The 72089-nt window shown below is 41.7% G+C and overlaps 2 protein-coding genes across 5 annotated transcripts in view; both read right to left on the minus strand.

Moving 5' to 3' along the window:
* Window positions 1-8556: 8556 nt before the first annotated feature.
* Window positions 8557-34071, minus strand: DAW1 (dynein assembly factor with WD repeats 1). Of its 3 annotated transcripts, none has more exons than XM_032638546.1 (13): window positions 33979-34071; window positions 31897-31969; window positions 30037-30181; window positions 28616-28674; window positions 26175-26297; window positions 25449-25548; window positions 22324-22431; window positions 20699-20805; window positions 19709-19811; window positions 18799-18913; window positions 13401-13477; window positions 11150-11312; window positions 8557-8949 (listed from the first exon to the last, which is right to left on the minus strand). In XM_032638546.1, exons 1-13 carry the CDS (start codon window positions 34058-34060, stop codon window positions 8915-8917), a joined length of 1290 nt encoding a protein of 429 aa, XP_032494437.1. In that variant the 5' UTR covers window positions 34061-34071; the 3' UTR covers window positions 8557-8914. The 3 variants fall into 3 exon arrangements, with proteins under 3 accessions (XP_032494437.1, XP_032494438.1, XP_032494439.1); XM_032638547.1 differs by having other exon boundaries at window positions 8579-8949; window positions 11234-11312; window positions 33979-34050; XM_032638548.1 differs by lacking the exon at window positions 8557-8949 and having other exon boundaries at window positions 11253-11872; window positions 33979-34050.
* A 36640-nt stretch (window positions 34072-70711) lies between these two features.
* Window positions 70712-72089, minus strand: part of CCL20 (C-C motif chemokine ligand 20) — a 3535-nt gene continuing 2157 nt past the window's right edge. For both annotated transcript variants that reach the window (XM_032638268.1, XM_032638267.1), the window contains exons 3-4: window positions 71837-71914; window positions 70712-70883 (exon numbers count right to left, since the gene is read on the minus strand). In XM_032638268.1, coding sequence (XP_032494159.1) covers window positions 70862-70883; window positions 71837-71914 — 100 coding nt within the window. In that variant the 3' untranslated portion in view covers window positions 70712-70861. The remainder of the gene's footprint in view (window positions 70884-71836; window positions 71915-72089) is intronic.

The raw sequence follows: 72089 nt of genomic DNA on the forward strand, positions 1-72089 counted from the left end.
GGTTCTGTAAGCTGAATGTTTGTGTCTCCCCAAAATTCGTGTACTGAAAACTAACCCCCAATGTGATTGGTATTAGGAAGTAAGGCCTTCAAGAGGAATTAGATCATGAAGGTAGAACCCTTATTAATGAGATTAGTGCCCCTATAAAAGCGAACCCAAAGAGGTCCCTTGGCCCTTCTGCCCTGTGAGGACACAGCAAGAAAACAGCCATCTGTGAACCAGGAAGCAGGTTCTCACCAGATACCTTATCTGCTGAGCCTTGAACTTGGACTTCCCAGACTCTAAAACTGTTAAAAAGATAAATTTCTGTTGTTCATAAGCCATCTAATCTGTGGCATTCTCTTACAGCAGACCAGATGGGCTAAGACAGTAGATGAAAGTAAAATCACAGGGAATGGAAGGTCTGGCACGTCTGTGAGACCTGATGACTAGTCTAGTTATCCACCGTATCAGTCTGCTCAGGCTACCACAACAAAACATCACAGACTGGGTGTTTTAAACAACAGAGAACTATTTCTCACAGTTCTGGAGGCTGGAAGTCCAAGATTAGCATGCAGATAACCATCTTCTTGCTGTGTCCTCACATGGTCTTTTCTCTGTGCACGAGCTGTGCTGGTATCTCTTTGTGTGTCCAAATTTCCTCTTCGAACACCAGTCAGATTGGATTAGGGACAATCCTAAAAACCTTAACTTCATCACCTCTTTATAGGCTTTATCTCCAAATACAATTAACATTCTGAAGTGGATTAGGACTTCAACATACAAATTTTGGGAGGACACAGTTCAGCCCGTAACACCTGGGGAATAGGGGAGCAGGGAAGATTAAGGCCAGAAATGTAGGTTAAGGCCAACTCACAGATGCCTTGGAACATAAGAACAAGAAATCGGAACTTCCAATTTTTACTCAGTGAACTATATGAATGCCTGACCTGATATCCTTACCTCACTGGACTGTTCAAAGTTGAAGGCGAAACCCACCAATATGACTCATTTACTAATAATTATTTCTATATATTATAAGGTATATTTTGTAGCAACTGACTTCCCTATAAAGAGGCTTGCTTTCAGATATATAGATTCATATACTTCCATTTATATCCTCCTCCTTCAAACCAAATGTAAAAAGACCCTAGAGATATTTAAAAGATTGTTTGAAACAAAATGTGGACTTACAGGCAATGCTTAAAAATGTTTCTGATTAATACTCATAAGTAAGCATTAGCTCAAATGCTTAAGAAAGCAGCTGAGGCTATTCTAAATATAGGCCAACCGCCTTTCCCAAGGGAGTCAGTGAAACCTGAGTGAGTGGCTGAGAGAAGCACATTTAGAAGGGAAATCTCTGGGCTGCAATGTGGGCAAAGGACCTTCACAAAGGCAGAGGGGCTGCCCTTGCTCTCACCAAGGACAACTCATGCAAGATCACTTTTTCCGTCACACAAGGCAGCACTGATTCCATCTCTCAAAGGAGAAGTGGAAGGTCAAGGAAACTTATTAACTGCCAGCTATACCACAAGCCCTGGGCTAGTTTTTCTCCATGTGCATTATCTCATTTCATTCTATTATTTTCTTTCCATTTTATAGATGAGGAAACAAACTCAGAAAGGTAAAATGACTTGCTCATAAGAAGAGAATAACAAGTTGAACACTGTCTTATTCCAAAGTCCACTCTCTTTGCCACACATCATGTTAAGTGGGTTTTCTCTACCACGACCATGTAGGTTAAGATATCATCAGCCTTTGTTTGAATCCCACCATCTGCCCTCTGCAGGACCTCAGGATGCAATAACGGTTGTGCGCCACTCTCAAGGATCTGTTTGAGGACACACCTGGACAAAAAAATATCTCTCAACCTGCACATATACAGGAGTTTATTAGGTTGAACCATATGAAGTTACTTTTTGTAAATCAAAATTTCTCATGGTTCAAACTAATTGTTTATTCATGGTAATAACCCAAGAGGTAATAACTATAACCACTACTCTACTTAATGTTGGAGATTTTCCAGCCTAGAGAAGAATTGTTCTTTTCTTCTTTTACATGTTCTTTTGCTCCTGGCACACCTAGAAAACAAGTCTCCTCTTGCCTGGGGGAAAACACCCAGTGTCTTCCTCCACTCCAGGAATACGCACTTCTCTGGGAAAACAGGGAAAAAAACCGCATCTTCACTGAACAGAACTTCAGGCATTCCCCTTTGAATTGCTATTTCCATAATTAAGGATGAGAGTGTGTCCTAGAAATATTTGCAAATAACAAGGTGTATAAGATGAAGGAAAGTACTAGAGCAGGAACCACACCACAAAAGATCCCCAGGGAATCATTGCACGTGCAGCATAAACCCACACCCAAAATATTACAGGTCAACGCACTGGAGGTGCCAGTGGGAAGTGTGTCTGCGATCACCTTTCATGAAGGGGCGCTGGCTTCTTTGATCGACACTATGAGTAATTAAAATTCAAATTTAGGGGCATTTGTCAACTCCTCCAGTATGTATGAATCACTGAAATTTTAATAAGCACATCCGAACACCCTGGGGGAATATTTCCACTTTTAAGATATTTTTAAGAAAGGAGTATTTAATAAATTTCCTCTAATTTTTCTGATACAAATATCTCATCTTCCCAAATACCGAGAGGAGAGTTTCAAGAAGAATTTAGAAATTCCACTTAATTAATGGCATTTGCTTCTTCTTCCTCCTCAACAGTGACTCCTATGGCTGTGAATGCTGGATGAAACTTCACTTCGAAGTTTACAGCTTTGCAAAGAGGGAAAAATACTGAAAAACTGGGCTAATTCAGAGCCATGACCAATATATGTTTATCAAGCTGAACTAAAACTTTATTCTCATTCCTGAATCCATAAGAATTTATGAGATGGGGCTCCCCTGGTGGCGCAGTGGTTGAGAGTCCGCCCGCCAATGCAGGGGACACGGGTTCGTGCCCCGGTCTGGGAAGATCCCACGTGCCACGGAGCGGCTGGGCCCGTGAGCCATGGCCGCTGAGCCTGTGCGTCCGGAGCCTGTGCTCCGCAATGGGAGAGGCCACACAGCGAGAGGCCCGCGTATCGCAAAAAAAAGAAAAAGAATTTATGAGAGATGAACACTCAAAATATTTGCTGCATTTATTTTATTCCCCATCAGTTTCCTAGGAGAAGGTAATTTGAAAGATTTTTATATCTATTGCAGAGATGCCCCAAACCATAATAAATTCATGAGAAAACTTGCCTTGAATGTGCAAATTCTTTCTTAAGTCCTTTAAATCCAAGTCACCGAAGCAGTGTCTACAGATAACATTAGCATATTAGATAATATTAGATAATATTAGCATGTTCATGATGTATCAGGTTCTTTATGTGTCTATTAACTTATTTAATCCTCACAAACTCCCCACACACTATTATTAGTCCCATTTTCCAGATGAGAAAACTGAGTCAAGGAGTGTTTGAATTCTCAAGGTCCCACATCCAAGAAGTGGTTGAGCAGGATATTAAAACAGGCATTTTGATTGCAGTCTCTGTTTTTAATCACCAAAATACTGTCACTCATGAGAAACTGGCTCTAATGGCAGCCACTCACCCCACCAAATAAGAACCTTTATGACAGTGTAATGGCAACAAAGCACCTGCTCCCCCAACATCTTCCAGGAAGTGGCCACCACAGAAAACCCTCCACCCGCAACACTGAGTAATCCTTCTTTCTTTGGACATGTCCCCAGACCGCTTTCTTGTCCCCTTTGCAGCTAACCAAGGGCTGCCAGATATACCTGAAGGCCAATTAGACAGTCACCCCATTTCCAAAGCTGCCACCTTAATGGAGCACTTGTCAACCAGAGACTATCTCAGTATTTCATCTTTCTACTCTGTGAAACTGACTCTCCTTTGAAACTTGGAACTCCTTCTGAAATGAAAGTGACAGCAGATGGTTTCCCGTCATTAATAATTAGCCTCTGTTAATTGAGTCTCAGACTTTTTTGTCTTTGATAACCAAATACCAAACCAGTTTGACCCTTCTGATTTACAATTACATTAAAATAATAAAATTCAAAGTATTCACAATCCTTAGCCTCTTAACCCACTGAAATTACAATCAACTTAATTAAAACCTAAAACAATAGATCAAGTATTACTATCAAAAGACATAATTGAATGTTGGATTCCTTGATAGATTGTGTCATTATAAAATAAATAATTTTAACTTGGTTTCCTATAGAGGGATCTATAGAGAAAAATAGAACTATCTTTTATTTATTATTACTGGTTGGTGTTCTCATAAATATATGGAAAAATGTCCCTACATCAGGATCGATGAGCTATGTCACTTGCCTCAGATATGCCAACATGGTCCTAAGCTTTAAGCCACACCACACTCTGAGCATTGTTATATAGCCCCAAGTAACATGATCTGTAAAGAACAAAGAATAAAAAGTTTACTTTTTACACTCTTCATTTGCAGCTAAAAGAACTTATTTGCCAAAAGATAAACACTGCCACCTGCTGAGATAAGAGAATACAAGTGTGTAAGCTTATACACTTTTAAAACTCAGCATTTCCTACTTTTCACTAGTGAGAGCAGTAGAAAGTGTGTTCTTCATTTCTCAGTAAAATACAAGGTCATCTGACTTGTTGTGGTGATTACTTGATTAGATGTCACAGTCCCAAGAAAATAGTAGTAAAGGCAACTTTTGTTCAAAGAGATTCATCCAACATTTCCCAAAATGTAGAATAGATAAGTCTGTCCTCACTGTATTTACAGCTTCCATATAACTTTTCTAGGATTTCCATCTCTTGCATACTGCAGATAAACTCATTTTTCAGTTCTAGGTAATACAGCCTAAAACTCCAAACTCAAGAGGAAATTTAGAAATAGAGAAAAACTGATGGTTTTGCCTTGCCTTGCAGAATTTAAGGAGCCCCCGACATGCATACGCACACACAAACACACACAACTTTATCACTTCCCCTCCATGTTCTAAGCCAGTATCCATCCTGGGGATTTCTTATAAATACCAGGGTGTTTAAGAGGGAAGAAGAAGGTGTGGGAGGGGAATAAAAAGGGGTAAAAGACTCAAAGTTATACCAGCTCCCTGGTGGAGCCTTCCAGATGTTATGATGACTTGACCTCAGAGGCCTGTGAAATTCCACTGGATTTACCCTAAAAGAGTAGGGAAATCCTAAAAGTGGCATTCCCAAACATAGACTACCCTCGTGTAACCAAACCAAAATCATAAAACATCAAGCCATAAATTTTTATGAGAAAATTTTTGAGAGCTTTTCTAATTTCAAGAGCATCAAATACAACTCCCTTTCTAGCTCAGATTTTATGTTATAGTAAGAGAGTGTTTTCCCATCATCATTCAATTATTATCATATGATCTTGGGGCAAGCCACCTTCTCCCTCTCCTAAACATGTGTTATCAGCTCTAAATTTATTGGTTCTAATTATTCCTACTTTGTTCCTCATCAAGAAATGAACTGATTTTTGCAAAAGTCTTGTAAACTGTAAAACATACAAACATTTGGAACTTTTTCTATTTTAGAAAGGAATAATCTGATAGAGCAAAAGGAAGCCAATATCATTTAGAAGACTGTTTCAGTTTCTAGTGCAGGGGTAATGAGATTATAGATGACAGATTAAAATGGCAGTAAGACTGGAGAGCTAGGGTTTGTTTTTTAATTGAGGAAAGTGTTTATGATTGGGTGGGTGGATAGAGAAAATAAAGGAGAAAAAGCGAGAGATGATTCCATCGGTAGCAGAAATAGAACTGCTAAGATGGTATCTAGCATGTGGAAATAACAGGAAGAGAAGTAAGAAGTTCTCTTCTGGATTTGATGAAATTAAAAGAGATAGCAAGATACTTAAACTAAGAAAATAGTGTCAGCCATCTGGCAACTAGGAAGAATACATAGGACAGACGCCAACCAGGATGGCAGAGGGGAAAGCCCCAAATGCCGGGTCCTCGTGTCATCATGTCAATGCATAGCCAACTAGGGGACTAACTAACCTTGTTTTAACCATGCGTTTTGTTACTTACAGACCAAACCGAGATAACAGTGAAGTTAAACAAAACATAAAGTAATCTTGGTAAGATAACTAAAATTATTGTAGGAATTCTGAGTCAGTTTACAAACCTGTTTTTGAAAAGGACTATGTCTTTTAACATCGTAATAGCTTTTTTTTTTTACTTCAAATCTCATCCCTTTCGAGACCCAAGAAAGGTAAATTGAGAGTAACAGAAGCAGTGGAAAAACATAGGATAATAAATTCACTTGTAACTTAAAGATTATAGATGTGTTTTTAAGTGGCAATGTAAGACTTTCATGTATAAAGAGCATTGCTTAGTTCTAAAAGCATTTATTTTGCCTTTAAATAAGACATTATGCTAAATCATGAGCTATTGCAGTTTTAGATATGAGTTGTTAGAAAAGATATTCCATTTTTATAAGCACAATTCACTCATAAAATTCTATATGAAATCTAAATATATGAGGATTAAGCCATAATCATCTATATTAATGATCTCACGTCTCAGCTCCTCTGTTTGAAAGAAAACCTCTACAAGTGTTAGCGCAACTTTGTGTGCCCAAGGCACAGTGAGACCAAACAAACCAAAACGTCGGAGTTTGGAGCCACGCAAGGAGACGGGTGGCTCATGCCCTACGAAGCCCTGAGCTCCCCGAAGGGTTTCAGCAAAGCACTTTTAAAAGCCAGGTTGGAGCAGGGGCGGGTGTCGAAGCGTATGTGACCAGCTGGTGCACAGTTCTCTGATTGGCTGACGGTGAGGTAAAAGGGTGGTGTCATAGGGGTTCACATGTTCGGTCCTTAGCCTCCAGGAGGCCTGGGGCTCTGTGCTCAAGTTCATCAAGTAGTTAATGTCTTCCATTTGGTGGAGGCGGGGAGAGGGAGGTGGGTCACATCTGTAAAACAACTCAGGAAATGTGCATCAAATACTGCTACCTAGGTACCGCAGAGAGGAGCTAAAGCAGAGGATGCGGGAGAAGGCCTGTCCTGGGAAGGCCCCATAGGGTCCTGCTTGGTTACAAAGGGACAATTATTCCAAGACTCTTAAGTGTTCATTGATAAAAATTTGATTTACAATCCTCCCTAAGATATCTCTAATACATTAAACAAGTTATATTTCAACTATGATTTCTGAGTAAACAACACTGTTCTTTCCTGAAAGACGTGTTTATATATGAAGCACAGTTCTTTTAAAGATAACTGCTAAGTTATTGATCATAATAACAGGAAACATTATCCTCATGCTTGCCATGTGCCAGATATTCCTAATCCTCAAGACAACAACTATTATTGTTACCACTTTCCAGATGAGAAACCTCAGAGTGGTGAGGTAACTTGTCCAAGAATGAAGAGTTGGAATGAGAATATATACATAGACAATCTGACTCCAGACCCTACACACACTTCACTGTACCTTACAATACCCAGATGAAAGTAAAGCCGGTATAGGTAGTGAAAAGTGCCAGAAAAGAAGTGATTGATTGCCAAGGCATCCATCTCAAATAAATGTATTGCCAGCTGTACGGCACATACACTAGCTAAAAAACCCAGATCAGGAGCCAGGCCACCTCACCCACGGACTTCCTCTTTCAGAAAGCCCTGGGTGACCTAGAGAACGAAACACCTGAGTGACCCCGATTCTTCCCTCCCCGTGTCCTAATTCCCACCCTTATGTTTTAAATTCACCGATGAAGTGTGAACCCGTGAACCCCCATGCTTCCCTCCTTCCACCTGACCTCCTGTGTGGCCCTTGGGTGTGACTTGTACCCTACAGGACTTGTGTGTAATAAACCTTGTTTTTTTTTTCAAAGTTCCCTAATTATTGTTGCTGAGGTGCTCTTGCAATCACGTTACCAAGTGCAAGCTCGTTCAACAGGCCAGTAAATCGGGGGAGGAGGTGTTGGGGCAAGGAGCAATGGCTTAATTCAGAAAGCTGGAATCCAAGAAGATGGCTGCAGGAAAGAAGAAATTAACATATCACCTCCCCCAGTCTGGCAAAACCAGGAGATATGTGCAAAACTTATGGCCCTTTTTACTTTACCTCCTCACCTCCCCCTCTCCCTGTTCTGTAAAAGAAACTAGCATCCAGACCCTGGGATGATGCTTCTCTAGGACCCTAGTCTGCCACACACAAAATGGAATACTACTCAGCCATAAAACAGAAAAAAATCTTGTCATTTGCCACCACATGGATGAGGCTTGAGGGCATCAGACTAAAATTAAATGTCAGACAGAGGAAGATAAGTGCCATGTGATCTCACTTATATATGGGATCTAAAACAAACTAACAAACGAAAAACACTGAACTCATATGGAGAACAGAGGCACAATGGGTGAAGGGGGTCAAAAGGTATAAAATTCCAGTTATAAAATAATTAAGTTGTTGGTATGTAATGCACAGCATGGTGACTATAGTTAATAAAACTGTACTGCATATTTGAAAGCCGCTGAAAGAGTAGATGTTAAAAGTTCTCGTCACAAGGAAGAAAACATACATTGTAAACATAGATATGCACAAAAAATTTTTCACAAAAATTCACAAAGCATTTTCTCCCAAAACTTTATTCAACAGAAATGATAATAATAGGCTTCAAAGTAGAATCTAGGAGACACGTTGTTACATTACTCTTGTTTCATTTGTCAGTATCGTGATGCTATCAAGAAAGAAAACGGAAATAACCAGTGACATCTGCCACACAGTATGCTTGTTCCTGTCATCTCTACCAAATAATATCAAGGTATGATATAAGTCCATCAGCTTTAATGGTCTTATCTGTGAAGCTAACGACAGTGTATGAAACGGTGACTTGTGGACAAAGAGAAAACGTGAACTATCACAATAGCTTGCTGTCTGGCTGCGATGCCAAGCGGCAAGTTTCCTCATGGACTGGCTTACTTCAATCAGCGCCATATCCTGCAGGTATTATCCTTGCTGCCTAATAAAGCAAATTTCACAAAGTTAGTTTTCTTTATTTTACTCACGTAACTCTCTCTGTTTTTACAGGTTGACATTTTCTGGGTCATTGTCGATGATCAGTGTGTTTCATGTGCTAGAGCCTCGGTGCCCAGCTGCAGAGCCCCTCAGCAGCTCAGGCGTTTGGGGGGGTGGGAATCTTTTTTTTCGTTTTTTGCATTTTTCCATGTCAGTCATAAATTGGGCAAGTTCACAATCTACTTACACACCCCCGCGAGATTCCTGGCATCTGAGAATCGGAGAGGACCGGAGAATGCAGCCACATCGGCCGTCCCTCTGCTCATCTCCCCACCCCACCTTCACACATGGCCACCAGGTGGAAATATGGTGACTTTGAACATCTCCAGGTTTGAGTGACTAGCTTATGAGGGGGCAGCCCATCCCACTTTGGAACGTCTCAAAATGTCAACAGATTTTTCTCATCGTAGGTCAGAATGTGAAATTTGCATCCTCCCGCCCGCCCCCCCGACTATGATCGACACTCTTCCAAAGCAGCCTTGATACAACTCCTCCCCCAGGGACGCCATTCACATTCTGCCTGTGGGAACGACGGCCCTGGGCCCTGGTACGGAGCAGTGCTGGGCGCTGCTGCTTCTCTCAACCTCAGGGGCCAGGCAGGTACCATCGATAGAGGAAGTGTGAGGGCTGCACGGATTGGGAAAGCCTGTGAAAACCGCACATTCCCTGCAAAGGCACCTCGTATTTTTAAAAGTGTCATGACCACACCGGACAGTTTCTTTCCATTTAGTGACTCTAAACCCTCAGGCAGTCCACTAAAAAGTGCATGCAGTTAATCACACTGGGGTCTGACAAGAAATAGGGCAGATCAGTTCAAACCCAGTGCTCTGCTGAAGGCCAGGCAGACGTGTCACCCCCATTCTCATAAGCGCTGGCATCTAGTGGGTCAGTATTTAGCAGGTTGGTGCTTTGGGAAATACTAAATAAATCGATAATATCTTAAAAGAGCTCGGGCATTTGAAGGCCACCACTAAAACAAGGCACAATCAACACATATTCCTTCCCTAACTCTTAGGGTCTTCTGTGGTTGAGGGGAAGAGGTACTGCATAGCTGACCCGGCTTAACATGAACGGTGTAGACTAGGAAAGCCTGGCCCTCAGCGCCTGTGCTTCCTGTCACAATCTCCCACCTCCTTCCTCATTGTGAGAAAGGATCCAACATTCTTTATTATGGCATTGTCTTAGGAGTACCTAAGTTTTAGTAACACTTGCTAACCGTAAGCCCAAAGGAAGCAATCTGCAATTTTAGAAATTAACCAGAATTAGGTGGAAAGGGGTGGTATTTCAGGGCCAAGGGGAGATTATTCTCAGCACCTCTAAAGTTATATGATTAGGAAGCTACCGAATCAGCCAATATATAAAGCCAGCTTCATATATGTGACATTTCACTTCCTAGACGAGTCAAGCAATGTGAAAATCTTCTGGACACAATGAGAATCACTAAGAGTTAGGCAGATTCATTCCTCTGTGCCCTCTGAGGGCATCCCTACCCAACACCACTGTAGCATCCCACTCCCTGCCAAGGTTTCCTCCAGAGGCAGTGCACTAACGTAGTGCCATATTCTTGTCATTTTTTTCCCCTTTCCACAATCTAAATTAACCTGATCTCAATCCAGTTCTTATAAAATATCGCTAATATAAGTTATTCACAATAAATCGTTAATCATTGAAAAATTGCTCAATATGTGTTCTTTTCCCCCAATATTAATGTGTCACGAGGGGACATCCAAGGAGAAAACAATTTCACTCAAAGAACAAATCTCTAATGGGCTATAAATCCCACCGTGAAGAACTCAGGTCCTGACTTGTTTTAGTTACTAACATTTACTGCCGTCAACTGAGTATTGACCATCTGATGGACTGTACCTGGGGAAATGTAGGAAACAGGAAGAAGGCAGGCTACTGAATTCTTACTTCGCCTGGAGCAACTGAAACTGAGAATTCATAAAGCCTTACAGTCAGTGGCAGAGCTCACTCCTGTGGTTCTGCAATGCAGCTAAAATGAAATAAAGGACATAAAAGGCACCAAGATGAGCTAGGGACCCTGGTGGGGATGGGGGTGTCTCCTTTTGGTATCCAGCTTCGTAACTCTAACAGCCAATTGGAAAGGAAAACTAAGTCGATGGTGTTTATTTCTCCCCTACCTGTAATTATTATGTCACCTTTATAGTTGAAAGCACATGAAAAGATTTCATCTGTGTGTCCCTCAAGAACCTGGAAGCACTGACCCGTCTGAGCATCCCAGATTCTAGCTGTTTTGTCAGAGCTGCCAGTGAGAAGACGGTTCCCTTGGGGGTTGAAAGAAATCTATAAGCAAGAAAGAAGAAAAGTGACCACAGGTTTGTGTAATTTGATTCCCACTATATTTTTAATCAGCAGAAAGGGGACATTACTAAGTATCTGTCACCTTCTCAGCCTGGTATTTATTCTTACATAGAACAGTTCCTTCAGGATGGGAAAAATATTGCAGGGACTAATACATGAAAATTAAAATCTAGACAGTAAAGTTTGATTGCCCACCCGTCACACCCGGTTCTAAGGATAAAAACCAAAGCTCCGTCATACTTTGAGTGTTCCCCACCCAGCTTCTTTCCAAAGGCTCCTGATGCCAATCTCCCCACGCAAACCAAGAGGCAGAGCCCCGGTGTGGATGAGAACCCAAGTCAGGCATCTTCATACCCAAACCTCGATGTCACCGCTGCAAACCAACTTTCTGTCATCACAAGCATAGGGATCGTCCTTCAATCTGTGGCACAGAATGCCAGGGCCACTAAGGGAGGACTTTCTGTCTGCTGCTACTTAAAGCACAGAACTTTCCATCAATGTGTCCTGAGAGCCCCTACATGCCAGGTATCGTCACATGGTATCTGAGCAGCAGAGAAAAGTGTTAGTCCTCGGTTCCTCTGGACATCATGCTTACAACCTTTTCTAAAGCATCAGAAGATGACCATTTGGGCCACTTCCTCTGTAACTGAAGGTTTGATGAGGGCAAGTCCCAAGGCCATGGCTTTTTTCATCACAGTGTCACTAGGGCCTAGCATAATGCCTAGCACAGTGGGAGCTTTCAAAAAGTATTTGCTGGGCTTCCCTGGTGGCGCAGTGGTGGAGAGTCCGCCTGCCGATGCAGGGGACACGGGTTCGTGCCCCGGTCCGGGAAGATCCCATGTGCCGCGGAGCAGCTGGGCCCGTGAGCCATGGCCGCTGAGACTGCGCATCCGGAGCCTGTGCTCCGCGACGGGAGAGGCCACAACAGTGAGAGGCCCGCGTACCGCAAAAAAAAAAAAGTATCTGCTAAGTGAATGAACGAATGAATGAATGAATACCTTAGCTTGGCACCCCACAGAAATGCCATTACTGGATGGCAATTCAATAGGTAATATATACTTAACAAGCATAAAACGCAGTAATATAGTTTGAGAACTCTTTCTATTCACACACACACACACACACACACACACACACGTGCGCTTACTGAGTGTGACACACCAGACTCTCAGCAACATGGCCTGGGCTCCCTCTGTGGCCTGTCTCCCACGGTCACACATCCCATCCCTCTTCCTGCCAGTCCCCAAGGCCTCCCAGCCTGTGAAGAGGATGTGTCCTGCACAGTCTCAGAGACCAACCCTAATGGGCAAGGGGGCAGTAGCTACCAGCAGCAGGTGCAAAGGCAGGAGATGGGGAGAGAGCACAGCAGCGGGCGGCCCCGGGCTCCAGCAGGAGCCTGCAGAGACCTGAAACCATCAAGCTGATAGTTTACAAGGAATGAGAAATCTACCTCAGGTATGAGACCAAAGAATTGGGCCAAACTAGGGGCTGAGAGTCACCAGTCCCAGCCTTCAGTACAATATTCTGAGGACACATCTAAACCTCAGATCCCTGATTGGATGGCCCTGCTCTGTGCGTAAGCTTTTGGGAGGAGTTGATATAAAATCCTAAACTACAGCTTTCAAGTTTCAAAATAGGTCATTTTTAACTTCGTTAAGTGTTAAATATTTCCAGGAAATACTTCCTCAATTGCATCTAATCTACAGGACACTTGATATTTGCTGTGCAGCGTGTCTTTTGTGTAATATAAACTTGTGTGTTTACTAGAACCAGGAAAAATACTTTATTAGCTTCTTAATAGCTTTAATAAGTATTTTTAGCTAACAGAATCTTTTGCTCATGGCTGAGGAGAATGCTGTTTTATACTCCGTAAGAGGTTTTAGAAATCATTTATTATGCTGAGTTTCAGGACACTTTTAAAAATAAAGTCTTTAGGTAACTGATTTCCAGAAAATGTGAGATAACTGGCCAAACCTTGGTACCATCAGTGCCAATAGACCTATTTATACTAAGCCAGCTGCCTATTTTTTTGAAAATAAATAAACTGCTCCAAATGAGAAAGCAACTCACCTTTGAAATTTCACCTTCATGGCCTTCCAATCTGGTAATGCATTTTCTCGTGGCTGCACTGAAAACTCTTGCTGTTCCTTTTTGAGAGGAGTTGAGATATATATAAATTCATCTGAAACACAGAACTTTGACCACATGCCTTGAATTATCTAAATATCTATCCCTCTGACACACACACTCTGTGCTAAGTTTGTCTTCTTGCCTGCGGTGAGAACCAGCCACTTAATACTTAAAATGCAAGCTGGTTCCACTGCAGGAGAATAGAGTGAAAAGCAGAGTCTCTCTAGCCCCAAGCTTATTAGAAGAGATACTGGGTTCCAAGGTAGATGGGAGTGCAGAGACAGGAATCCAAAAAGAATAAAGTTTTTAAGAGAAAAAAAGGGGAATTAAAACAAGTTCTGAGAGGCTGAGGATGAAATAAACAGCAAGACTAACATCATACACCAAATATGAGTCTAGGGTTACAGAAGATCGAGAGGCCTTCCTGAGAAGGAACAGCGTTCACTACTCAATGAATGAAGAACAGGCACTAAGAAACCCCTTTCAACAGAAAAGGCTAAGAGAATGGTTTGTTCCCTATCGGGTCCCCAGTGCCCAGAAGTGCCAAACTCATAGTAAACACAATAAATAGATATAGGATGGATGGATGGATGGATGGAGAGTAGATGGATGGATGGATGGATGGATGTACAGATGAAGTACAATAGTAGACACATTTCCTTAGAATTAAGGAAGAGAGGAGTTGGGGCTTCCCTGATGGCACGGTGGTTGAGAATCTGCCTGCCAATGGAGGGGACACAGGTTCAATCCCTGGTCCGGGAAGATCCCACATGCTGCAGAGCAACTAAGCCCATGAGCACAACTACTGAGCCTGCGCTCTACAGCCTGTGAGCCACAACTACTGAGCCCGCGTGCCACAACTACTAAAGCGTGTGCGCCTAGAGCCCGTGCTCCACAATAAGAGAAGCCACCACAATGAGAAGCCTGTGCACTGCAACGAAGAGTAGCCCCTGCTCGCTGCAACTAGAGAAAGCCCGCGCAGCAACGAAGACCCAACACAGCCAAAAATAAATAAATAAATAAAAATTTTTTTAAAACAAAAAAAAAGGAATAGAGGAGTTAAATAAGCATAGAAGGAGAAAAACAGAAGTAGTAAAATTGTTGTCAGAAAAAAAATTAAAATTTATCTGCCCAGATGAAGGATGCTCTCACCACAAATTATAGATTACATCAAGGTAAAATTAGCAAGGATAGGGAATTTTGGTTACTTAACTTTAATATGGAGAAAAGCAAAATATCTTAATAAATTTTCTTTTTACTTATCTTTCTGACAATATCAACTTCAGGAAGAAGTAGACAAAAACTGCTATGTTAGAAATTAATATGATTAAAATATAAAACTTGCAACTTGGTTGGACATTTCAAAAGCCTTAAAGAAAAGTGATCCAACTGTTTTAAGAGTTTGTTAATAAGAGAGATTGGTTCAAGATAGCGGAGTAGAAGGACGTGCGCTCACTTCCTCTTGCAAGGGCACCGGAATCACAACTAACTGCTGAACTATCATCAAGAGGAAGACACTGGAACTCACCAAAAAAGACACCCGACATCAAAGACAAAGGAGAAGCCGCAATGAGACGGTAGGAGGGGTGCAATCACAGTAAAATCAAATTCCATAACTGCTGGGGGGGTGACTCACAGACTGGACAACACTTACACCACAGAAGTCCACCCACTGGAGTGAAGGTTCGGAGCCCCACATCAGGCTTCCCAAGCTGGGGGTCTGGCAACGGGAGGAGGAATTCCTAGAGGATCAGACTTCGAAGCCTAGCAGGATTTGATTGCAGGACTTCGACAGGACTGGGGGAAACAGAGACTCCACTCTTGGAGGGCACACACAAAGTAGTGTGTGCATGAGGACCTGGGAGAAGGAGCAGTGACCCCAAGGGAGACTGAACCAGACCTACCTGCTAGTGTTGGAGGGTCTCCTGCAGAAGCGGGGGGTGGCTGTGGTTCACTGCAGGGACAAGGACACTGGCAGAAGAAGTTCTGGGAAGTACTCCTTGAGGTGAGCTCTCCCAGAGTCCGCCATTAGCCCCAACCAAGAGCCTGGTAGTCTCCAGCACCAGGTCGCCTCATGCCGAACAACCAAGAGGGAGGGAACCCAGCCCCACCCATCAGCAGACAAGTGGATTAAAGTTTTACTGAGCTCTGCCCACTAGAGCAACACCCAGCTCTACCCACCACCAGTCCCTCCCATCAGGAAGTTTGCACAAGCCTCTTAGATAGCCTCATCCACCAGAGGGCAGACAGCAGAAGCAAGAAGAACTACAATCCGGCAGCCTGTGGAATGAAAACCACATTCACAGAAAGACAGACAAAATGAAAAGGCAGAGGGCTATGTACCAGATGAAGGAACAAGATAAAACCCCAGAAAAACAGCTAAACGAAGTGGAGATAGGCAACCTTCTGAAAAAGAATTGAGAAGAATGACAGTGAAGATCATCCAAGACCTCAGAAAAAGAAAGGAGGCAAAGATTGAAAAGATGCAAGAAATGTTTAACAAAGACCTAGAAGAATTAAAGAACAAACAAGCAGAGATGAACAATACAATAACTGAAACGAAAAATATACTAGAAGGAATATATAGCAGAATAACAGAGGCAGAAGAACAGATAAGTGACCTGGTAGACAGAATGCAGGAATTCATAGCCACGGAACAGAATAATAAAGAAAAAAGAATGAAAAGAAATGAAGACAGCCTAAGTGACCTCTGGGACAACATTAAATGCAACAACATTCACATTACAGGGGTCCCAGAAGGAGAAGAGAGAGAGAAAGGACCCAAGAAAATATTTGAAGAGATTATAATTGAAAACTTCCCTAACATGGGAAAGGAAAGAGCCACCCAAGCCCAAGAAGCACAGAGAGTCCCAGGCAGGATAAACCCAAGGAGAAACATGCCGAGACACAGTAATCAAACTGACAAAAATTAAAGGCAAAGAAAAGTTATTAAAAGCAACAAGGGAAAAATGACAAATAACATACATAGGAAAACATAGGAAGAACCCTCTTTGACAGAAATCACAGCAAGATCTTTTTTGACCCACCTTCTAGAGTAATGGAAATAAAAACAAAAATAAACAAATGGGACCTAATGAAACTTCAAAGCTTTTGCACAGCAAAGGAAACTATAAACAAGATGAAAAGAAAACCCTCAGAATGCAAGAAAATATTTGCAAATGAATCAAGGGACAAAGGATTAATCTCCAAAACATATAAACAGCACATACAGCTCAATATTACAAAAAAACAAACAATCCAATCAAAACATGGGCAGAAGACCTAAATAGACATTTCTCCAAAGAAGATATACAGATTGCCAACAAACACATGAAAGGATGCTCAACATCACTAATCATTAGAGAAATACAAAGCAAAACTACAATGAGGCATCACCTCGCACCATTTAAAATGGACATCATCCGAAATCTACAAACAACAAATGCTGGAGAGGGTGTGGAGAAAGGGAACCCTCTTGCACTGTTGGTGGGAATGTAAACTGATACAGCCACTATGGAGGACAGTATGGAGGTTCCTTAAAAAACTAAAAATAGGACTACCATATGACCCAGCAATCCCACTACTGGGCATATACCCTGAGAAAACCATAATTCAAAGAGAGTCATGTACCCCAATGTTCACTGCAGCACTATTTACAATAGCCAGGACATGGAAACAACCTAAATGTCCAACAACAGATGAATGGATAAAGAAGACGTGGCACATATATACAATGGAATATTACTCAGCCATAAAAAGGAACGAAATTGGGTCATTTGTAGAGACATGGATGGACCTAGAGACTGTCATACAGAGTGAAGTAAATCAGAAAGAGGAAAACAAATATCGTATATTAACGTATATATGTAGAATCTAGAAAAATGGTACAGATGAACTGGTTTGCAAAGCAGAAATAGAGACACAGATGTAGAGAACAAATGTATGGACACTAAGGGGGGAGAGTGGGGTTGGTGGGGAGGTGGTGGTGGGATGAACTGGGAGATTGGGATTGTCCTATGTACACTAATATGTATAAAATAGATAACTAATAAAAAAATTAAATCTTATAGAGAAAAATTTTTTAAAAAGAGTTTGTTAATAAGACAAAGAGATCCAGTATAGATTAGTACATTAAATTTTACAAAAGCATTTTTAAACTTCAGAAAACATAAAAATAATATAGCCTGAAATTGTAGTTTTTTACAAGATAGAAATATGAATAAGACACCAAAAATTTCAGCCTTGAGAGTAATTCCAGTGAAAATGAAAAAGGTGATAAATATAAAAAAACAGATTGTAGCTGCACAGGCAACTAACTCTGTTGAATGAGATCTAATTTTAAGAAGGGAATGAGGAGCAAAGACCAGAGATAAATTAAAAAAAAAATTGCTCTAAACTTCAAGACTTAGGAGGGACAGAATGAGAAGAGGTTTACAAAACAAAGAAAAGAAAAAGAGTTTTTTGGAAGTAATGTGTTACCGAACAAGGAAAGAATCACTGCTAGAGAAAATAACAGATGATAGAAAGGACAAAACTAAAAGAATCAAGCTTATATATTATTCTCATCCATCCGTCAGCATCCTGATTTCTTGTCCCTGCTTGTTTCTTCCCTCATAGCACTGACCAACTCCTGGCATTCTATATAATCTAATATTCTATATAAAACACATGCACAGTATCATTTATTGTCCCCCTGTCTACAACTTAGCTCCAGGAGGAAAGAGATTCCCATCTCTTTTGTTCATTGATATAGCCTATGCTCCTAAAACTATTCCTGGCACAAAGTCGGTACTCCATATATATTGAGTGAATAGATTTTTTTGTGTAAATGAGAATGATATTTAAAATGAAAAGGGCAGATTAATTATAGTTAAGGGATGATTTTTAAAAGCAAAGATCTGTGAGAAGATGAGAAAGTAAATAGTTTAAAAAATAAAATTCTCCAGATTCAGGGTGTTTGTACTCCAGGATGTAAAAAGGACATGTACGTATGATTAAAGGACCATGTTTGGAAAGTCCTAGTGAGTAAGGGAACGAGCACGCAAGTATAGTTTTGAAAAGGGAGACGATAACAAAGACTGTAATTAAAGTGAATCACTGGCAACATCCCACAACTGATTATAACACGAAGTAACTACTTAAAAGTATGTTAGTCACCAGGAGCAAATATAGGCAAAGAACAGGTGAACAAGTCATGCCTGGGAAAAGCATTCCATTTTTGCCAGAATCTCTTAAAGGGCTGGTCACCAGGGAGATGACCTATAGTGTAGAATCACACGTGTTTATCGAACAAAACATAAATCTCTCCATAAATTAAATGTACCAACAGATTACCTACCATCAGCCGAAGCAGTTGCAATAAGCTTTCCAGTGTAATCAAAACAGCTGTCTAGTATTTCATCATCATGGCCTGTTAATGTTGCCACACATTTTCCATTTGTAGCATCCCACAGCTGAAATTTTTTTTAAAAAGAAGAAGATGACAAAGACTATGACTTCCTATCTAAAGTGCAAAGGTGACCAGAAGTAGTCTTTACGACATGTTTATGGCTGGCTAAATTAACTGTGCCAAAATCATGTGTATAATTTTCACGTTTGTTCATTTTACCTTGATTCATGACCGGAGACCACAGCCAACCATCTAACAAGGCACACTTTGGACACAGAGAAGACCAAGGACAGACATTTAGAACGGGTAGACACATCTGCCACTACATTAGGAAAAAAATCTCAAAGTGCATGCTTCTCTGATTGGAATGGAAGCATCCTCTTTTCATGCAAAGGGCATCAAATGGTAAAGAGCTTGATCTAAAACTACAATGCTAGAAAATGAAAAGCACATTAAGATTATAATACATTTGGTATATAACCTATATATCTAATAATAATTCTAGAACATAAGCTCTTAGCAACAGAAACGTAAAGGCAGGGAGGCATTGTGTTGACACTTCGTGAAGTTCACTCTAATTGAAGTTTAATAAAGGAACAGGGGGCATTCAACAAAAACAACGTGCCTTTTAAAATAATAAGATCTTTCAACACATTTAAATCAACTAAAACTATTTTACATCATAATTTCTTCAAACTTGGAGGATCAGAAACTTGAAATTTAAAAATTACCAATTGTTGATAAATTAATATCTTAATTTTATAGCACCTTTAAAATTTGTTAATGTTGCAATGAATACGTGACACAGTATAAAGTATAGACATGAGAATTATAAAGCAAAGGTATTTCTTGAGCTCACCATGCAGGTTTTGTCCATAGAGCCAGTTAATATCAGAGAGCAATCCCAGTTGAATAAGGCACTGCTGATCTCAGCACAATGCCCAGTTAAGGTATACACCTTCCTACAAAATGGAAATGGTTCAGACTGGTGAAAGATTCCTTAGTCAAGAATGTGTACAAAGAATGATCTCAAGCCGTTGGTGTAAGAGTCTGAATTTTACTTTTCACAAAATAATATCTATGATGACCAATCAAAGATGGCTTAACTGTAGCTCCAAAAAGAGTCAACTAGGCTACTAATTTCATTTCAGCAAAAAAATACTTAAACTTTTAACAACCCAAGATAACAACATTACTTAAGACAACACTTCAGAAAGGCATGGATAAAAAATAATAAAGGTAATCTGAAGTTCTGGAACTATTTTTACACCAGATAGGTGGACCCCTTGGTTGTTCAGAAACTACCCATCAGTCGTCTGAGAACCCTTCCTCCCCTCTCATTTCTTGTTGCAACCATGTTGATCGGTACCCCTGATAATTGGTCCCTCTATCAAAACGCAGACAAGTCCAAGAGTGGAGTTTTCCAACAAAAGTAGGCTAATTTAGTTAACTTCTTAGCAACTAGAACCAAAAATAATTAGGAAGGAAGTTGAAGTTCTTGGACAAAATTAAATTGGGGTCATTAGCCATGATTTTATTTATTCATGATACCCATGCCTACCATAATGACAAGCCATTGAAATTTGATTACATAGTACCTGGAATAAATAATAGCTGTGTAACCAGGCTATTGTTAACATTCTCCTTTTATGTTACTGTTTGGCATTATTTCCTCAGAATTCCAAGGAAGCATATATTTTTGGTAGATCAGAAAAATCATTAAAGAATGAATTAATTTGCTTTCAATGTGTCCCTATTCCTATGGAATCCAAGGTAAAGAACAGATTTGACATTAAGCTGAAAAATAACAAAGACTATCTTCTTAATCTTCTGATGCAGGTTAGAATACCTTCCAGTATCAGCATCCCACACTGTAACTGTATGATCGAAAGACCCCGTGATGATTCTGTTTCCTGAGGTGTTAAAGGACAAAGAGATGATTTCAGCTGAGTGTCCCTAGAAAAAGACCAGATATCATCATGCATACCGGTAGATGAAATGATTTCTACAAATGTATAACGTAATAGTCTAAAAGAAAATGCTAAAAAAGGCAAAGCTCTAGAGGGAGAAGAGAGATCAGTGGCTGGCTGGATAGGGAGAGACTGCAAACAAGCTGAAATACATTTATGTGCTCAGAATTTTAATGCTCGGCTCCATTTAATTTTAATAAAGGACACGTGTAGAGCAGCACACGCACCTTCCAACGCTCTTAGGCATTTATCTGAAAGAAGAGGCAGTGAAGAAGCGTGACCCACAGAAGTGATGAGTACGAAGATCAGGAAAAGTATACTTACATGAATAAAACGAGGCTCTCTGATTTAAGAAAGAAAAACTCTTGGTGTTAGTTAAAAACACTGATTTTCCTCTTTTTTTCTAGTCCATTTTAACTTTTTCTAGGAGAACTTCTAGAAAAAGTTCTCCTAGAAAGTGGATCCTATTTTTAAAATCCATTTATAATCTGAAAGAATAAAATAATGTGATTTCCCATCCAATTGTCCCCACTGATTGCCACAGAGCATCACACTTTTTTGCTTGGTAGTTTTCGCTGAGGCAGGAAGAAGTGGAGGGTAGCAGTCATAGGATGGTTCTGGACGGACATGTGGTGGCGACAGACAGGGGCCCCTGTCGACATACCACCAGCATCCACTCTGCGGGCAGTGCCCTTTGGCCTTGTCACTTCCTGCCACTTGCCCCTTATACTTCAGACTTTGTAATACCAGAGGCTTCTAAGGCTGGAGGACAGAAAAGAACGGAGTTTCTTTAAGAAATCTTCTGGCAGGTTCCGCCATTTCTGCCTCTTCCAAAAGGTACCAGCCTCCGTCTCCTTTGCTTTTAGCCAGGTAGGTGACCATAGGTTTTAAGCAATAGTTGGTACGGCTTACAGACTGAAGTTAGTCAAAATAAAAAGCCCATCTGGGCTTCCCCAGCACGTCCATTTAAGTCTTTAGGAATAGTCAGCAAACCAGCTGAAACGCTCTTCTACTACAGTCTGAAAACCAATCACTCAAAAACATCTTCTAACTTAGAGTTCATTTTGTAATAAAAATACAAATAAAAACAAACACAAGGGACTTCCCTGGTGGTGCAGTGGTTAAGAATCCACCTGCCAATGCAGGGCACATGGGTTTGATCCCTGGTCTGGGAAGATCCCACATGCCGCGGAGCTACTAAGCCCACGCGCCACAACTACAGAAGCCCGCATGCCACAACTACTGAAGCCCGCGCACCTAGAGCCCGTGCTCTGCAACAAAAGAAGCCACCGCAATGAGAAGCCCGCGCACTGCAACGAAGAGTAGCCACCGCTCGCCACAACTAGAGAAAGCCCGCGCGCAGCAACGAAGACCCAACGCAGCCAAAAATAAAAATTAATTAATTTATTTATTTATTAAGAAAAAACCACAAGTAAAAGGCTTACCCAAAGGAATAGCTAATGAAAATGTAAAACTCTTGATGTTATTAACATTAGTAACATACTGTGAGAGTGAACACTTCCTCTCCACTCTGAATGTCCCACAGTTTGGCTGTTGTGTCCATACTTCCAGTAGCCACCAATGTGCTTTGAGGATTAAACGATAAACACACCTGAATTACATGAAACGAGAGAGATGTTAGAAAGACAGAGTTTTAAATTGTTAATTCTAATATAGAAAAGCTTGGAGATGTGACTCTCTCAGCAGATTCAGCCTAGTTCTTTGTACAGATATGCAGCAAAATACCAGATACGAGTAGCCGTTTAACTGCACGTAGATCCTGAAGCATTCTCCTCTTAAGAGGCTGCTGTTCTCCCACATCACCCAGCTCAGGCTTGGAGAGGTACTGGCTCCCCTTAGTCACTTCCAGACCATAGAAGAACAAGAACAAAAGCAAAGCCCAGCTCCTTTGAGATTCATGCTATCTGGCTCCCATCTTTTTTTTTTTTTTTTTCGGCCACGCCACGGGGCAAGTGGGACCTTAGTTGCCCAACCAGGGATCACTCCCATGGCAACACCCTTACCTTGATGTCACCTTTTCTACAAGATTCACTACGAATACATCAGTCTCTAGTTACAATTTCCCAATACTTCTACTTTCTCTCTTCCGTACCAAGCCTCCCCTCCAACCTCCCCATAGGATACCTTCCATTTCATGTACACCCCTCTCTTTTCTCCTGGTCCATTATCCCCCATTCAAATGACACCTGGAAGCATCACTCCTGCCAGCATCCCAAAACTCCAAGTCCCTGTCTTTTCACCTGCACTCTTCATATAACTCCTAAAAACTTGTATCAATCTGGGATTTTATCACTCATTTATTTGTCTGCCCTACCCTCAACCAAGGCAGTTGAAGAAAACAATATAGCAGACACTAGTGATGTTCATTCATGTCTTCTGTCCTCAGCTGTGGCCTCAGTAGCTTTCCCTATTTTGTCTAACACGCCTCGGATTCAATATATTCTCCCATTCCCCATTTTTGCCTCCACTCCCATCCTCATTCCTCCTCAGCAGATAACTTGGCCTCCTAATACTTCCCTGAAAAAACTTACCTATCAGTTGAGAACTTCCTCCCCTGGCCCTCACTTTCCTTTCCTCCAGTCTCAGATTCAGAGGGATCACTTTGCCATTTTAAGACACTATGTTCCCTGTACACCTAGGAGAGATAAGCCCACCAACTTTTCCTTCCCTCTAGAAGGAGCTAGATCCTTTCCAGTGGCCTATAAGTACGCTTGAGCTCTTCCCACATGAAAACTCATCCTCCCTTGACTCTACATATCCATTTTTTAACTACCTTTATTTCCCTTTACAACCAAATTCCTTGGGAAAATAGTCTACCATCACTCACTGCCCGTCTTCCACTCTTCAACTCTACTGGAACCACTCTAGATCAATGTCCAGTTGAGAGGCTTGGTTGGTCTTGGTAATCTCACTTAACATTCCTGAGGTTCTCGATATTTTCTTCCTTCTTGACTGCTTTGATAGTGCTCTGCTTTTCTTCTCTAACTTCTTGTCTCTTTCATTGTATCTTTTAAATTTTTCTCTTCTCCATCTTCCCAAGATCCCACCAGAAACCTTCTGTGCGGGGAAGGCTGGGAAGCGCTGCCCTGGACGCTCAGAGCCACTTGAGTTCTAAGCACAAACCACGATTACACACCTCCTCTGGGCGTTTGCTGCTGCAGCTCCCTCTGCCTGGAACACACCTGCCACCTCTCTGCAGAGTCTTTCCTGAATACCAGTCCTGGCCACGGAGGCTTGGCCAATCCCTCTGTGCCCTCACTGAGCTCCCTGCCAACTTCTAGCCCACCTACAACACATCTTTAAACTTATCCATGGACACCTCTACTCCCTCTATAAGACTGCAAAATCCCTGGGGGACCAAGAACTACATCTGATTCTGTTTGGTACCCCACACACACAGGCCAGGGCTTTACACAGTCAATACTTAGTAAACATTCATTGGATTGATGTTGTTGACTACGAAAAATACAAAATGCCTTCCTAGGAACTATAAATAAAGAAACCTTTTCAAAATTCCAAGGGAGTATGAAAACATGGCCACACTATGAGAATGAGGATTCTGTCTTTCTTATGACCCTGGACAAATTACTTAAGCTCTCTATGCCTCAGCATCCTTAACTGTAAAATGGGGAAATATCTACCCCTTACGGTTGTTACGAGGGACAACTAAGCTAATATATGTAAAGGGCTTAGGACGGTGCTTCAGGCATGTTGAGTGCCACTAAAGGGTCAGTTACAATTTCTAACTGCAGTACCCCCAGTGTTTAGCAAAGTACCTTGAACATAGCGTGAGCTCTTGTTGGATGAACATACAATGGATTTGAAGGATGAATATAAATAAATTTTTATTCCTAAAATAAGCAGACTGTTTATTTTTAAAAGCTATCACTTGTTCCATAGGGTGCCAATTATCTCACTAAGTGTTATAAGATGTAACACAGAATTGGCCAAGGACAAGGGCTTCCCAATAGTGAAAGTCATTTCGAGTATCAAACTATTTATGCAAATTTGAGTTCCAATTATATCCAGAAAACAATCAGCTTAGATATCTTACATGATATAAAAAACTTATTTTAAAAGCTACTTTGATAACTTCGTCAACCCTCATCAAGTCAGTCCTCTAAAGACAAGTCAGTGAAATAGAAAAAGTCAGGTTGGATACTGTGTTCATATACTTATCCCATTACCTGCCTACTTAGTCAAAGCAGGATATGGGTCTTTTACAGCATCGGCAAGATATTAAGACTAGTTTATAAATTATATCAATACCACCATACATGATATATAGAAACTGAAAATATCAGATAGGCTTTAAAATTAATTATAAAGGTATAGTCACTACTTTTACAATGGAATTCTAAAAAGAAATAACAATGATGTGATGTGCCAGTGTAAGTTCATCAATTGTAATATACGTACCACCCTGACGGGGATGCTGATAATGGAGCATGCTGTGGAGGGGAAAGGTGAGAAGTCTTTGTACTTTTTACTCAATTTTCCTGTCAACCTAAAGCTGCTCTAAAAAATAAGTTCTACTGAAAAAAGAGGAAAGTAAAACAAAACAAAAAGAATGACCACATAGAAATATAATAAAATAAATGTACTCACTATTTCTGCTGTATGACCCCTAAAGGTATGGTAACAGGTTCCGGTTTCTACACTCCATAGTTTACAAGTCTTATCAAAGGACCCAGTGGCAATTTTGTCACTAAGATTTAAAAAGAATATATACGGAATTTGAAAACAAATTCAACCACAGTATTTGATACACTGAATTAAGAGAAGAGATATTAATACATGGATCTCTATCTACTCAGAAGTTTATTTCACTTTTAAAATAATAACCTATCCAGTAAATCAACTATACTCCAATATAGAATAAAAAATTTTTTAAAATAAAATGAAACAACAAGCAATCTTATATCTATTTCGGTGAACTCTATAACAAAATAGAGTTCTAATTTTTGAATAGTATCAGTTTACAGGTTCAGCCCAGTGCTATAAACATCAGCAGGAACTCGCTGTCAGAGAGCTCCCAAGGGCAGAGAGTCAGCCCTGCAGAAGCTTGAACCCTTACTCACCTCTCTACTAGTGTGTGAACCTGGGAAGGGTATCTGAACTTTATATACGTTATATGAAACCAGCAATACCTATCCCAAAGCTCCTTTAAGCACTGAAGAAGGTATTTAAGAGGTTTTCAAAGCACGTGTCAGGCAGTCAATAACTTTTAGTTCTTTGTCTTCCTCTTTTCCTTCCCCAATAGATAGAGGGAGACATGAATAAAAGAATGAATGGATTAATAAGGAATAAGTGAACAAGTGAATGTCTTTTTACCCATAAGGATTGTTGAATGCTATGGCATAAACCACATTCCTGTGACCCTCCAGGGTGCGAAGTTCCTCTCCAGAGGCAGTGTCCCAGAGTTTGCATGTCCGATCATAGCTTCCTGTGATAAAGCTAACACAAGCAATATAAATACACCACAAGGTGAAACTAGCAATGTATTAATAAAGACCTCATTGTTTTTGCCTGCAAAATTATAACCCCATTTACCTCGCTTTTTACAATGGAAGTTGTGAAGGCAGAACAAACAAATTGGGAGCAATATCTAACCTTTGACCTGGAAACTTTCCAATTTTAACCCAAACCCAAAAAGGAGTTACTAGTTACTAAATAAAATAAAGAGTAATCCTTCCAATAATCATTCTTACAATATAAATAGTTATACCATTAAATAATGTTAATAATCAGTAACATTTTCTGAAACTCTAATATATCTCAACAAATAACATCATTCTTCCCGTTGGTCAGACCATAAAGTCTTAGCATCACCTCTGATGCCTCTCTTTCCCTCACATCCCGCACACAATCTATCAGTAAATTCTATTAGCCCAGTCTCAGAATACATCCCTAGTAGGGTCACTTCTCACCAGCTCCATTGTCTCCATCTCTTGCCCAAACAAATAAAACCACCTTCTAATAGGGCTTGACTCACACATGTCCCTTACAAATCTATTTCCCTCACCAAAAGTGGATTTATTTTGTTTAAACTTCCTCAGGTGGCTTCCCAGTGATCTAGAGGAAAATTCAAACTTTGCTTGTGATCCGCAAGGCCAGCAGTCCTGGCTACACCTGGAACCTCAACTTCTCCCGAAAGCACACCCTGGTCAGCCACATTCCCCTTCCCACTGGTCTCTGAAGAATTGTACTGTCTCTTTCATACATGCTAGTTCTTCTACCCGCCTGGTTTACCACCATCATCCCTAGGCCCTGGAACATGACCGACACACTAAGTGTTCAATAAATATTTGTTTAATATTTAACAATCCTTTAACGTGACTATTCTACTATAGGAATCGTTAGTATCAATATATTGACCTCTAATAGCTTAAATTAAGAGTATCTTAGTTATTCCTTAAATACTCCACTAGGAAAAATATTTCCCAAGCACAGAACAAAAAGCACAAAATTGAAAAGCCAGTCTTAATGACAAGTGGTTATGATAAAAGGTGAGACAAATTCTGATCTACACCCAACTAAACAGGAAGGCTGACAAGGCAGTATATCCGTGGTTCTCTTCTAGGCATTTTCCTCCTAGCTTCTTGGGGAATGTAAATTGGTATGGTCATTACGGAACAGAGGATGGTGGTTACCAAAAAAAATTAAAAATAGAACTACCATATGATCCAGCAATCTCATTTCTGGGTATATATCCAAAGGAAACGAAATCAGGATCTCGTAGCGATACCTGCACTCCTATGTTCACTGCAGCATTGTTCACTATAGCCGAGATATGGAAATAACCTGAATATCTGTCAAAGGATGAATAGGTGAAGAAAATGTGGTGCATATATACGTTTACAATGAAATATTATTCGGCCATGAGAAAGAAGGACATCCTGCCATTTGCTACTGCATGGATGAACCTGAAGGACATGATGCTAAGTGAAATAAGCCAAACACAGAAGGACAAATACCATATGATCTCACTTATATGTGCAATCTAAACAACAACAAAGTTGAACTCACAGAAGCAGAGAGTAGAACAGTAGTTACCAGGGACTGGGGAGGAGAAATGGGAAGACATTGGTCAAAGGGTACAAAGTTGCAGTTACATAGAATGAATAAGCCTAAAGATCTAACGTACAGACGTGATGACTACAGTTAATAATACTGTATTGAATGCCGGAAATATGCTGAAAGAACAGATGTCAGGTGCCCTCGTCACACACACAAAAGATGGTAACTATGGAGATGAGATATTAATTAACTTGATTGTAGTTATCATTTCACTATGTATATGTATATCAAATCATCCTGTTGTATTCCTTACATGTATACTTTTAAAACTTTTATCCCTTGATTATTAAAACTTAGAAATAAAGAATAGAAATAGACACAGATTTACACATAGAAATAAAGAACCAGAGCACAGAGGATTTTAGGGCAGTGAAACTGCTCTGTGTGATCCCACAACAGTGGATATATGTCATTATACATTTGCCGACCTGCAGAATGTACAAAACCAAGAGTCAACCCTAATGTAAACTATGAACTTTTCGTGATAATGATGTGTCGCTATCAATATCGGCTACAACTATAACAGATGCAGGTCTTGGTGGGGGACGCTGATGGTGAGGGAAGCTGTGTGCAGGGGCACAAGGCAGACGCTTTACAGGAAACCTCTGTACCTTCTGCTCAGTTTTGCTGTGAACCTAAAACTGCTCTAAAAAATAAAGTCTAATAAACTGTTTTAAATAAACAGAGAACCTTACCATGAGCCTGATTTATTAAGTGCAACGTTAGTCAATGGCAGTATGTGTGCTCTGAGAACCTTCAATGAAAGAAAACACCACTTATTTTAAACTTAAACAAAATTTTTCAGTTCATTCATTTTAACTGCAAACCAATGAAGACACTCAAATGTGTCTTAATTATACTTAATAAATGGACAATATCAAATATCTGAACAAATGAGAAAACTACATTGGACCTTCTATTATTAAGACTAATAACACATTTGGTGGTTACAACTAATTACAGAAACATAATAGGATCTGTGTTTTCCATCAATTTACCTTTAGATAGATTATGGCTATAAAATACCAAATAGCACTAATTTATATTTTCTTTCACATATTGCAAATGGTTTTGTATATATGCATAAACAGTGTATATAGGAAATAAATGTTTCAAATACAGATTTACAATGTATCATTACTTTTGGAATCTTAAAGCTCCTTCAGAGTCAGGATACGTTGTGTTATTTATCTTTCCATCCCTACATTGTCTAGCACATAGTGGACGCTTAATATTTATTGAATGAATATACTTAAATTGGATCGTCTGTTTATGGACAGAGTGATTGGCTAGACTGGGACGGTTCCAGTTATGTCTACTGCCAGAGTGAAACTATTAATAGTGTCCTCTTTCACTATCAAAAATGTTCCCTTTGGAGGATAAATTACAAGGTCATGCGTTATAGAGCTCATATTTGAAGTTAAATAGTGCCACCTGCTGGACAAAGAACTATTACAAGAATAACCATCCTCTAGTGAAGGGAACAGATGAATACAGAAGATTGCCTGAATATTTTGCATCAGACAAAATAAGCTGAGTATTTAATAATAAGTCTACTTAAGTCATAAAAAATAAAATCAGTGTAATATAAAGCAATTCTAGAATAAATCATTAAATTTTGTTAAATAATAAAGAAAAAAATAAAAGCTGTTGTTGAATAAATGACTACATTTGTTTTAATTTAGTCACCAAAATACTACAGGAAAACAAGCATATTTTCATTGAATTAAATTATGCAATCCATGTCAATAAATAATTTTCTAAAATATAGTTTAGTTCACATGGAAGCAGAAAATTTGAAATATTGATACACCATGAAACATGTCTTAATATTACTCTAACTGGAAAAAATTTTAATTATTCAATAACTTAGATTATCCTTTAGATTTATCATTATAAAGAAAGGTTAAAGTTACTAGTACAAATCTTTATTGAACCTGTTAAGAAGTAAATTTTTGAATTTCATTCATTCATTCAACGAACATTTATTAAGACTTAGCAAAAATGTGTGAGGAACTGAGGAAAAGAGAAAACATGATTTGTACTTTACCTCAGATTAATAAAACATCAATTAATTCACTGAAGTTCTACTTAGTATCTTTGAAACAGACATTACCTTAAAAAGATAGAATTTGTGGTTGCTGTACTGTCCGAGTTTATTTTGTAACCTCTGTATTAAAAGTTTGACCTGGTCTGCTCGTGAAGCTGTGATTAGAGGTTCTGCTTTCTGTATCTCTTCTACTAAGGCATTGACATCTGTACTGAAATTCACCAAGAACAAAAAAGTTATTTTTGTCTTTGTCAAAAATTGCATATACATTTATTACATAAAGGATTATACAGCTTTATGAAGCATAAGATTTATAAAATGTCAACAACACCATCATTTTTACCAAGAGATTTCTGGGGGAGAAAAAACCACAGAAATCACTGAAGAGCATCGTGTCACAGATGAAAGCTGCTTGGGTTCTCTCCAATGCCTTTCCATTAACTGAGATTTCTCCTGAGGAAGGTGTACAAAGATTCTCATTTGCTTACCAAAGAAGGCCAAGTGCATACTGCTTCTGAACAAGAGCTCTTTTTATTTTTTTTTTTCCTGTTTCTTTTTTCTTTTAAATGAACATATATTAAATGTGCCCACTCCTACTATACTTTGCACCTTACATATGTTCTGTCATTTAATCCTGTAACAACCTTCTAATTTAACGCGTTTTCACAACTATTTTAGTGATGAAGAAACTGAGGCTGAGAAAGGTTAGGTTTGCAATATTTTTAGGGAAAGAGAAAGTACCTAACCAAAAACAAACATTCAAAGAATTACTATTATTATTATTAGATTTCTTATGGGCTATAACATTACGTCCCTGAAAGAGAACTGGTGTGAAAAGTACAGATTCAAGTTTTCCCCAGTATTCAAATAATCTACAGCAATTATGGTAAATTTTGCTAGTCCAGAATAATATTAATTCAAGACAAATATTAATGTCTGTATACCACAAAACATCCAAAATAGGGTCATTTTGCAAAACATGTCACAAATGCGTATCGAGAAAGGACTGGGGCCCAGCTGCCGTGAAGGAGGTGGTAGTTGGCTGACAGCCTCCAGCTGCAGCTTCTTCAGGATCCACGTTAGTGTCTGAGCCCACGGCTTGCTCTTATCCACAGCCCTCGGCCGCTGGCTAGGCAAGGGGGTCGCGCAAGAGCCTGGCCACTTCTGCCCCGTAAGGGGGTCCTCAAACCCGCAAGCTTTGTTCCGAGCTCCCCCACGGGCTGGAGAGACTCTTGTCAAACCTGTCCCAGGTGTCACTTCCCAGTAACCTTGTACCCACCTACTTCTGTTTCAGCATCTGCTTCCCAGAAATGTGAAATCTGATAAGCACCTCCTTCTGTTCACACATAAACATAGGCTGAGCTCCAGTTTTGTGCAAGGCACTGAGCCAGGAGACCATTCATTCAACTTAACATTTATTACCTACCACAGGTTGAGTCCTGGGAGTGTCAGAGGTACGGTCCCAGCTCTCAAGAAACACAGTCTTTCAGAATAAAAGTGAATATTTGGAATGGAAATGAATCAGAGATGTTTCACAATGATGACTTTGAAAAACTCAGTTGTCAAAATAGTTATACTTTCATAAGAATTAAAAAGATAATAATGCCTCTTGGAAAGGTTTCCAACAAATGTTATGAATCAAAACAGATTTCCAAACTAAAAGGTTTATGTTTTTTCTTTTTAAATACAGTTGGTTTGGGAAGAAGAAGAAGAAAGATTGATGATCCTTTTTCTACTTCCTCCTCATTCAGCAAGACATTCAAATAAAATTCAACAAAACAAACAGGAAATAATATACCCCGGAACAACTTAATTAGTATGCATTGTCTGTAGCTTATGCAGTTCATCCACACACCATCCTATGTCAGGGTCTCCCAATCACAATTTTGGATATGAAATACATATTGCATTGTATAGCTAACTTACCTGGTATGGAGATCGAGCAGATCTATGGATTTGGTCTTTAGTTGTCCACTTTCTTCATATTCCAACATAATTCCTAAGAAATAAACAAATATTAAGTTATAAAACACTTATGATCACAGCCTATGCCAAAAGTTAACCTACTTTGACATAATTTTTTCATTTTTGTTTTTCCACTTTTCTACATAAAACATATGCAGTGATGTCTGATTTCAAAACAAGATGGTGTAGACCCACTTTTCCTTGGTCTGTCCTCTAAACACACTTGAAATCATCCAGCAGGCAATGCTAAAATAATTGAAAGTTGGATAGAAAAAGGTGGATGGATAGGGGCCTCAGGATTTGAGGAATGACAACACGGTGAGCTCCCTGGGCTTTCTTTTCATTTCACACGTATCCCAACAGTGGGGACCAAAAGGACTTGCAGCCTGAAACCACCGAAAGGCACAGATATCAAAACATCAAAAAACAACAAAAAAGCTTGCTTTCTGTGGCCAATGGACAAGGAAAAGAGAAGTCAGACAAAGTACTGATGAGGAACCCTGAACTGCTCCACCACGGGGGCCCCTGCAGGCAGTCCCACCCACCAGTGGAAGCCCTGGGCTGTCCCAGTCCCCACTGCAAAGCTGGGTCCCAGTGCAGTCTCATCTGCCTGCAACAGCTGGAGCAGCAAAGCCGCAGACCTTCACCATCCCTGCTCCTTAGCTGTCGTCTGAGGGGGCCATCTGATCTGCCTACAGCAGCATCAGCGAAGTCCCAGGACCTCCCAGACCCCATTCCACAGCAAAGCACCAAAGCAGCGTCTCCCTGCCTTTCAACCAGTGGCACAACCAGGCCCAGGGGCTTGTCCTCCACCCCCAGAAGGTCACACAGTGAGAACAGGCACACTGGGGACATACCTTCTGCCCCTGCAGGTGGCACCAGAGAAGACTGAGCAGGAGTCTTGCTAAGACTAAGCAAAGCAGGAGTCTTACACCAGAAAAACAAATTAGACCAGAATAACAAGGCAAAGGCTCAGAAAACTAAAGTATCACTGAAATTAGAGCCCACAGAAGCAGACCAGAACCTATGTGCTAAACCTAAACATGGCATGCCAAAATAGATGTAGGTGGGACCAAGAGTCTCCAGGATACAATAAATAGTCACTCAGGGCTTCCCTGGTGGCGCAGTGGTTGAGAGTCCGCCTGCCGATGCAGGGGACGCGGGTTCGTGCCCCGGACCGGGAAGATCCCACATGCCGCGGAGCGGCTGGGCCCGTGAGCCATGGCCGCTGGGCCTGCGCGTCCGGAGCCTGTGCTCCGCAATGGGAGAGGCCACGGCGGTGAGAGGCCCGCGTACCGCAAAGTCCCATGACAAGGAGCACACAGTGTGTACAGAGTAGGCCTTCAGAAAATGTGCTGACTGATATGTACAGTCTGGAATTCAGTCACTAAGGTCATATGCTTACTAAGTATGCAGTTTTCTTTTCATACTCAACACACCTTGACTTAGTCATTGTGGTGCGTTTAAAATAAAAATCAATGTGGTCCTTGTCGGTGTCTTCCCTTCCAGAAACCAATATTCCACCACATCACTAATCACCTCCTATCCCTCCCCGTTCACTTCATTCCTAAGTAACCAGAAAGCATTGTGACTCAGCAATTTTAAAGTTTAAAGACTCCCTGAGGGCTTCCCTGGTGGTGCAGTGGTTGAGAGTCCGCCTGCCAAGGCAGGGGACGCGGGTTCGTGCCCCGGTCCGGGAGGAACCCACCTGCCGCGGAGCAGCTGGGCCCGTGAGCCATGGCCGCTGGGCCTGCGCGTCCGGAGCCTGTGCTCCGCAACGGGAGAGGCCACGCCGGTGAGAGGCCCGCGTACCGCAAAAAAACAAAACAAACAAAAAAACCTGAAAGAGTCTTTTTAAAACTTATGAGGAACAGAGTCCAGCATCCGAAGCAGTGAGGGGCCCACGTTAGGAAGCACCAGGCTTGCCGTCCCACAGGGATCACTCGTGCTGGACCCCACCTCTCGGGTTCCCGCACCCTCCTCTGCCCCAGACCCTCCTAGTGCAGGTTCTCACATGAGGGCAGAGCGGGGCCCGGCCTGTACCTGGCGGGTAATACCGGAGCAGGAGGCTCTTGAGCTTCATTCTCTCGCAGGGGAACCACCAGCCGACCGACTTGGTCGTCATGGAAACGGCCAAACAGCGGACGGCGCCGGCGCGCGTGCGCGCGCGCCGCAAAAAGCTCCCGGGACTCCGGGCCTAGAGCCCAAGGACTTGGGGTGCGCCTTGCAGCTCACGCGTCCCGGGGCTGGCCGGGGTGAGGGGGTCCGGGATATGCTCGGGCGCAGAGCGCGCCCTGCCCTCCCCCCCACCCACATCTGCCTCGGGGTTCCCGAGGGCGGGCGCCGGGTTCCGGGAGCCGCTCAAGGAGTGCGCTCCTGCCCGCGCCGCGGCCACCGGAATCTACACCCTTTGGTGTCTGGGGTGGGTGGGACGAGGGCCACTCGTGTCTTCAGTAAGGGAGACCTCACAAGGGGCGAGGCGCGGCCGAGGACCAAGGGCCTCAGCTACAGTCTGGGCCACACGCACTTTAACCCATTGGGTTTCCAATACTGAAGGGTGGGAGAAATATCCCACGCTCGGTTACTGTTCTCGGCCCCTCATGCCCTGTCCCTGTACCCACAAAGGAAAAATGACCTCGACGTAATCGCCTACATTTCCAGTGCCATGCACTGCGCCAAGGGCTCTATCCACTATACTCACAGTCCGAACAAAGGTATGAGTTATGCACCATTTATTTCCACCCCATCTCAAGGATGAGACAACTGAGCATTAGAGAAAGTGCAGAACCACCCAAGGTCACAGAGAAGCAGGTGGGAAGGCAGACGTGTCAGAAGCCTATACCTGGAAGCCTCCACCTATGGAGGCTCCACCTGTGCTCCTAACCCTGGGTTTAAGGCTTTGGAGGCCTTTTGACTTGTTCTGTTTCTTGCCAGCATGGGTTCTTTGCCTGCCATGTTGAGTTTCCATCAGGAAGACTGTGGACGGGAAGAGTCAGCTAGCCAGATTGTCAATTTCCTCTCAGGAATTTGGCCTAAATCCCTAAATTAGAATTTCCCAAGCTTAAGCAATTCCTGAGGTACCTTCATAGCCTTGGGCCACAGCGCCTTATCAGCTGCATACCTAAGGGTTTTCTTTAAGTTCTTACAATTTCTCTGAACTCGCTCACTTGTTCTACTTCACATTTTTTAACGTAATTTAAAAGAAATCTGTTGTCAATACTGTGAATTAAAATTTTGTATAATTCTCAATGAGGAGCAGCAGGTAACTATAAAAATAAATTCAATTTTAAAAATACTATTGAATCACACCGGTCAGAATAGCCATCATCAAAAAATCTAGGGCTTCCCTGGTGGCACAGTGGTTGGGAGTCCGCCTGCCGATGCAGGGGACACGGGTTCGTGACCCGGTCTGGGAAGATCCCACATGCCCGGAGCGGCTGGGCCCGTGAGCCATGGCCGCTGAGCCTGCGCGTCCGAAGCCTGTGCTCTGCAACGGGAGAGGCCACAACAGTGAGAGGCCCGCATACCGCAAAAAAAAAAAAAAAAAAAAAAAAATCTAGAAACAATAAATGCTGGAGAGGGGGTGGAGAAAAGGGAACACTCTTGCACTGCTGGTGGGAATGTAAATTGATACAGCCACTACGGAGAACAGTATGGAGGTTCCTTAAAAAACTAAAAATAGAACTACCATACGACCCAGCAATCCCACTACTGGGCATATACCCTGAGAAAACCATAATTCAAAGAGTCATGTACCACAATGTTCATTGCAGCTCTATTTACAATAGCCAGGACATGGAAGCAACCTAAGTGTCCATCAACAGATGAATGGATAAAGAAGATGTGGCACATATATACAATGGAATATAACTCAGCCATAAAAAGAAATGAAGTTGAGTTATTCGTAGTGAGGTGGATGGACCTAGAGTCTGTCATACAGAGTGAAGTAAGTCAGAAACAGAAAAACAAACACTGTATGCTAGCACATATATGGAATCTAAGAAAAAAAAAAGGTCACGAAGAACCTAGGGGTAAGACGAGAATAAAGACACAGACCTACCAGAGAATGGACTTGAGGATATGGAGAGGGGGAAGGGTAAGCTGTGACAAAGTGAGAGAGTGGCATGGACATATATACACTACCAGACGTAAAACAGATAGCTAGTGGGAAGCAGCCGCATAGCACAGGGAGATCAGCTCTGTGCTCTGTGACCACCTAGAGGGGTGGGATAGGGAGGGTGGGAGGGAGGGAGACGCAAGAGGGAAGAGATGTGGGAACATATGTATATGTATAACTGATTAACTTTGTTACAAAGCAGAAACTAACACACCATTGTAAAGCAATTATACTCCAATAAAGATGTTAAAAAAATACTATTGAAATACTTTATGCTATTGCCTGCCAGACTGCAAAAAAAAGGCCTTTCCTTTCTTTCTTTCTTTTTTTAAAGGGAAAAATTAGCAACTATTTGAAATTTTCAAGACAAGCTAGCACACAACTGAACCTTTTTACTTCATATACTTGGAATGTTGGAGAGAGATTGAAATAAGAAAGCCTCTGCTGCTAAGTGATACAATTAAACCTAATACAAATGGACAGCACATAAAAATCACCTCATCCTACCAGCAGTAAGCATCCCACACTTGGGAAGCGGGGAACCAGATGAAATCTAAGACACCTTCTAGCTCAAACTTTCCCCTCATGATTAAGACTCTGGAAAGGGTTTAAGTAGGCAGAGGCAAAGAGCTCATCTGTAGAAATGAGGGGTTCTCCAGTAGATTTCGTTCACCCATGTTATTGCTTATGCTTGTGCCATTTAAAATGAGGCCTTTGGAAAAATAATAACTTTGCTGTAGAGAAATCTGGTAGACACCATTTAACCACTGGATCAAAGCTAACGTCACCAATATTGGGACAAACTGACATCTGTATCTCCATTACAATGCACTGCAGAGGACAGAGCAATTCTCTGGAATTTCTGCCCACGATGCATTGCCTGCCTCTAATCATGAGGAAACATCAGAACAACCAAAAACTGAAGAAATTGTACAAAATAACTGTCAAGGTCAAGAAAGAAAAAGGTAGACTGAAAAACGACTCCAGATTCACGCACACTAAAGAAGTTGAACAATTAAATGCACTGAGCGACCCTGGATCCTAGACCAGAAAAAAAATAGTTATAAAGGACATGATTGGGACCACTGGATGAAATCTGAATAGGGATTGAGGTTTAGAGTATATTTTATTAATATGATATCAATATTATTTCCTAATTTGATCATTGTACTGAGGTTATGTAAGAGAATGTCCTTGTTCTTAGGAAAAACCCACTGACTTATTTAGGGGTAAAGGGGTATGATACCCGCAATCAACTCTCAAATGGTTTTGAAAACTTATGTGTAAGTATAGACATGTGTTGATAGAGCCAATGAGCAAAATGTTGAATCTAGGCGAAGGGTTCCTTTTGGGGTATTCCTTGAGTACTCTTGTAACTTCTCCATAAATTTGAAATTATTGCAAAATAAAAAGAGGCCTCTGTTTCCCACAGGCCAAGCCAGCTTCAGAACATTCTGGGATATCAGTGGCAATCACAGAACTATTTGGCTCCACTTTTGTTCTGTTAAGAGAGTCCAAGTTCAAGTACACTCCCTGTTTCACCCCTAATTCCACCTCCATCTTCCTCTAGTTATAGGAGCCAAAGCCTCCATCATTGTTGCGTACCCTTCACCACTCCCTCCATTTCCACGAGTTCCTGTCCTCCCTAAGTGGCTCTTTTTTTCCTGTTCCAGGTGAAAGATTTTCCCTACTTCCTCGAACCAAACTTTTAAGTGTTGTCCTTTGCTTTTTTAAAAAAAATCCCAGCTCTGTAGCTTTTGACATCTCTCCCTTTGCTCAAGGAGCATAAGCAAAGTTCTCCCACGTAAGAGGTTAGAGAACCTCCTAATCATCCCCCATCCCATGATATCCAGAGCTCAGAGCACAGTTCCTTGGAAATGAGGTCCGTTCTTCCCATAGCCCATGCCCACCGCAGCCTTCACCTCCATCTTTGCTTGAGTTTCATTTATCTGGATGTCCAAGCACCCTGACTGTCCATTCAGTTTCCAAAGTTCTTCTCACAATTTCTCCCAAGGACCTCTCTGCTAATAGGACTCCTAGTATTCTGACTTAACAGCCCAGAATCCTGGTACCGAATATGTCCCCGTCCCCCTTTCTAGGAAGGCAGTAGGGTTATATGCAAATGAGGTGGTGATCCAAAGAGAAGTCATCAAAGTCCTGAGTGCAGGCAGATTTCTCTTTTGGCCTTGGCAGAAGAAGGGGTTAAAGCTGTGCTTAATTGACTCACCATCTACTCCTTCCTGGAAGCTCCTGCATGAATCTCTCAGCCTGAGGAAATAACTGTTGCACTTTAAATCACCCCCAGGGGAGGGCCATTAGTCTCAAATGATGTACAAAATTTTGCAAAAACAAAACTCCTACATTATCCTGGTGATGGGAGCATATCCTGGTGTGTAGAGCACTTGGTAGGACTTTCTCACAGGGCTTTTAGAGGCCTCCCTAAAAGTTGTAAAATACTTTTAATCAATTCATGGCATCCTGTGTTGATCTGAACGTTGACTCGCTAGATCAACAACTGCAATTCACATGGATTTGTACGTATGAATGTAATATTGACCCTGGGTTTCTTCCCACTGACACCTGCCTTGACCAATCAGAAACTGAAAAGTTAGCATTAATGTTATTCACCCAAATCACTTCAGTCCAATGCATGGAAGCCATGCTGAGCTTCGGTTCTCACAGTGTGTCCCCAGACCAGCAGCAGTAGCATTACCTGGGAACTCGCTAGAAATGCAAATTCCTGCCCTACCTCACACCACCTACAGAATCAGAAGTGCTGGTAGTGAGGCTCAGCAATTCGTGTTTGGATAAGTTTTCCTGGTGACGCTGATGAATGATGAAGTTTGAAAGCCACTGCACTAATGTAATAGGTCCCATTGGCTTGGCCAGGCCTGAATGAAATTGGATACCCTCTCCCTGCAATTAGGCCCTTTGTGTATTCTGAACAGCCTTCCCTGATTGTCAGGACAGTAAACCGGTTGCTCAGATGATGTGAATAAGACCCAGAAACAACATGGGAAGAGACTGGAATTCTTTGCATACTTGTGTTTCAGGTGCTCCAGTGCACTGAGAGAGAGACCAATGGACATCAGACTAAGGTGGGAGAAGAAGGCTCCTGGGAGGGAAGATGGGGAGAGAAGAGGATCCCTACACATGGGAGAGGGAGAGAAGCAGGGGGAGAAGGATGACGGGAGGGAGGAGGGAGGCGGTCTGGGGGATCCAGATTCAGCACTGACAAAGGACGGGTGGTGCAGGAGGGGTTCCAGTTACCTGCCCCAGCAAGCCCCCAAGCAAGGAGCTGCACCAGGGCAGAGACACACCCCTTTTTATTTTCTTCCCATCCTGCCTCCATCCCACTGAAGGGCTCACAAAGTCTATGACCTTACCTGGGACCAGAAAACTGGTGGGCCAAGGTCTACTGACTGAATCATTCAATCAGTATGTGTTGAGGACCTATGAGTCCCAGGCATGTTCCAAGTACAAGGGATCTAATCCTGAAAAAATATTTCAGGGGACTCGTTCATAGAAAGGATCAGACTTCAGGTGGGTTTGAAACTATTGCGTTTTTGGAGAGGGGGCACGTCTCTAGGTGAGACCACATTTACATTCACAGAAAGGCTACTAGTGAGACATGCAGATCGCACCAGCAGGGCTGATTGACATAGATTTGCCACTTGTAATTCCTTGGAGCAGACTGCCTGACTGGAAGCCTGGCTCTGCCATCTACCAGCCGTGTGCTCTTGGGCAAGGTCTGTAAACTCTATGGGTCCAGTTTCATCACCGGAAAGATAGGAATGATCGCAGTATCGAATAATAGAGCTGTTCTCGCTGAGTCTGGCTCAGTCAAAAACACTCCTTAAGTATCAAGGATGGTAATGCTAACAATAAGCATTTATTATCCTATGATGTTTCAAACTGGGGAAAGGGTGTGTCCATAATGTTCTTATTGAACCTAATCATTTGGGTCGACAATTATTCTGATAATCGCTTACGTTCATCTTGGAGTCCTTTGTATGACAGTTAACAACAGGTGTAACTTACGACTTATGTTAATTAGTATAGTTGGTATAAATATTAAAACTAGCTTACGTTTCTTAAGACGTAACTACTTTCTCTGTAGACCCAAATAGATTTGTCTTCTTAAAGAAATGGCTGGTGGGGATTCAATAGAAGCATGGAGAGGGTTCTATACCTTAACAAGTCTGGAGATAGTCCAGGCTTGGACTGAACAGAACAATGAACAACAGATGTTAAAGGACCTGAGAATGTCCGGAACATGAACACGGAGACCTGGGGTGGGCATGATGCTACCTTCCATGTCTGACACATAGTAGGTCCTCCATTAATGCTTGATGCTCAAGAATCTGGAGGATGCATTTGGAAGAGGAAGGAGTTGATTAAGTGCACGTGGAGGGCGGGGCTAAAAGAGCCGGCTGCGCAAAGGCGGATTTCAGCTCAATATGAAGAATTTTGTGCCAGTGGGTCCAGTAATGTGTCCAAAAGTACTGAGAATTTCCCAGCACGGGAAGTGTTCTAGCTGAGGCAGTTTGTCCAGCTGCCAGAATTATTGTAGAACACAGTGCTAAATTAGCTGAGGGACAGGGCTAGATAAGAGAGGTCTGATTTCCCTTAGGATGCTACGATTCCATGATTTTGTGCTGTCTGTGTTTTTAGAAGAGAATAAATGTGGAAAGGTGAACAACAGTGGATTGCTAGTTGGAAGATAGAAGTTCCAACCCTGGCCTTCACATCAATGACCTACCTTTAAGAAAGTCACCTGTCCTTCCAACCCTTGGTTACTCATTTGTAAATCACTCTCTTTCATTCCATGCAGCTTCAGCATACCACGACTAGCTTATTCATGCTCTCAGCTTTTACTCTTGTCATTTTTTCCACCTGATAAGCCTCCCACTTCATCTGTTCTGAAATCTTACCAGGCTAGAATCACCTTCTCCACAGGCTCAATTCAATTCAATACAACGGTGTGTGGTAAGGAAAGGTTTCACAACACAGACTGAATTATTCCTACCAGGCAATTCCTGCCTTAAGCCCCCATTCAGAAGGCTGCATCTGGACACTCTCAGGTAAATTCATGTGACCCCGGTGATTCCTCAATCATTTCATGTTTAAAACAATGTTGCCTTCGGAGCTCTTGTTTTTTCTTCCTCCAATGGAGTTTATTCTAAACTAGTGAGGGGTCTTACACAATAGCCACATTTTATGGATAGATGGAGAAAAGGCCTGAAATTCTCAGTCTTGGTTATCCCTGGTCCTGGGCTCCTAGTTTCATTTATAACCCTCCCCCAGCTTGTCAGTGTGCCCCCTGCCACCTTGATGAAGCCAATTGCCGAGATGTAGCTATGTCCTGCTTTGGGCCCCAGCTGGACCGCCCACTGCATATCACCTTTGTATTTCCTCCTCTAGGCCAGGGGACCTAGAAGTCTCTCTAGCTCTTTGTTAACTTCCACGCATCACTAAGGGGTCCTGCAAACTTTCAGTTATCTAAAGTCACCAGATTGACCAGGAGAAGCTAGGAGGCTCTCTCCAGTCTGCATCGAGAGGCCATTTCTACCCAATTTCCACCCATTTCTGTGATTCGTGAAAGCTCCTTGCTTGTAGGATTCCAGTGTCATTTCAGGGAAGCTTGGTATTATTCTTCTTGGCTACCGAAACTCCAAAGACGCTCCTCTCTCACCCCGCCGCCGCCCCCCCCACCCCCACCCCCCCACCCCCACCCCCCCCCCCCCCCCCCCCCCGCCACCTCTCACCATAAGGAACTCTCTCCATTCTTCCTCTCTTTACCCAGATGAAAGGGTCGTTTTCTAAATATGCTGGTGAGAGTGGTGCTGGGCGTTAGGGGGTGGGACTGGTTTACAGTCAGTTTGCTGATGCCCTCTGCCCGCCTGAGAAAAAGGCCTCTGTTAGTCTTGTGACAAGCAGGTAAACACATCCAGCAGAGCTTTATTTAGTGCCAGCACCAGCAAAAGCCATGCCTTTGGACAAATTATAACAAGGTGTCACCTCTGGCTTGGAGGTTTATAAAGGTATCTCTTCACCGGTCCTGGGCCTCTAAGGCCAGGCTTAAAGGGGCACTCCCACAGCTGGCAGACCCAAGATGAGCATGGACCAGGTTTCCTCCCAACTCATGGTCCCTGGCAGGGCTTAGTGGGCTGTCCAGACTGCCTGCAGTCCTCCACTCATGCCCAGGGGATTGTTGGTCCTTACAGCCGAGCTCACACAAAAGCCTTGACCCCTCTAAACCTCCCTATGTAGCGCGTTCTCTACTGTAGTGCATTTGCTTGCAAGCTCCTTTTCAATGCAGAAGAAAGTGGGGCAAGATAGCATGCCACATGGTTCGGTTAGACTTGCCAAGAGTCACACTTTCGTTGAACATAGTTGGTGACACTGTTCTCTTCAGGGAGACTTCGTGGCCTAGAAAGGATGCAAATAGGAGTCAGAGGATTTTGAAGACTGAATGGCGGTTCTGCCACTTATTAGCTGAGTAGCTTTTCAAACCCCAGTTTTTTCACTTACAGTGGGGATGGTAATAATATCCGCCTCACGGGATTCTTGCAGAGATTCAATGATGTAAACATATGAAGTGCACTGTGTACCTCTTTAAATTGGTAGGCACCTAAATTTTTTTAAACTTTATGCTGCAGCTATCTGCCTCTATAACTGAATTATCTAACTCTGGAATACTTACATGCGTGATATATCTAACCATCTGTTCAAAATAAAATATCACTTTGAGGGATTTTTTACAATCCTGTTATGGTTATTTAGCGGCTAAGCAACCCGTTGGCAACAGGGGGCAGCAGTGTACATATGTTATAGATGAGCAGTTTCGCTTGTTTCCTTTCAAAGTTCAGAGCCAGGGTCCAACCAGAGGGTAAGGTGTGTGCCGAGAACACACCTTTCTCCTGTCTTCACGAAACCTGTCTTGAGAGTCATTCCCTGGATATACCAAAACAGTCCAGAAGACAGATTCTTATTTCTTTTATCTTTTTACAATTTTGTATTTATTTGTTGAGGTTTTGTAATTTGAAAGTGTTCTTTTTGTTTTGAGAGCATATTCAAGATTGGTGAGGTAGATTTTTTTGTTGTTGTTTTCTATTGCATTTAACTTTCCTTATGTATCACTGCGGTATTCTTAACCATAATTTAATATATTTGAGAGTGACAAAAAAACATAATTTTTGAGTGTATAATAAAATAATGATAATTTTAGGCGGCATAGCTATAAGAAGTCAAAACGTGTAATTTGAATAGCCATGCTAATGACATGCAAATATGGTAGCAATGGCAACAATAATAGTTAACATTTACTGAGTGCCTATTTTATGCCAGGCACTGAGTTAAGTGCATCACGCAAATTATTACCTGATTTAATTTTCACAAAACCTCTATGAAGTAAGGACGATGCCCATTTTACAGATGAGAAACTGAGGTTCTGAGAGGATACGATAGTTTGAGATTCCTTTTCCCTGTTTCTGGCCTTTATAAGTAGTTCTTTTATTTGACCAACACTTTTGCTTGCCTTTCAGTCTAAATTTTTTATTTTAAAAAAAACTAAAATTATATTTTCTCCTGCCTCTCTTTTTTACGAATGTAGCACTTTTATCGTGAATAAAGAACTGCTTATAATACTGCTTTCCTGAGATGAGTCTGTGTCAACTCAAGAGCCACAGTCCCTGCAGGCCTCATGGTACAGTGTCTAACGGACTCCACGACCATGAGAGCGCAGCTGCCTCTCAACCAAGATTTTGACTTCACATGTGCCTATTGAATTGAATACACGGTTGCTAAAAAGTAATATTTTAAAACAGAAAGAGAATCAAACTGCTCTTATTTTGTTTTGTTTTCCATGGGAATATATACAAAAACACTTTTGAAAATAAAAACTTATTATTCTTTTTTTTTTTTATGGTGCTATTCTTCTTTTTTTTTTTACGGTGCTATTATTCTTGCTGTCATTGCTGTTGTTATCTTTTTTCCCAGGACTTAAATCTCCTTCCCAGCATCTCAGTGTAGCAATAATTGTGGGTAATTCTGGGAAGGTATAGCTGACTATCTCGGCTGATCTGCTATAGGTGGGGCTCCACATCTTTTGTCTCTCACTTCTCTTTCTCTGACCCCGTTGACGCTTCCTTCTCGAAGCTTCTTTTGCTTTCTCCTGCATTTCTGATCTATTTCTCTCTTTCTCATGTTTTAGTCCCACATTGCCATCTCCAACACAGCCTACGTAACACCATCCTTGTCCCAAACCAGCTCCTTTGCAGAGACTTCCTCTTCTCTTTTTTCTCATATTTAATCAGCTGATAAGTCCTTTTGTTTCCGAAACTCTTACTTGGCCACTTTGGCAGAGCTGACAGCTTGGCTCACTCAGTTCTCTTTTTTCTTACTGGTAGGATGGAGAGGACAGAAACTTGCCCTCAGTGGAAAAGACCCTGATGCTGGATAAGAATTTTCCCTCTCTGCCTACCACGCTCCCTCCTGCCACACTGCCTGCCTCATGCATTGCTGTAGGTTGAATATGTGTGTCCTCCCAAAATGCATCTGTTGAAATCCTAATGCCAAGTGTGATGGTTTTAAGAGGTGGGAACTTTGGAAGGTGATTAGGTCATGAGAGTGAGCCCTTACGAGTGAGATTAATGTCCTTTAAAAGGAAGTCAGAGAGAGAGCTCCCTAGCCCCTCCTCCCATGTGAGGACACAGCAAAAAGCTGAAAGGGGGCCCTCACTCAACCATGTTGGCACTCTAGTCTCACACTTCCACCCTCCAGCTCTGTAAGGAATACATTTCTGTTGTTTATAAGCTGCCCAGTCTGTGGTATTTTGTTATGGTAGCACAAACAGACTAAGACATGCATCACCACGATATCCAAACAACGTTGCTACTGAGCACAGCACCATGTACATGCTCAAGAATTAAGGCGGTCAGAATTCCCTGGCAGTCCAGCGGTTAGGACTCGCGCTTTCACTGCCGTGGGCCTGGGGTTCAATCTCTGGTTGGGGAACTAAGATTCTGCAAGCTGCGTGGTGCAGCCAGAAAAAATTAAAAATAAAGAAAGAAATAAACAAATAAATAAGTTGACTATTACTTCCCTTAAAAAAAAAAAAAGAAAAGAATTAAGGTGGTCGAAGAGTTCTCAGCTCTTCTTACCATAACCTGACCACCTGGAAGCCACTGGCCTACAGAGCACTTCGTTCCAGGGCCAGGTGGAAAGCAGTACTTGGTGAGATTGTGGCGTTTGCCCCTGATGTGGTTATTTGCCCTGAACCAGCAGACATACTGGGTACTGATTTTCCCATAGCTAGAATCCATTGTTCTGGGATCCAAAGGATGGAAATTAGAGTGGCATCTCTTAATATTCCACCTACTAATTCACTCACAAAAGTTTGATTATCTTTTCAAGTGTGGTTTTGCCAATTTAGATGTCTGAATTCCTGGGACAAAATTGTTCCATTAGACACAACAATGTTCCCATAGCTAAGAGCTGCCCTTTGGCCATTTCAGATTCCTGTGTCCCTGGATAAACAGGTAAGAAAGGAGGGTGACCACATTTACTGGAGAGATTAGATCAGTTATCAAGGGGAAATGGAACTCCTGCTAAATTAGGCAGGCAATGGGAAAATATTCCTCAAACCAAGAAATTCTATGGGGACCCCACTTCATGCCACGTCAAGTGGTAAAAATCCATGGAAGACCGTGAGAACCAATATAACGAGGACCTCCATGACTCATACCCTTCAGGAGTGAAGGTTTGGGTTACCCCCTGAATAAAGAACCCTAACCTGATGAGGGGCTGGCTGAAGACAAAGGCAACATAGAACGGGCAGAGGAATAAGAAAGATACAAGTAACAAATACTCATGATCAGTTGCAAAAAATGTACATTGTTGTAGCTAACATATTCCTTCTCTCCATTTTATGTCGTATTTTTATCTTTTCTCTCCTTTTTTTCTACTGTTCTACATGGGGCTTAGTTTTCCCCACATGTTATCGTATAGCAACCAATACTGTGGTTAAACTAAAGGGGGAAAGACTGACACCCAGAGGTGAATGCTGCATGTGATAACGTTTGGAGTCTCTGCTTTGGGGGGAAGTTGAATGTATTCTCACCTGCACGAGGGATGGTTTCATTACAATAATGGGCACATTTTTTGCTGCAGTTGTTGTGATTTGAAAGTTTGTGAGGGAAGAAGGGAATTCATGGGTATCACCAATAGCCAAAGATGTCATCTATGGCAAGAATTGGATATTGGCTCCAGCAAGTGCATCAAGGGGAAAGGGAACTCCTGCTAAATTAGGCAGACAATGGGAAAATATTCCTCAAATCAAGAAATTCCAATCCCCTTGTACTGGTGGTATGAGGACTTACTGCAAGCTGGAGCTGAGAAACCGGAGACTACATTTCCCAGGCATCTTTCTACCTCAGGTTTCTCAGAGGACCTTGCCACCCTAGCGGTCTGTAAAAAAGAATGGAGAAAGAAGTGCTTAAACCCAGTCTTGGGCTATGTTCTCAGCTATGATAGAAAGTTTGGAGACAGAGTCAGAAAGATGGGAGTTTGAAGCCCTACTCAGCTACCGCATCCTATGGGAATGTGGGCAATTTCCTGACTTTCTCAGCATCCCGTGGGTATAATGATAACCCCTCCCTGGGAAAATTACCGTGAGACGTAAGGGAGATCATGAGTGTAAACCACCTAGTACAGTACCTGGCACACACCACCAAAGGTTGGTTCCTCATCCCCTAACAATTGACTGATCTGTTTGGCAACTGGTCATATCTTTTCCCCCAGATACAATGAGTAAAAAATGGGCAACATTTCAGGAAGGAAAAGAAAAGCATCTATGATAGTATCTAACTGGGCATAAAGCCAGGGAAAACATCACTCCAACAAGGATCTGATTTCTTTTTTTCTTTTTATTTCTTTTTATTTCTTTTCCTCTAACACCTTGACTTACTCCTCTCTTGGAGCAGGAAGGTGCTACTTAATACCTAGCAATAGCCTAGAGTGATCTATTTTTTTTTAGTACTTTCCAGGGCAAAGTTCCTAAAATATGTCGTTACATGCTCTTCACTTTCATGCTAAAGCAGAACTGTTTGAATTGCTTGTTCTCAGAATTCACCCATGACTTAAACCTACAGAGGTGAAAAGAATAAAAATTCAAACTGTGTTTCTTCACAATGGAAACCACCACTTTTGAAACAATAAAGTGAAGTTAGCTTTCAGGGCTGGCTGCCTTGCTAAGGCTATTGTTCTATAAGTGTTTGGTGTCTGATAATCCAGAGCAGAACAAGAAAGCTATTCACTCTCAGGGAACAAAATATACAACGCGTGATAAATTTTCTGTTATAAACTGCCCAGTACTTCCCATGCTCAAGGTGAAGGGAGGAAGTTCACGTTTGAGAACTGGTTTGGAGGAGAGAAGGAACTTATTTTCTCTTTTATTAAAATACTTCATGAAACTAATTAAAGTTGTGTGTCATACTTAAATATCTGCAGACTACATTCATTTGACTCTTCTAATATAACCAGGAATATTGAAACAATGAACTGATGTTTAGGTATATACCTATGTAAGTATAGTACTTAGATATTGTTTAATAAATGTAATAATTCCACCTATTTATTAATGGGGGATATGAAGGAGGTAAAGGGAAGAATGGTGGACAAAAGAGAGGAACAAATAACTAAGACAGATGGTTAAAGAGGAGGAAAAGAGGGGCTTCCCTGGTGGCGCAGTGGTTGAGAGTCCGCCTGCCGATGCAGGGGACATGGGTTCGTGCCCCGGTCCGGGAAGATCCCACATGCCGCGGAGCGGCTGGGCCCGTGAGCCATGGCCGCTGAGCCTGCGCGTCCGGAGCCTGTGCTCCGCAACGGGAGAGGCCACAACAGTGAGAAGCCTGCGTACCGCAAAAAACAAAAGCAGACAAAGAAAATTGATACAGCCACTATGGAGAACAGTATGGAGGTTCCTTAAAAAACTAAAAATAGAACTACCATATGACCCAGCAATCCCACTACTAGGCATATACCCTAAGAAAACCATAATTCAAAAAGAGTCATGTACCACAATGTTCACTGCAGCTCTATTCACAATAGCCAGGACATGGGAGCAGCCTAAGTGTCCATCAACAGATGAATGGATAAAGAAGATGTGGCACATATATACAGTGGAATATTACTCAGCCATAAAAAGAAACAAAATTGAGTTATTTGTAGTGAGGTGGATGGACCTAGAGTCTGTCATACAGAGTGAAGTAAGTCAGAAAGAGAAAAACAAATACCGTATGCTAACACATATATATGGAATCTAAAAAAAAAAAATGGTTTTGAAGAACCTAGGGGCAGGACAGGAATAAAGATGCAGATGTAGAGAATGGACTTGAGGACACGAGGAAGGGGAAGGGTAAACTGGGATAAAGTGAGAGAGTGGCATGGACTTATATACACTGCCAAATGTAAAACAGATAGCTAGTGGGATGCAGCCGCCTAGCACAGGAAGATCAGCTCGGTGCTTTGTGACCACCTAGAGGGGTGGGATAGGGAGGGTGGGAGGGAGACGCAAAAGGGAAGAGATATGGGGATATATGTATACATATAGCTGATTCACTGTGTTATACAGCAGAAACTAACACACCATTGTAAAGCAATTATACTCCAATAAAGATGTTAAAAAAATAAAGAAAAAATAAAAGCAGACAATGAGGAAGAGAAAAATATAAGGCATTTGAACAAAGCCAGGGAGAGAGAGAGAGAGAGAGAGAGAGAGAGAGAGAGAGAGAGAGAGAGGTGGTAGGTCTAAAATATAATAGGAAACACAGTGCTAAATAATCCGAATTCCAATTCTAGGTTTTGGGAGCAAGTGATCACAAGTGTAGGAGTGAAGCTGTTTATTTCTCTTCCCTCCCCCCTGCTTTCCTAGTGTGTGTGTGCACCATTGTATCCCTTGTGCCTAGCCCGAGGACAATAAGCCCTCTTCAGTCATTGAATGAGGATGGGGAGTCATCCCAGAACAACAGAAGGTCAGTTGCAAAGACATTGACAGGTCCCCCACCTCCCTAGTCGATGTACAGCCTATCTTGTTTCCTTTTGGTAATAAAGAATACATTTCTCGGGGCAGTTAGGGTGAACTTTCTTCTAATAGGATAAATTCTCAGCCGGTGTCCACCACCAGTTCAGCCCTTGAGACTGGACCCAGCAAATCAAAGTCATCTTCCATAGGAAAGTCCAGCAGAAGCTGGCCGTACGTGACCACCGTGCAACCCCACTGCTTCCTCACACCACTCTCCAGTCCCCTCTTCATGATGACCCTGCCCTCTGAAAACATTTTTCTCTTCTTCTTCTTTTCAAAGTATGGCATCCTCTTGGTGTGGTCTGAGTAGCGCAAAGGAAAGGGACTGTTATGTTCCTCGTTCTAGAGACCACAAACCTCATGCTGTACTTTCAATTCAAATGACTTTCCTTTGGGCACCACATGGGAATAGGAAAAGCTCACCACTGAAGAGCAGTTTACAGTTTACACGCCTCACATGTAAAGGAGCAGTTTCCCTCCCCTTCTCTGGATACAAAGCTCTGGGAAGTTGTTGAAACAGGACAAGGACGTTTGTTTTCGGCTGTCTCAGCTCCCTTCACTCGCCAATTCTCCTTCCCACCAGGGATGTTCTCAGTGTTCTCTTCCTTCAGCGTCTGCCATTTGCAAGGGTCTTTCTGGACTCACTCCAGCTGCCAGCCTGTCGCAAGCCTCTACATTAGCTGCCCTCCTTAATAATCTGCTTCCAAACCCTTTCCCAGCCAAACTGCTTCCTCCTGCACAGCATTCTGGCAAAGCGGACGGATGCTGAGCTAGGCTGCGTCAAGACCCAGCTGCATGAATCCAGGCAACCGAGTTCACTTCCATTCCTCCTCCTGGAAAGTCAGGAGAATAATGGTGCCAACTTGCTGGTATCCTCGTGAGACACAGCAATACATGTAAACCCCTAGAGCAAGGCTAGGCACTCGGGAGGCATTAACTACTATTATAAGCGTATCCTGCCTCTGCCTCCCAAGAAAGCCCATGAGATTTACAAAGTCACGCCAAGGAGGGACTGACTCTTGGCTCCAAAGCATCAATGGCAGGATTCCTTAATAGCGGACTCCTGCAATGGTGTGCAAAATTATACAGATACAAACAATTTTTTTCCTGAAACTCTCAACCTTGGTTACACACTAGAATCATCTGCAAAGTTTTTAAAGACGACTAATGCCCAGGCTGTCCCTCCTCTATCAGATATTCTGGTATACGTAGCCTGGGGTAGGGCCCAGGAATTGCTCCCCAAATTAGTAGAATGGGCGTCCATGGGTGAGAATCAGTAATGCATAGCAAGTTTCTTAATGAGGGTGGGCATCAGATCACTTGTGCGGTTTTATATGTGTGTGCGTGTGTGTGTGTGTGTGTGTGTATGTGTGTGTGTGTGTGTATACACCAAGACATCACTCCCAGAAATTCTGATCCCATAGGTTTCAAGTGGGACCAAGTACCTCTATGCTTCTAAAGCTATACAGGTGATTCTGATGTGCTTTGGAAAAACATTGGCCAGCAAGTTTTCATCACCTTTCCAAAGGTGATGAAGAAAAGTTGGCTCCCAGACAGCAGTCTGAGCTGTGGTATCTGTCAGGGATGACGTTTTCCCCAGTCCAGACTCCTCTCATCTGGACCCAGATGCTCTCACTCAGCCCTCCGTGGGGCCAGCCCTGCGAGGAAGTGCTACCAGGAAGGGCAGAGCCCTGAAGCCTCTGGCTCTTTCCTTCTCAATCAGGAAAATCACCAACCAGGGCGGGTTCTGTCACTGAGAGTGAGAAAGCCGGGAGAAATGGTTGGCACCACGAGGTCCCTTCTTTATATTTATCCCAAACATTTTAGATTGAGTAAAATAACCTTAAGAAAGTTGTGTCTATTTCTGTCAATATTTGCATGTGAGAACAGATTTTCAACAATAACCGATAAAGGTTAAATGCAAGAAGAAGTAGGATACTGTCACTTCATTTCACACCACACAAAATATAGATGTGCAAATTGACAAGCTTGTATAAAACAAAGTACACTGAAATAAAGTAAGATAAACTGTCATGTAGCTATTTATTTTTATCTATCTAAATTCTTTAATATATTCCTTTTTTAAAAAAAGACATTTAGGTATCAACATAACTTAATTCCTATGCTTCTTAAGATGAATTTCCCATTATTCTGAAACTGTTCTTCCCATGCTTAAGATGTGAAAATATCCTTTCTTTAATGAAATGATGGTGTATTTGCTCGTTGCTTTTAATGACTTTGCTTTGAAAAACAATGGATTGGTAACTCCGTTCACCAACCTCCCTTCACTGTGCATCTCCCACACCTTTTTCTAAAAACTTTTTTGGAATATAGTTGATTTACAATGTTGTGTAGCATAGTGAATGTTATACATATACGTGTATGTATAACTCATTCACTATGCTGTACATCTGAATGTATATTCATATATAATATATATATCCACTCTCAACTTTTTTAGACTCTTTTCCCACATAGGCCATTACAAAGTATTGAGTAGAGTTCCCTGTGCTATACAGCAGGTTCTTATTACCTTATTATCTATTTTATATATAGTAGTGTGTATATGTCAATCCCAATCTCCCAACTTATCCCTTCCCACCCCTCCCCCCAACACACACCTTTTTCAAAACTGATCTGTGAAATCCCAGAGTCTTTGAAAAAGGTAGCCTCTGCAAAGTGCTTTTCAAAGTACAGATCTTCCTCAACTTATGATGGGGTTATGTCCCAATAAACTCATTTGAAAATATCAGAAGTCAAAAATTCTTTTAATACACCTAACCTACCAAACATCATAACTTAGCCTTGCCTACCTTAAATGTGCTCAGAACACTTACATTAGCCTAGAGGTGGGCAAAATTGTCCAACACAAAGCCTATTTTATAATAAAGTGTTGAATATCTCATGCAGTTTATGCAATACTGAAAGTGAAAAGCAAATTGGTAGTCTGAGTCCAGAAAAGCTGTAAGTGTGTTGGTTGTTTCCCCCCATGATCCCATGGCTGGTGGGGAGCTGAGACTCACTGCCACTGTCCAGCATCATGAGAGAGGACTGTACCACACATTTCACTAGCCCAGGAAAAGACCAAAATTCCATTCGAAGTACAGTCTCCACTGAATGTGTATCGCATTGTAAAGTCGAAAAATCTCAAGTCAACCATCATTAAGTCATGGACCTTCTGTATTTAAACAATATACAAATATATGAAGTACTTAAACAGTATACAAATACATGTATACAAAATTGAGTGTCTCCAAAATATTGGCATCCTAACAAGTGCCCCAGATGTTTCTTGCCTATGAAAACTCAACAACCAAAGTAAAGATACTGTGTTTTTAAAAAGCAAGTTTCTTTACTCAGATAGATCTATAACTAGTAACACATCAAAATGACTAAGTATTTGGAGGAAGCAGGGGTTCATGAATTTGAAAAGTGTTTCTTTGGAATAATGAACAAAGCAGGGAAGAGAATGTTGGATGGATGGATGGATGGATGGATTGATGGATAGAAGGATGGAAAGTTGGATGGATGGAGTTTGGATAACTGATGGAGAAAAGGAAGGGGGCTGGAAATAGGAAGACTAGAAAGAATTGGGAAGAGGGAGATAATTAGATGAGGAGAAGAAAGAGGAAGAGAAATATAAGAGAGTAGATAGACGCAGATAGCATCGAGGGAAAAAATCCTGCGAGCTACTATGCAAGTGGATTAAATGGTGATTTTGTCCTCGGTTCCCTCCTCTGAAAACAAGCAAATTGATTTTGATTATCTCCAATGTCCTTTCCATTTCTGACATTCTTTGTGTCTATGGGGTACACAAAGAAGAAGAAAAAGGAAAAACAAAAGAGATGAAAAGAAGTTCAGTAATTCCAAAGTATTAGACTATGTATTTTCTTACTATGGTCACAGTAACAAATTACCACCGCCTTCCCGGCTTAAAGCACAAACATTTTTCTCTTACAGTTCTGGAGGTTGGAAGTCCTAAAATCTAGGTAGCCCTCCTGTGCAGTTGTCATGTAGGCTTAGATTCAGAGATGCATTTGATTCAGGGACCCAGGCTTCTTCCATCTTTTGACTGTATCTTCTTCTACTTGTGGCTGCCAAGACTGCCTTCAGGATACAATTGCCAGATTTAGCCAATGAAGATACAGGACACCCCATTAATTTTGAATATCAGATAAAGCGCACATAATACTTCTAGTATAAGTATGCTCCAAATATTGCATGAGACATAATAATGCTTTAAAAAGTGTGTTGCTTATCTGAAATTCAAAATTAACTGGGTTTCCTCTATTTTACCTGGCAAACTTCCTTGGGGATCATATCCATTCCAACCAGCCAGACGGCAAAAAGAGCATGGATAACCATTCTCTAAGGGGCTTTTATGGTTCAGGCCAGGATGAAAGTCTGCTCACCGATGAACAGCATCGCATACTAGCTCTACACTCAGGACAATTTCTCCCATGTCGCTCTGCCAGCCACTCTAGCCCCTTCCTAATCTGCTTCAAAATGCTCATCTGTGCACAGTACCACTCTTTTTATAATCCTCCCAAACAAGTTTACGTTGCTTAGGAATCCCGGCCCCTAACCTATTTCCGCAGCCCCATTTATGACTCACTCCACACTTCCCAACTCCTGCCACACTGTCTTCCTTCAGCACCTCATATAAATCTTTGAGCCAAAATGAAACTCAACTGGACCTCCATAATTGCTCAGAAAAAGAGAAATGTCAGGGCCAAAATGAGCCAAGTGTCATATAAATTAACACCCAGGGCCATACAAAGAGGGGCTGTGAGTAAGTCTTCCTACTGTTGAATATTTTATGAAATCCCAGGTTTCTTTTCAGTCCTTTCTGGGTTTAGAGGCCAGGGCCTTCACCTGGCTCAAGCAGCTTTTGTTAACATTTCCAAAAAGATAGAACTAAGAAACTGAACATAGAAAATAGTGCAAAATATGAATTTGTTTAAAGGAGGGCGGTTTTTAGGCTTCCGTTTAAAGAAATGGTCTGACCCAGTTTTCAACTAGGTCAAGATGTGGTAGACTGAGTTAAATCAAGAAAGGCACAAATTACCCCAGAGCAGAGGAAGATTTTCATGAAGTCACTTCCTAACTGCTCCCCTAGCTTGAGTGGAACTTGACTTTCCAGCTGAGGGAGTGTCGCACCCCCAAGGAAAAGTGAACTCATGATTTTGACATCCCTCTACTTTTATATTCCCATCCTTCTCCCAGCTTTCACCAGGTTGCCCATTCCTTCCTGCAATGGTTGATTTTCCCCTGTTTTAATGACTTGGAGCGACTCAAAAGGGATGGCTTTGTGGTGTTTTTCATCTTTTCCTTCCATTTTTCTTTTACTTTTATTAGAGTAAATGCAAAGAGACCTGAAATTTAGAAAATCTAACAGTTTTTACCCTTTTTTCTTCTTCTATATTTTCACTTGCAACATAAATTAAAATTTTTTTGCTCCTTTCACCCGATTATTTCCCTTAACATCTTTATATGATTGAACTACTAGGATTGTTTTTTTCCTCTTATGCCTTTCTTGTTTCTTTTCTAGAGGTTTTTCCATTACTTGGTTTTGTTGATCTTTGGGCCTTCTTGGTTTTCTATAGATATTGTTCTTTGGGAAAAAAGCCTCATTTTATTCTTGCCTTGTGAACTTTTAATTTTCACATTCCCATTAGATATTTCTGATCAATTTCTCTTTTGTTTTTTGTGTTGAAACTTTGTTTCTCGCTTCTCTTTCATTTATTTTCCCCCTTCCTTCACCTGAGAGGGATATGGTCTTAACAACCCATCTTCTCAGATCTTCTTTGTTTCCTTCTTCCCTTTTTTCACTCTAGCTCTTGCCTATATTTTTAGTTTTTATGTCTTTAATATCTTTCTCTCTGTTTTCCTCCTGACTCATTCCCTACTCTCTCTTCTCCTTTCTATTTGTGCCTCAGTTTTCCCTTCTAAGTTTTCCTTATTCCTCTTCTTTTCTTTAGGTCTTCCTGTTTTGGCTTCATAAAAAGAAAAAATAAAAAAAAAAAAGAAATGTCCTCAGGGGAGAAGGAGGGCGTGGGATGGATTGGGAGATTGGGATTGACATATATACACTACTATGTATAAAATAGATAACTAATGAGAACCGACTGTATAGCACAGGGAACTCTCCTCAGTGCTCTGTGGTGACCTAAATGGGAAGGAATCCAAGGAAGAGAGGATGTATGTATACGTGTGGCTGATTCACTTTGCTGTACAGCAGAAACTAACACAACGTTGTAAAGCAGCTATACTCAATAAAAATAAATAGATACGTAAATAAAAATAAAATAAATTAAAGAAAAACAATCCCATCATTTAGAATGCCACAGTTCTCCCACTTATATCACCTTCTCACCTCATAGGTTTAACCTCAATCAAAATTCAAAGCAGAATTGTAAATTTAACCTTAAAAAAACAAGTCAGATATAGCAACATATGAAAGGAATGCATAAAACAAATGTATAGTGTACTGAACAAATATTTATAAAAATTCACAGAACCTCCACCCAGGTTAGACTCCCCAAAAGCCCACAGTGCCCTATTTTGGTCACATTCTCCTTACTCTCTCCTGAAAATAAGTGTACTCTTTGCCTTTATGCTAAGCATTTCCTCACTTTTCTTTAGTTTTACCACCTTTGCATGCATTCCTAAACAGTAAGGTTGAATTTTTTCCTGTTTCTGAATTTTATAAATATGGGATCATCTGTAGATAGATCCTATATATCGCTCTCTCTTGTCCTTTTTATTTCACTCAATGCTCTGTTCAAAAGTCTAGGCTATTCAATAAAAAAAGAATGAAATAATGCCGTTTGCAGCAACATGGATGGACCTAGAGATTATCATACTAAGTGAAATAAGTCAGACAGAGAAAGACAAATATCATATGATATCACCTATATGTGGAGTCTTTTAAAAAATGATACAAATGAACTTATTTACAAAGCAGAATCAGACTCACAGACTTAGAAAACAAACTTACTGTTACCAAAGGGGAAAGGTCGGGGGAAGGGATAAATTAGGAGCTTGGGGATTAACATATACACATTACTATATATGAAATAAATAATCAACAAGGACCTACTATATAGCACAGGGAACTCTACTCAATATTCTGTAATAACCTAAATGGGGAAAGAATCTGAAAAAGAATAGATACATGTATATGTATAACTGAATCACTTTGCTGTACACCTGAAACTAACACAACATTGTGAATCAAGTACACTCCAATATAAAACAAAAAATTTTTTTAAAAATTCTAAGCTATTGCTGCGTTTAGATCTCCATTGCATGCGATATTCCACGGTTTATCCATTCTAAAGCTGATGAACCAGTTTGGAGCTACTATAAACAGTGCTGCTGAGAACATTCTTGTACAAGAATCTTGGCACATGTGTGCCCACATATCTCCAGGGTATGAATGGGACAGCACTGATGAGACACAGTGTGTGCTTATGTTCGGGTTTTGTAAAAAATTCCAAGCTGTTTTCCAAAGAGGTGGTAACAACTCGCAGTCTACGGGAATTCCTTTTGCTTCACAGCCTCTCTAAACTTGGCCCATCCAATGGGCAGGGATGGGCATCTTCGTCTCTGTATGCCCGGAGCTATCCAGTTGACTGGCTTTTTTTTTTTTTTTTTTTTTTTTTTTTTTGCGGTACGCGGGTCTCTCACTGCTGTGGTCCCTCCCGCTGTGGAGCACAGGCTCCGGACGCCAGCGGCCATGGCTCACGAGCCCAGCCGCTCCTGCGGCATGTGGGATCTTCCCGCACCGAGGCACGAACCCGGGTCCCCTGCATCAGCAGGCGGACTCTCAACCACTGCGCCACCAGGGAAGCCCAGTTGACTGGCTTTTAAAAGATGCTCCCGGGCTTCCGTGGTGGCACAGTGCTTGAGAGTCCGCCTGCCAACGCAGGGGACACGGGTTCGTACCCCAGTCCGGGAAGATCCCACATGCCGCGGAGCGGCTGGGCCCGTGAGCCATGGCCGCTGAGCCTGCGCGTCCAGAACCTGTGCTCCGCAACGGGAGAGGCCACAACCGTGAGAGGCCCACGTACCGCAAAACAAAAAAAAAATCTCCCTAGGTAGCGCCTACGATATATTTTTTAAATCTCCCCCAGGTGATTATGATGCAACCTGCCTAGCATGGAAGTCCACAGACAGGTACATGGAATTTTAAGGTTTAAAGTCTTGTAGAGGTCATGAGACCTAATCTGCCATGTGATGCAAGAATCTCAATGCTGACATTTTGATTATTTCCCAGTCTTCCTCTCCTGCAGATTACGTTATCATCTGCAGTAATTTACCAACCTAACAGAAACTCTCTATTAAGAAAGGCCACTTCACAATGAAATAACTTCTTCCAAAATTATGCAATAAAGGAAATGCCCAAGTTACATTGTGACTTGAAAAATCCACATTTTACTTTACAGAATGTATATTAAACTTTAATGGTATGTGATACACTACTAAACTCTTTAAGAATATTTTTATCAGCTTAAAGCACATTCTATATAGTAATATGCCAGAACAGGATCTCAAAGTAGTATCTCCCAGAACCATGGAATTGCTGGATACAAGATTAGAAGTAATCTTAAAGATAATTGTTTTAAAACAGGGACCTGTTTTAGAGTAGGAGGCACAGCTTAAAAATTATGACATTGGGGCTTCCCTGGTGGCGCAGTGGTTGAGAGTCCGCCTGCCGATGCAGGGGACACGGGTTCGTGCCCCGGTCCGGGAAGATCCCACATGCTGCGGAGCGGCTGGGCCCGTGAGCCATGGCCGTTGAGCCTGCGCGTCCGGAGCCTGTGCTCCGCAACGGGAGAGGCCACAACAGTGAGAGGCCCGCGTACCGCAAAAAAAAAAAAAAAAAAAAAAAAATTATGACATTGAAAAAAAGTGGCTCCAGAGGCCCTGATGTTTGTCTTTTACTCAGTTGTTGGCTGAGCAAAGAGCACCGTATTTAACATAGCATTCGGGATTCTTTTCAAATAAATGCCAATTTATGTTCACTTCCCTACTTAATCATTCCTTAATTTTCACTGGGGTCTTACCTCAAGATGCTTGTTAACTTCACCCCTTCTGTGGATCCAACTCAACATAAACAGTTGGAGAGTTGACTGAAGATAGACAAGAAAACAGAACAAAATAAAGTAACAAAAAAAAACACAAAAATCTGTAATTTTGAAAGAGCCCAGTGATTATGGATATGTAAACAATGAACCCAAATTGGAAAGCAAAGGTGGAGGGGCAAATTTCTTCCAATATCACCTTTGAGAACCTGAAAAATAATTGGGAATGAAAGCCAAACACTCCAAGGTTCTGACTCTGATAGTGACACTGAGTGTTGCTTTCAATTGGTGATGGATTGGTGACAGAGGTAGACTACATCTGTACCCAAATTCCTTTTAATTTCTCATCCCTCTTTTGGGTATCCACTACACTGTTTTCCGAAAATTGTAAATCCAAGTGGCTAAATGATAGTTAAATATCGTAGAAAGAGTCTGATCTGACCTTTAGGGTAGAGAATTTACATTAGTAAATAAATAAACATGAGATTCATCTGGGTCTGTTCAGAAGTAAGTTCATGGTTAACAACTTCATATATATTCTTCATCTAATAAATAGGCTAGCAGGATCTCAGAGTTTGATATAGATCCTAGCCTTTCAAAGTCATCCAAAGAGCACCTTCTAGGTACAAAGTCCTATGTTAGGCACTGCAAAAAATTCAAAGAGGTAGAAGCAGTGTAATGCTTTTTTCATAAAGCAGAGCCCAGCACTGTGCACAGATGAAGCACAGGCGGTAGGTACAATTCATGCGAGAACAAGGTGAACACTCCACCACTGGGAGAGACACAACATGCTACACATGCTCAGAGGGATGAGGGCATAGCTTGGACCGGACTGATCTGGGAATGGTCCATGAAGGAGGAAGCACATGAAGGGAGTCTTGATCTAGATGGGGATGAGGGCAGCATTCTAAATGAAGCTGTAGAGAGAGATGTGAAAACAGAAAATGACAGAGTTTGCCTAAGCCGTGGAAAGGAACTCAGTGTGCCCACAGTGTGTAGAACACAAGTTACCCCAAGAGGCAGGAAGGGACTGGATCGTGGAGGGCCCTGAATCCCAGGCTGAGGACTTGATAGGTAATGGGAACCCAGGAGAAATGTATAACCCAATTATAATGGTAAAAATCAATTCTTGAGGCTAAATATGGCAATGAATGCAAGGTGTGTTCCCATGGGAAGAGATTAGAGGCTGGAAAATCTCTTAGGTGGTAAAAGCCGCAGAAAGAAGGTGAGGGCAGTGAGAACAAACACCCTGTGGCAGCTCCAAAACAAGCCCCAGCCTGGGGTCCACACCAAGGAGAAGCTGCTGAGTTCACCTAAAAGGGAGCACTTGGCCATGAGCTAAGACGGCCTTACCATTCCCCCATCTCCGCCAGTCTGACTAAACTTTAGACCTGTGTCTTCCTCCCTCTAGGTCCCTGACCTCCCTTTCCTTAGAGCATCTATCATAGAAAACTTGTCATTATAAATTCTTTCTCTGGCCCTTTGAAATTTAAATCATTTTTTAAAGTCTTTTGCCAGTTTTACAACTCAGGAGTGTCTTTCTCAAGCACCTGGGAACCATCTCTGTGAAATGTAATCATCAAAGAAAATAGTGCCGCTACCTCCCAGACTCTGGGAAGGATGGAAGCCTAACCCCAGTGGGCACCTTGCACCAAGTCACAAAACTGCCTTATGCAATGAAGATACAAGAAAGTTTACTTTTTTTTTTGTCACAAGAGTGGTAGGTAAAGCCAATTAGCAAACACAGATGGACTATGGTAGCCTACCCCGGCTCTGAAGAACCCTCCTGCCCTTTGTTTCAGGGGAATTAGGTCCAGACTTTAGTTCTGGCCTCTCTCCCCTATTGCAATAGCCTTGAACAAAGTCATCTTTGCTTATTTAACTTTGTGCAGTGCCATTTTTGCTTTGACAGTCATAGTGAAAGCCCAGTTGATTTCAAAAACCATGAATTTGCAATAGCACCAGACTATAGGTGGTGGAACTCTGCCACCAGGGCTTAGCCATCTGCAAATTAAGAATAAGAAGGGCTGGACTGAACCCCACATGCAGTGCTGTAGCTTGGATGTGGCACAAGGAAGCAAAAGGACAAGGATGTCGGCAGGAGAATCATTTCGGTGGCACATCATGGGGTTTAGGCTGGTTGGGGAAATAATTGGAGCCTGAAGATAGATGGAAAGAAAAGGGAGGAATCAAGAAATTAGAGGACTGTGTGGGATTTAAAAATGAAGCAAAGCAGATGTAAGGAAATGGGAGTAGTAGCAAGAAGAGAGGCAGCTGTCCTCAGAGAGGAGTCAGCTCAGTCTGACCACGTCACTCCTTGCTGGAATCCCTTTGCTGATTTCTCATTGTCTTCATGTGACTACTGTCTCTTCCACTCTCCTCTTCAGCCACTTCTGCAGCGTACATACACATGCAGACAGAAGCAAGTGTGTGTTTGTGCACATATGTCCTTCTCCCCACCTGAAACATGTCCTCACACACCGCTCAGCTCCTGTGTTTCTTGATCTCAGATGCCTTCTGCAAGTCCCAGGCAGAACCCACGTTGGTCCCTTAACCTCCATAGCATTTCTATCACACAGTGATTTTTATGGGTTTAAAAAAAAAAAAAAAAAAAAAAAGCCTCTTCCTCAATTGTAGGTTCAAATGTACAATTTAGGTTTTTTGTTGTCGGAGTTTCTTTTACTTTTGGGGGGAGACAATATTTTTACCCCCATAATTGTAAAAGGGAAAACATCCCTTTACTCCAGCTGACATTTCCACGTGGGCTGACCCATCTGCAGGCTGGTTTTGCATTTAGAGATTGTGAGCCGATTTTTCCAGTGGAGGGCCGGTCAGGCCCAGACAAAGTCAGAGCTGAGTGAGCAGGGAGGTGGTGGCTGGAAGAGGCAGCGGAGAGCCCTGAGGGTGGAAGCTGAGGAAATGGAATCCCTGCTGCAAATGGAATCCAGGCCAGATGAAACCGCACCAAATGTGTTGAATCCAGGGAGCCACGAACAGGGTGAGGGAAGGTCAAGGCATTCACTGTAATTGCCTAAGACTCTATTTACTAAAGGAGACAGATGCCACCTGACCTATCTACTTGGAGCCTCTCTCCAACATGTATTGAACCAAGGGCAGACGGTTGGGGTCTGTGACAAAGAAAAAAGAGCTTCTTGACTCTCCTGTTACTGGGGGCAGAGTTGGGGGGACTCAGTGGTAACCTTCCCTTTTTCACAGAGCAACTGTGTGTCAGCTTCTGCCTTGAGAGGTGAATCAATCACGGCCAGGTAGTTCAGATCAGATGGGAACCTTCATTTATTAAGTTTTGCCAATACTTTTCCTCGCAATGAACGTAGTCCCATCCCAATAACATGGCTGAGATAGATGCAAGAAAGCTTCTGTGACAGAAGACGTCACCTAAGGAACTGAAGATCTTGTGTGAAAACCTACTTATGCACCACGCTGAGTGAATTTATCAACACCTGTGAGAAATCCCAAAGTTCTCAGGATCAGCTTCCATTCGCTCTCTTTGGCCTCTCTATCCATCTGTCAGGGCTGCTGGAACAAACACCGCAGGCTGGGAGGCTTGAACAGCATAAGTTAATTTTTTCACAGTCTTAGAGTCTGGAACTCCAAGATCAAGGTGCCAGCAGGATGGTTTCTTCTGAGGCCTCTTTCCTTGGCTTGTAGATGGCCATCATCTTGCTGTGTGTTTACGTGGTCTTCCTCTGTGCATATTTGTGTCCAAATGTCCCCTTCCTATAACGACACCACTCATATTGGATTAAGACCCACCCCTATGACCTTTTTTAACCTTAATTATCTCCTTAAAGACCCTATTTCCAAATACGGTCACACCTGAGGCAGTGGAGGTCAGGACTTCAACATATGCGTTTTGGGGGTGGGTGACACAGTTCAGCCCATAACAGCCCTTCACCTTGGATCCTGTATCTACCTGGGTCAGGCTCTAGACTTCATTCCTTAGGAATCCAGAGGTTCTCTTCTTCCCCAGATTTGGGCCTCTAAAGCACTGAGTTCATTATGGCCTGAGTCTGAATGAATCTAAATCCAACACTTTCCTCATCACCTGGAATTTAGGTGAATTTAAACTTAATATATTCCTGTTTTTTGATGTTGAGCTGCATGAGCTGCTTGTAAATTTTGGAGATTAATCCTTTGTCAATTGCTTCATTTGCATATATTTTCTCCCACTCTCAGGGTTGTCTTTTCATCTTATTTATGGTTTCCTTTGCTGTGCAGAAGCTTTTAAGTTTCATTAGGTCCCATTTGTTTATTTTTGTTTTTATTTCCATTTCTCTAGGAGGTGGGTCAAAAAGGATCTTGCGGGGCTTCCCTGGTGGCGCAGTGGTTGAGAGTCCGCCTGCCGATGCAGGGGACACGGGTTCGTGCCCCGGTCTGGGAGGATCCCGCATGCCGCGGAGCGGCAGGGCCCGTGAGCCATGGCCGCTGGGCCTGCGCGTCCGGAGCCTGTGCTCCGCAACGGGAGAGGCCACAACAGTGAGAGGCCCGCGTAACGCATAAAAAAAAAAAAAAAAAAAAAAAAAAAAAAAAAAGGATCTTGCTCTGATTGACGTCACTGAGTGTTCTGCCTATGTTTTCCTCTAAGAGTTTTATAGTGTCTGGCCTTACATTTAGGTCTTTAATCCATTTTGAGTTTATTTTTGTGTATGGTGTTAGGGAGTGTTCTAATTTCATTCTTTTACATGTAGCTGTCCAGTTTTCCCAGCACCACTTCTTGAAGAGGCTGTCTTTTCTCCATTCCATATTCTTGCCTCCTTTATCAAAAATAAGGTGACCATATGTGCATGGGTTTATCTCTGGGCTTTCTATCCTGTTCCATTGATCTATATTTCTGTTTTTGTGCCAGTACCATACTGTCTTGATGATTGTAGCTTTGTAGGATAGTCTGAAGTCTGGGAGCCTGATTCCTCCAGCTCCGTTTTTCTTTCTCAAGATTGCTTTGGCTATTCGGGGTCTTTTGTGTTTCCATACAAATTGTGAAATTTTTTGTTCTATTTCATGAAAAATGCCATTGGTAGTTTGATAAGGATTGCATTGACTCTGTAGATTGCTTTGGGTAGTATAGTCATTTTCACAGTGTTGATTCTTCCAATCCAAGAACATGGTATATCTCTCCATCTGTTTGTATCATCTTTAATTTGTTTAACCAGTGTCTTATAGTTTTCTGCATACAGGTCTTTTGTCTCCTTAGGTAGGTTTATTCCTAGGTATTTTATTCTTTTTATTGCAATGGTAAATGGGAGTGTTTCCTTAATTTCTCTCTCAGATTTTTCCTCATTAGTGTATAGGATTGCAAGAGATTTCTGTGCATTAATTTTGTATCCTGCTACTTTACCAAATTCATTGATTAGCTCTAGTAGTTTTCTGGTAGAGTCTTTAGGATTCTCTATGTATAGTATCATGTCAACTGCAAACAGCAACAGCTTTGCTTCTTCTTTTCCAATTTGGATTCCTTTTTCTTCTCTGATTGCTGTGGCTAAAACTTCCAAAACTATATTGAGTAATAGTGGTAAGAGTGGACAAACTTGTCTTGTTCCTGATCTTGGAGGAAATGGTTTCAGTTTTTCACCATTGAGAACTATGTTGGCTGTGGGTTAATTGATACATCCACTATGGAGAACAGTATGGAAGTTCCTTAAAAAACTAAAAATAGAACTACCATATGACTCAGCAATCCCACTAGTGGACATATATCCTGAGAAAACCATAATTCAAAAAGAGTCATGTACCACAATGTTCAACGCAGCTCTGTTTACAATAGCCAGGACATGGAAGCAACCTAAGTGTCCATCGACAGATGAATGGATAAAGAAGATGTAGCACATATATACAATGGAATAATACTCAACCATAAAAAGAAACAAAATTGAGTTATTCGTAGTGAGGTGGATGGACCTAGAGCCTGTCATACAGAGTGAAGTAAGTCAGAAAGAGAAAAATAAATACCGTATGCTAACACATATATATGGAATCTAAAAAAATTAAAAATGGTTCTGAAGAACCTAGGGGCAGGACAGGAGTAAAGACATAGACGTAGAGAATGGGCTTGAGAATACAGGGAGGGAGAAGTGTAAGCTGGGATGATGTGAGAGAGTGTCATGGACTTATATATACTAACAAATGTAAAATAGATAGCTAATAGGAAGCAGCCACATAGCACAGGGAGATCAGCTCAGTGCTTTGTGACCATCTAGAGGGGTGGGATAGGCAGGGTGGGAGGGAGATGCAAGAGGGAGGAAATATGGGGATATATATGTATGTATAGCTTATTCACTTTGTTATAAAGCAGAAACTAACACACCATTGTAAAGCAATTATACTCCAATAAAGATGGTAAAAAAACAACCTTAATATATTCCTGTTATTCAAGTGAAGAAGGAGGACAGCAAGAACAAGAAACATGAAAAAAGTTTTCCATGTTAAGCCTTTCAAATGTGTGACCATTGACTATTAAAAATGCCTGGATTCTGGGATTCCCTGGTGGCTCAGTGGTTAAGAATCTGCCTGCCAAAGCAGGGGACACACGTTCGAGCCCTGGTCTGGGAAGAGCCCACATGCCACGGAGCAACTAGGCCTGTGCGCCACAACTACTGAGCCCAGGTGCCACAACTACTGAAGCCCACGTGCCTAGAGGCCGTGCTCCACAACAAGAGAACCACCGCAATGAGAAGCCCACGCACCACAATGAAGAGTAGCCCCCCACACATGCCACCACTAGAGAAAGCCCGTGTGCTGAAGCGAAGACCCAACACAGCCAAAAATAAGTAAATAAACAAAATAAATAAATTTATTTTTTTTTAAATGCCCAGATTCTAGTAATTAGAGGAATGGAGAATGTGTTGTACCATGCCAGAGCTTGGGCAGCGTTTTCTATAACTACTTTATTGTACCAGATTTATTCATCAACCTTGTTTATCTGTTTCAGTTAAGTCAGAACCATAGAAAGAAAACAAATTTGCAAAATCACCAAAGTCTGCGGATATAAATGGTGCTTTGTGCTAATTCAATCACCAAATTGAGGCCATAGTTAAGTACCTTACGTTAGTCCCCAGTTGGAATCTTGACACTTGGTGGAAAAGTCAATACAATGAGGAATAGTTTACAGTCTGAGTAATTCGAACTTATGACCTATACTTTTTCAGTCAGAAAATGTCAGAGTAAGCCAAGGCCTAGTACAACAGTCCTCCATAGACCTTATTTCATCACAGAAAATTAATAGCATACTCTTGGGTAGGTTTAATCACGTTTGTCTTTCTTACCTTATCTAGATTCCTTGCTCAGCCAAGGGGAAGACACAGGCATTGCTTCTGAGAGAAAGAAAGTAAATTGTGGCAGCTTCTTCACAGATATGGAGAAGTTCTACATCCCATCCCCATCCCCAAGTGCCTTTATTCTTCTTTCATATTATACATTTATTTGGTTATATGTTTTTTTCCTGTCTCTCCTTCCATAAATCACATGAAAGCAAGGACTTTGTCCTGCTCGTTCTCAGTGACCAGAACGATGACTGACTCATAGTAGGTGCTCAATAAATAGCCGTTGACTGAAGGAATGAATGGGTGGAGAACATAGATTTCACTCAATAAACCATTATTTAACCAGAAGGAAAAACCTGTGATACGTGCATAGCACTGCTGGGGAAGAAGGTAACCAAATCACAACTGGAACTTACTCCTTGACAAGGCAAACTTTTTAAGTCTTTTTGATACCAAAGTAAGAAAGTCTAAAATGTTCTATGTTCTAACACTTTGATACCATCTAAAATACCAGAGCATACAGATGATTATAAAGATGACAAAGAACGAACAAGAGAACCAACGTCAAGGAACATTAGACACCACAGGGCTGCCTTACTGACACAGAAACACCTTTATACCAGTCGCCTGGTCAGAAACTTGATACCAACTAATTCCATCATATCTCTAAAGACTGTGTGACCTTAGGTAAATTCCTTAGCTTCCTTGACCCTCAGTTTCTCTGTCCCCAAAATGGGCATAAAAATAGTACCTACCTCATGTTTAAATGAGATAATACATTAGTGAACTTACAAGTGATATTAGCATATCACTTGCTGCTTACTAGTCTAGGTTTTATTAACGACGTGATTACTACCCAAACCCAAACACTTGCATGCATCTGTCCTTTCTCATATTTCTCATGCTTTCATCTGAATACTGCTGTATACCTCCAACCCATTTCCATGATGTCCAGCTCTGGCCTTTGCTAACAATTCTTTCCTGTCCTTCCAGCTTTTGCTCCCCTATCTCCTTGTCTTGGTTGAAACTTGAGTCTATGGCAACAGCACTCCCCTTATGGTTTTCTGAAGATGTCCACAGAGCCAGAAGCAGGTAGAAACCAACATTCTTGTGCTTCCATGATGGCACTTCTTCATTTCTATACACCTCCCCATTCTTTGAAGTACACGTGTGTCATTAGACCATCTACTTCTCCTCTTTCTGGCTGTCAGTCGAAGGTCTTGATCAGTTCTTTACTTGCCTTGAAAAATTTGGCCCAAGTTCACTACATCCTCTTTCACTCCTCTGGCTAACCTCAGTTTAGGCAACTTTATAACCATGTGGCACAATGCCACTTATAAAGTGGTCTGGTCCCATTCCCCAACCCAGCCTCTATTTACAACTAGGAGTCAGGGAACAAACTGAGTAACACCACGGGAATGCAACCACCAAAACCCAGAAGGTGGGAACTCAGAAAAAGTTTCCTGGTTTCTCCAAAACATAAATCACAAAGGAAAAAGAGAAGGATGGTAATGATAAGAAACATAGATTAAACTTAAAAAGAAACAAATCACACAAATGCAGTGTGTGGACCTTATGTGGAGCTTCATTCAAACATATCAACTGTAATAAATAAACAAATACAACCCTTTTTGAAACAAACAGGGAAATTAGAACATTGACTGAATATTTGGTGATATTGGGGAATTAGTGTTGATCTTTAAATCTGTGATAATGAGATCGTTTGTGTCTTTTTAAAAGTCGCTGTTTAAAAAATACATATAAATATGTGTATGCGTGTGTAAATATATATTTATATTCATATATAATAATTTGATATTGGGGAATTCCTTCAAAGTAAGTCAGGGTATATAAGTGGGGAGAAGTTGGGCAGAATATATGTAACCAGATGGCCATTGGTTGGTTGAAGCTGTTACTCTGGGGCTGGATGGATGTACGGGGGCATGAGGGAGCCATCTGGGTAATTTTTTTTTTTTTTTTTTTTTTTGCGGTACGCGGGCCTCTCACTGTTGTGGCCTCTCCCGTTGTGGAGCACAGGCTCCGGACGCACAGGCCCAGCGGCCACGGCTCACGGGCCCAGCCGCACCGTGGCATGTGGAATCTTCCCGGACCGGGGCACGAACCCGCGTCCCCTGCATCGGCAGGCAGACTCTCAACCACTGCGCCACCAGGGAAGCCCAAATAGCATTTTTTTTTTTTTTTTTTTTTTTTTTCATCTGGGTAATCTTGAATGGCCCAGAGTCATCACACAGGCGTGTACATATGCAAAAATTCAGCTAAGCTGTACACTTACAGACTTGTGCATTTTACTGTATGTAAGTTACACCTTAATTTAAAAATTAAGTAGAAAATACCTTTTCCAAAATGAAAAAAAGAAAAAGAAGAGCTGCGAATTGGGAGCAACTTCTCTAATCCTTGAACATGGTTAGTGCAGTGAGACAAATGAATTAAACTTTCAGTCGTACGGCTGAGACTCTGTGCTGCACTCTGATCCCAGGCTTAACAATATGGCTTTGTGATTCCAATTTGAACTCCTGGGGGTAACGCACTGATTTGCACAGGTGCTTTTACCCGTGCACTTGACAGTGGAATGTTCTCATTGTGATTAATAACTTGGCTCCAGAAACTCAGCTAATAGGTGTCAGGACTCCTCGTCCCAAATAATTCACACACATTCAGAGCACTAACAAAATGTGCTACTTTCCTGACTCAGCAAAGCTCACCTGGTGAGACCTCCCAGCAGCAGTCGGCCAAATGGGCCACTGCCCTTGACAGTGGTCCTCTCTGGCTGTGCTGCTCCAGGAAAGGGTGACTGGTGGTGGTGGGGAGGGGTGGCAGAGGGAGAGTTATCTAGAATGAGTCTCAACAATTCCAAGCCCATCTCTGCTTCCTTTCTTTTTGCCATGGCCTTAACTGAGGTCCCACCGTTTCTCACCTTACTCATTGCAGCTCTCTCTGTATTTCTGCATCCATCTTCCATCCCACCTCCCTTTCCTCCTGCTTTGACTTCTTCCATGGTTCCCCTGTGTTTCCATGTTCAAGTTCAAACCACTGTGCTTAGTTGAGGTAACAGTTTTACTTAATCTCCTACACCCACTCCTTGCATACATCCCGCTTCATCCAGTGTTACCCAACTGGTGGCATAATTGATATCTGGGTAAGAAAATTATTCATTGTGCCAGGCTATTTTGTGCATTCCAGTGGGTTTAGCAGCCCTGTCTCCTGCCCACTGAATACCTTAGTATCCCACCTTTAGACATTGTGACAACTAAAATATGCCCCCAGATATTTCCAAACACCCCCTACTGCTCCTTTTCCAATTGGGTGTCTCCTACTTGCCCTTCATACCTCGACTCAAACAAGGGCTGAACCATACACAATTGCCATCTTCATAGTTCAAGAGCATCGAATATCGGCTATTTAACAAGGTTCAACTGAATATTCTTTTCTTCTGGAAACCCTCACTACTAATGCCCTGTCCCATGCCTTCCTTTATCCAAGTGCTTACCACCCTGTGTTGTCATAGCTGATTTTCTAGCCATCCCCTCCCTCTTCCCACGCTGCTGAGCACTAATTACCTGGGAGTGAGCACCAAGTGCTAACTTAATTTCTTGGCATCTCCAGCTTCACTTGGCTCGGTGCCTGGCTCATAATAGGTGCTAACTCATGTTTGATGAATAGTCAAGCAGGATATTGAGCATACTTTCCCTGATGGCTCAGTGTTGTTATTTATGAGCACAGAGATGCCTTCAGAGCCTACTGAGTGTTTGGCTCCACACCAAATGACCCACCATTGCCTGCATTATGGATGTGCGTGTCTGGATTTTAAATCCTATCATCAGTGTGTCTTCCTCCACTCATCCTGCGTGGCTTTTGGAATCTGAAGCAGACTGTCCAGAGTGCTGTGTCGGGCACCCTGTGAACTTAAGTACATGACTATTGTGACAAGAACTACCCTGGTACAGGGTCTTTTCATCTTATTTCTGGGTTCTTGCTAGGTTTCACACATTTGTTGTCTCTCTTCTGGTTACTGAGGCAATCGGTTTCTAAAGACCCTCTGCATAGGGCTTCCCTGGTGGCACAGCGGTTAAGAATCCTGCCAATGCAGGGGACACGGGATCTAGCCCTGGTCTGGGAAGATCCCACATGCCACGGAGCAACTAAGCTTGTGCACCACAACTACTGAGCCTGCGCTCTAGAGCACATGAGCTGCAACTACCGAGCCCACGTGCCACAACTACTGAAGCAGAGTGCCTAGAGCCCGTGCTCCGCAAAAAGGGGAGCCACTGCAATGAGAAGCCCGCGCACCGCAATGAAGAGTAGCCACCGCTCACCACAACTAGAGAAAACCCGTGTGCAGCAATGAAGACCCAACGCAGCCAAAAATAAGATAAATAACTTTTAAAAAATAAACCCTCTGCATAATCATTTTCTTTTTGGAAAGTGCTTAAAGATGACTCAGGAGGACTTATAAAGTAGAGAAATGTTCCTCTGCTGAGATGCCCATTCCTAGGACCATGGCTGGTGACAGAATGACGGACTAAGTGATTGCTCAAGGAATTTTCTAAATAGTTGTTGTGTCCCTGGAGTCACAAAATAGATGGGCATACTTTTTTTATCTTGAAAAGTTTTATATCAAGAAATATTGACCTATGTCACAGATAGAATCTTTCTAATTTTTGGTTTAAATGACTTTGAGTTTTTTTTTAATTCAAAAAAACCTTTCCATTATAATTCATATAGAATGAAGTCCAGGACCACAAGGGGTAGAGATAAAGGGAAAAACCAGGAAGAAGTAAATGGGGAATACAATTTTCACAACATTTTCGTATTTACTAAACTCTTAACTATTCTTAATACACCTCTTAATAAATGCTATTTAACTCAATCCACAAACAAGTTTTGGTTCTTTTATGTTCAATATTTATTCTTCTTATCATTTTCCTCTTTAACAAGGTAATTACAACAGTTTAGGAAACAGAACTATATAAACGGAAGAATGTTAAGTGTTTTTTTTTAATAGTCTTCTGCTTGCAAGAAAGTCCATTTATCTTATTCCTCCAAGTATAACTTTATACCGCATACTAAACCAAATAGCTTATAGAAAACTAGTATTAAATAGCAAAACGCAAACAAAACCACATATATAAATAACATAACATAAAAGAGAGTATAACGTGATGCTTAACAAAGCAAACTGTGATGCAATATGAATCAACTTCACTAATTGGACAAGTCCAATGAGACACAAATCAGATAAGCTCTGAACCTGCAACAGTATGTAAGTGAAACTGCCGACTCAGCTAGGTTCCTTTTGTTCGTGGGCCGTGTCCAGTTCCAGTCCAGGGAGTATCCATTTTTACATCTTCTTGACTCTTTGACTATAAAGAGAAAAAGAAGAAAAAAATAAGCAAAGATGGGGTGCCCGGTGTGTGGGAATGTCTTTGGTGCCTACAGATTGCCTCAGGCACCCCAATCTCATCTCAGGATACCAGGCAGCTCAGAGGCCACATGAGGAAATCAGGGTTCAGAGAGGATGGACCCTGCCCAACATAACCCAGCTAGCTAAGGACAGAAACAGGATATGAACACTAAGGTTGTGCCTTCATATTCAGTATCTGGCACCCTGGTGTGAGATGATTCTGTCCATTGATAACATGTCACTCCATTATCATCAGTGTAAATCAGAGCCATTGATCTCTTTTTAACTGTTTATTTTTTTAGCTTTTAACAAACGAATGTCATGTAGTCTGTAAATTATATAAATAAGAGGTATCTTTGCAACAAGAATCAAATGCATAGAGGAATCTAATACGTCGTGTGAAAAATCATTAAATTAAAAACAATTAAAATAAAAATGGGGCTTCCCTGGTGGCGCAGTGGTTAAGAATCCGCCTGCCAATGCAGGGGACACGGGTTCGAGCCCTGGTCCAGGAAGATCCCACATGCCGCGGAGCAACTAAGCCCGTGTGCCGCAACTACTGAGCCTGCACCCTAGAGCCCGTGCTCTGCAAAAAGAAAAGCCACCGCAACGCGAAACCCGCATACCACAATGAAGAGTAGCCCCAGCTCACCAGAATTAGAGAAAGCCTGTGCGCAGCAACAAAGACCTAACGCAGCCACAAATAGATAAATTTATAATAAAAAAATTAAAATTGTCTGTAAGTGGTTGAAAAAATGAGGTTTTTGTTTTCATTGTCCGATTCACACTACCCTTTAAAAATGTCACAGTGCTTAGGCTAAAGCATCCCAGCAAGCCTGTGATGCAACACTCTGAACATCACTCTTTCCCAAACATTTGGAGAGAGGCTGGTGGATTGTAAACGTCCCATACCTGAGGATATGCACTACATGTTTCACCCAACTCTTCTTTGGATCTGCACACACAGCTAATCTTCTCTTTGTGTATAAGCTGAAAAAAGTCAGAGAATTTGATTTATGTTTCAATTTCATTTATTGTTTAAATGGTTCTTTTTTCTTTTTTTCCACAGGACATGCAATGGAAATTTCATATTCCAATTGGTGGCTCTACGCCCTAAACATTCTATTTGTTTCAGAGGTGAAAAAAATTGTAAAAAAAAAATTTC

The sequence above is a fragment of the Phocoena sinus genome, chromosome 7 (assembly GCF_008692025.1).
Source record: "Phocoena sinus isolate mPhoSin1 chromosome 7, mPhoSin1.pri, whole genome shotgun sequence".
NCBI classification, from domain to species: Eukaryota; Metazoa; Chordata; class Mammalia; order Artiodactyla; family Phocoenidae; genus Phocoena; species Phocoena sinus.

Excerpts from the sequence above, each read along its gene's own strand:
- DAW1 (XM_032638546.1), bottom strand. The coding sequence starts at position 34,060 with ATGACGACCAAGTCGGTCGGCTGGTGGTTCCCCTGCGAGAGAATGAAG. Across the intron at positions 18,914-19,708 it reads CTATGGACAAAACCTGCATG|CTGTGGGATGCTACAAATGG; the intron begins GTGAGCTCAAGA and ends AAAAAATTTCAG. Across the intron at positions 13,478-18,798 it reads TGCAACTGCTTCGGCTGATG|GAACAGCAAGAGTTTTCAGT; the intron begins GTAGGTAATCTG and ends CCTCTCAAAAAG.